At 36.4% G+C, this 72,089-nt stretch overlaps 6 protein-coding genes and 1 non-coding gene across 11 annotated transcripts; 6 read left to right on the forward strand and 1 right to left on the reverse strand.

Annotated features, from left to right (window-relative positions):
- Positions 1 to 2,645: 2,645 nt before the first annotated feature.
- Positions 2,646 to 11,068, reverse strand: LOC109172259. Of its 3 annotated transcripts, none has more exons than XR_002052702.1 (13): positions 10,385 to 11,067; positions 10,069 to 10,198; positions 9,883 to 9,985; positions 7,639 to 7,762; positions 7,190 to 7,255; positions 6,151 to 6,189; positions 5,932 to 6,012; positions 5,763 to 5,810; positions 4,557 to 4,607; positions 4,334 to 4,402; positions 3,528 to 3,773; positions 2,839 to 3,303; positions 2,646 to 2,806 (listed from the first exon to the last, which is right to left on the reverse strand). XR_002052702.1 is itself a non-coding variant. In XM_019321418.1 (13 exons), exons 2-13 carry the CDS (start codon positions 10,538 to 10,540, stop codon positions 3,052 to 3,054), a joined length of 1,365 nt encoding a protein of 454 aa, XP_019176963.1. In that variant the 5' UTR covers positions 10,541 to 10,659; positions 10,876 to 11,068; the 3' UTR covers positions 2,744 to 3,051. The 3 variants fall into 3 exon arrangements, 2 of the variants coding, with proteins under 2 accessions (XP_019176963.1, XP_019176964.1); XM_019321418.1 differs by having other exon boundaries at positions 2,744 to 3,303; positions 10,385 to 10,659; positions 10,876 to 11,068; XM_019321419.1 differs by having other exon boundaries at positions 2,744 to 3,303; positions 10,385 to 10,637; positions 10,876 to 11,067.
- A 6,435-nt stretch (positions 11,069 to 17,503) lies between these two features.
- On the forward strand, positions 17,504 to 18,037 carry LOC109172172. Its single transcript, XM_019321322.1, has one exon. The coding sequence runs from the start codon at positions 17,504 to 17,506 to the stop codon at positions 18,035 to 18,037; it is 534 nt and encodes a 177-aa protein (XP_019176867.1).
- Positions 18,038 to 24,545: 6,508 nt separating this feature from the next.
- On the forward strand, positions 24,546 to 28,358 carry LOC109172317 (endoglucanase 25-like). The gene is made up of 6 exons (XM_019321500.1): positions 24,546 to 25,091; positions 25,613 to 25,923; positions 26,329 to 26,790; positions 26,920 to 27,055; positions 27,151 to 27,323; positions 27,620 to 28,358. Exons 1-6 carry the CDS (start codon positions 24,713 to 24,715, stop codon positions 28,019 to 28,021), a joined length of 1,863 nt encoding a protein of 620 aa, XP_019177045.1. The 5' UTR covers positions 24,546 to 24,712; the 3' UTR covers positions 28,022 to 28,358.
- Positions 28,359 to 32,369: 4,011 nt separating this feature from the next.
- LOC109172173 (uncharacterized mitochondrial protein AtMg00810-like) lies at positions 32,370 to 33,155 on the forward strand. Its single transcript, XM_019321323.1, has one exon. It carries the CDS (start codon positions 32,370 to 32,372, stop codon positions 33,153 to 33,155), a length of 786 nt encoding a protein of 261 aa, XP_019176868.1.
- A 4,951-nt stretch (positions 33,156 to 38,106) lies between these two features.
- LOC109172370 (transmembrane protein 64-like) lies at positions 38,107 to 41,102 on the forward strand. 3 transcript variants are annotated; one of them, XM_019321567.1, is made up of 6 exons: positions 38,107 to 38,324; positions 38,867 to 38,934; positions 39,075 to 39,347; positions 39,521 to 39,757; positions 39,838 to 40,055; positions 40,610 to 40,920. In XM_019321567.1, exons 3-6 carry the CDS (start codon positions 39,096 to 39,098, stop codon positions 40,860 to 40,862), a joined length of 960 nt encoding a protein of 319 aa, XP_019177112.1. In that variant the 5' UTR covers positions 38,107 to 38,324; positions 38,867 to 38,934; positions 39,075 to 39,095; the 3' UTR covers positions 40,863 to 40,920. The 3 variants fall into 3 exon arrangements, with proteins under 3 accessions (XP_019177112.1, XP_019177113.1, XP_019177114.1); XM_019321568.1 differs by lacking the exon at positions 38,867 to 38,934 and having other exon boundaries at positions 39,063 to 39,347; XM_019321569.1 differs by lacking the exon at positions 38,867 to 38,934 and having other exon boundaries at positions 38,108 to 38,324; positions 40,610 to 41,102.
- A 1,804-nt stretch (positions 41,103 to 42,906) lies between these two features.
- On the forward strand, positions 42,907 to 42,980 carry TRNAV-CAC. Its single transcript has one exon. It is a non-coding gene; the product is annotated as a tRNA-Val (tRNA).
- An 8,523-nt stretch (positions 42,981 to 51,503) lies between these two features.
- On the forward strand, positions 51,504 to 54,708 carry LOC109172366. The gene is made up of 3 exons (XM_019321562.1): positions 51,504 to 52,301; positions 52,886 to 53,323; positions 54,145 to 54,708. Exons 1-3 carry the CDS (start codon positions 51,662 to 51,664, stop codon positions 54,327 to 54,329), a joined length of 1,263 nt encoding a protein of 420 aa, XP_019177107.1. The 5' UTR covers positions 51,504 to 51,661; the 3' UTR covers positions 54,330 to 54,708.
- Positions 54,709 to 72,089: the final 17,381 nt, after the last annotated feature.

Raw genomic sequence — 72,089 nt, forward strand, 5'->3', positions numbered from 1 at the left:
AATATTTAATTTATAAAAATAACTACGCCCTTTTTTCCCTTATTTGGATAGATCAAACAAATCCACACTTATATTGGTTATTGGAGACTATTCTCATGTGAACCTTTCAATATAAATATAAATATGTGTATGCATGTATGTATGTATGTATGTATGTAAATATGTATATGTGTGTATGTGTGTGTATATATATATATATATATATATATATATATATATATATATATATATATATATATATATATATATATATATATATATATATATATTAGAGATCAAATGGGAAGGAGGTTTATAGGTAAAATGTGGGATGAAATCTCAGTCATTGATCTAGCTAAAATTAATAGTCCATAATGAAGAAAATTTTTTTAAAATATAGTGACATTATGATAATTTTGTGTAAGTTTAAAGTTTAAGGTGCGTTAGTTTATAGCTTAACGTGTGTAAGTTTATAGCTTAAGATGCGTATGTTTAAACCTTAAGGTGTGTCACATTTTAGTTTAAGGTGCATCAGTTTAACTCTTAAGGTGTGTATATATGTTTAAAGATTAAGGTGTGTCACTTTCTAGTTTAAGGTACATCAGGTTAACTCTTAAGGTACGTATGTTTAAAGCTTAAGGTGCATAAGTTCAAAGCTTAAGGTGTATCAGTTCAAGACACTTGATCATTCGCATCCATGTTGTCAGGAAGTGCGTTATTTTTAAAAATTTCCTTCATTTTGAGTCGTTGATCTAGATTAGATCAACAACTCATATATCACCTCATTCTTCACCTGAAAGACCATTCGCACGTGAACCATCTCATATACATATATATTGAGGATCATATGAGAATCATGTCTTAGCCCTTAGCATGGTTGCAGTAGGCGCTAGGCGCTAGTCGGGTGGCCGGCCAGCCAGCGCCTAGCGCCTAGGCGGTCTAGGCGGCGCCTAGGCGGATTCTAGGCGGCGCTAGGCGGGCACCAAAAAAATTTAAAAAAATAGTAACAGACTTGTAGTTCGACAATTTTAATGAGGTTGTTTTCAACGTTCACTCAAATAACACATATAAATAAATAAAATAATGATAATTTATAAGTCATAATGTCATAATAATATTAAAATCAATAATTAAATCAATAATTAATGAAAGACGACATCGGTCAAAATCGAACAAAATTGGTCAAAATCAGACAAAATCGGTCAAAAATGGTCAAAATCGGACGAAATCGGTCAACTCGGCCGAGTTGGCCGAGTTTGGCCGCCCAGGCCGCCAAGGCGGCCGGCCGAGTTTTGGCCGCCTTTAGGCCAAAACTCCAAGGCTCGGTGCCGCCTAGCGCCTAGGCGGCCGAGTTTTGCAACCTTGGCCCTTAGGTGAGAACGTGAAAACTGCATGAATGCACACACAACTATTTCAAGGTCTCTACCGTAATCCAAGCATGCTTAGGAATAGGTTGTGTGCATTCTTGTACGGAGTATTAGATTGTATGCACTCATATAGTAGTTCGTAGGTTCTCACCTAAGGCATAGTTCTCATATAATCCCTTACATCTGTAAAAATTTAACGGGTTTGATCAGATTTTTTTTTTTAAAATGCGGTGACATTTTCGTAATTATCATCAACTTCACTATGCAAACTTGAACATTTAAATATGCAATCAAATGAGAACATTCCCTAAGTGAGAACTGCAGACAAATCTGATATGTTCATCTAGGATGATCATAGGTTAAAAAGGAAAAAAAAAAAAAACATAGTGACATTTATTTAATTTTCAGTAATTACGATTGTGCATTTGAACATGCTTGACAACGCATTCACGAATGACTGATAGTGCATTTAGAAACGCTTTTGATAAAATGGAGGAAGAAGGTGATGAGAATCATGTAGTGCATTCTGTGCACTATCAAACTTTTCTAAATACACATTTCATAATTACAAAAAAAAAAAAAATGAAGGACATCTCCAATGGGAGGAGAAAGAGAGAGAAAGGGGTAGAAATGTGTAGATAATGACTAGAGAGGAGAGGAGGTACATGTTCTAAAGAGATTGTTCTCTTCGGAGCATGTGCACTGGAGGGCGTGGGCATCACATGCCAATAGGAAGGTGTGTGTTGTCAACGCACCTTTTTCAATCGTAAAGGGTGGGAACAACTCTGTTTTATTAATTTTATTTTATTTTTTTTTTTTTTTAAAAAAAAGGTGTTCTTCATGTTCATTTAAATTTTGGTTGTTGAGGTCACAATATTTTATAATTTTATTTTAATTCTTTTTTAATTTTTTCACAATAAAAGTATTTTATTTTGTTATTTAAATTTATTTTATTAAAATTAAAATTTGAAATTGTAATATAAAATTGAAATTATTAATAGTAGAAAGTGAATAAAATAATAAATGATATGTAAGAGTGTAAAAAAGTAGGACCCACTAAAAGGGAAGAAAAAGAGGGAAGGATTGGAGAGAAAATAAGAGAGGAGATTATATAATGATGTGTTAAAATTGGACTATGCCCTAATTTCAGCATTTTTTTTTTTATTCTTATCTAGAAGGTTGTTGTCATGTGAATCTGATACATACCCTTTCTTTCGAGTCCACAACGAAATAATGACACATCATAAGAAACAAATATAAGCCGTAATTATATAGATGGATATACCATTACGCATTGTATAGGTTGGCATAATTTCAAGGTCCAAGAGAAACTGATCAGAAAGAAAAATAAAATGTCAGAATTTACAGCAATAGAGAAATTATGCTACCTCCCTCCCTTGATGCAAATCCAATCATTTACAACAAAGCATACACTATCTAAGCATTTGCTTCAAACATCGGGCTTGTTTAGCAATCAACGGTTAGCCCATCATGTTGCTACATCCGCAACAAAGACGCTCTGTTGTGCTCTTCCTTTCTACCCACTAGCCTCGAAAAAACAAGAGAATACCACTAATTGTACAAAGGGTGCCCCTTTTCCTAACCTTGAAGAATACAATGTTAATTGCACAATGGGCTGTGGTAAACCCAGAGCAGAGAGCATACTCTTCCAAGTTCAAGAACTGGAAATAACATTTAATATCTATCAGCGATGAGTGGCTGGTCGGGGCTTTGGTGGTAGGTAGAAAGTATCGCCACACTCGATTGGAGTATGCATAAGTGGATTCCATCTGTCAAACACCAGTCGGCCACCCCTGCCAATTCGTCCACGCAAATTCAATGAGCGTCCTAGTATGCCATCGGCCATTGATGAATCTGTTGGTGGCTTAATGCCTGCAGCTGCCAGTTTCTCGGGATCCAGAGGTTTCGTGAACAGCAGAACTGGCTCATTAGGATCCTGCATTTACCATGTTATCAGAAATGGCAGTTCCATAATATGGTTCTCTAACACAATGTCTGAAATGGCGAAACCTTAATTCCATATCCCCTATTCAACATCTAGTTACCTATATGTACATACATACATAATTATGTATATATGCATCCCAGATTCCCTTGCTAAAGTAAAACCAAAAAGGCGAGGGGAAATGGAAAGGAGCGAGTTATAAGAGGAGCAAGCACCAATTTTTGGAGCCATCCATATGGGGTCTGACGTCGTTTGAAGTCCCGTCTTATGCTTCCAGTGGAAACTGCCACCATCTTTGAGTCTGTAAAAGGCATAGAGTGTACCATAGAAGGCCGAGCATATGGACGGCCAACACCAACATCATCCGAGTCAACAAACTCATCCTCACTTGAACCAACCTTGCTTGGAAAGGAATGAAATCCTTGTAGGGCGAAGCTATCTTCAAAAAGCTCAGTTTCATTCTGTATACAACAATCAATTAGTAAACTATTCAAAAGCCAGTTATATCAATGGATCATTTACTTGAAGAAATTCTCACATTGAGACAAATAAAATCTCCAACTAGTGAGACGCAAAGGAATGTGTATTAGTGTACAAATCCAGCATCAGATCATGCCAAAAGTTATAGAATTTTAGATATAGCTATAGTCTATTTTCAAGGTGACAGGAATAGTGATGATACGTTGTGGGCAGAGTTTCCTTCCAACAATATATTTAAATGCACGCATCAAGAAGAAACTAATTGAACTTTCTGATACAAGAAACTTTTCGCTGCCAGCTAAATGCTCTACTTAATGCACTGGAAATGATAGTCAAGCCAAGAAAACAAACCACTTACCCTTAGAAGCATAAAGAATCCACAAATAATAAGCACAGTGCAGTACTAATTGCAGAAATAGCTACTGACTAAATGGGATTGAATTCATTTCTCAAATGATCATATTATACAGTTTACCTTCATTTCATGCTGTAAATGTAAAACAGGAATAATGTAGAAAACCAGATGAAGCCTCCACCATACCTTATGTTTCATTTGAAGTCTCTGAAGGCTAATTTCACTTTCCATAACTTCTCTCTTTTTCTCTTCTCTCTGCACACAAATCACATAAAATGTTTAAGCACAGCTACTGGACGTAGACATATATTTAAGCAAAACTGAGACCTTTTCCCTTTCTTTGGGTTTAAGTTAAATTGGAACACAGTTCATCTGAGATTTCTCTTTCTAACAATTAAGAAAAACTTACCTTGACAAGAGCCTCAAGAATGGTCTTTGCTTGTTCAAGGTTGCGTCTAACCTGAAGATGGAAGTAGTGTATTCATTAATTTCAAATAGTAAATATAACAAATGATGCAAGGTAATAGTTATGCATAACCATGTAAAATATTATAGCTCTATATTAATTGGTGACTATGTCAATACTGTTTGAAAACTTCCATTGAAACCCCCAACCAGCCTACAATACCAAAGAAAATACATGGCGGAAATTTGGTACATGGGAGAATGGCGACTTGCCAAAAGTCTCTAATCTTACACCACCAACCACCAGTTGTTAGCCACCTTAGGAGCACCATCCAAGATCTGAAGCAATACTGACAATTGGCAGGAACACCAAACACCTCAATCTCTTACTCTCACCTTAACGGCTTAACGCAACACAAGTTGTTTTATTTCATCTAAGGATCAAATAGTGGATATACTCACCAAAGCTTGCTGTCTCTCACCTCACGGCTACGTGCCATTTGTGGTGGGAAGTTTTAAGGAATCTATGTAATATACTTAACTATTACTTGTATAACTAATAGTTACTGGTTTGGGTTTTAAGTCATATAGCTTAGTCTCCTGTTTGTATACTACATAAATTGCATACCTATATAAGATTATAAGGCATGTTCCTTATACAATAATACATGCAACTCATATATACAAAGCCAAACTTCTGTCTCTTAGAGTTCTTATTCCACCATACATTATTGGCAAAGCTATAGCAACAAATTCAAAGTTTTCCACCAATAAAATATGTTCAACTAAAATTCCAAAAAGATTTTTTCATCTCCTAATAACACAAACATCCACAAAGAAAGGCATCAACAGTGGAATTGATCATTATAAATGATAACCAGTATCATTAGTTGGGCATAAAACTCGAGGTTGAATTAGATAACATTTGTAGGAGTTGAAATGCAGGCAAGCAACATGACTAGGTGAATGATAATTGGAAGGGTTGTTTGCCTGTGAAGGATATTATCATGCAGAAACAACATAAATGAAGAATGTCTGGAGTTTGACCAAGTGCAGTTTGAGGCATCAAATGAACAATCATGCAGTGAAGGGAAGGGCCACAACAACAGAATAAACATTCTCGGTTTTTATATTGACTAAGAAGTAATATCAAGTGAAAGAAGGGAGACCAAAATCACAAACTGATAGCTTAAATTGTCCATAAGCTCACCTGGCGAAGCTTTTCAAATGATTGAACATTGTTTTCCCTCCTTTGCATCTGGGAAAAGTAAGCAAAATACAAACACCATCAGTCCAACAGTAACGCCTCAGAATTTTAAAATTAAAACAGCAGAAAACTCACAACAAAGAAATAAGACAATGCCATTCCAGTCACATACCCTTCTTGTGTGGAGTCTGTGAGCCTTTTCCCTTGGCCTAAATACATTATATGGGTTGGTATCATTAACAGGTGGAGGTGGCTGCAAAAATAGTAGAGTAGAGTAGTAGACACTCAGATTTGGTTAAAGAAAAAATTCAAGTGAAAAAAGGAAGCCTAATAATATAACTATATGAACTGTAACAACTATTTAATAGCTAATATTGGGTTCATCAATGACCTGTAAGTGCCGAAGAATGGGCTTCTGCCAATGTTCCCGCTGATGAACAACAAAATGGAAAAGCCAAAAAAAGGAGATTAATGCATTAGAATTCATCTTTCAAAATCTTTCAAAATGGATATTAAAAAAGAAAATGGAAACAAATCTTAACACGGATTTTATGAACTCTGAGCAGAAAAATAACTTCCATATCATCTACACACTAAGCGCTAGCCCATATTGAGAATGATGAGAAAACAAATAGATTGTCACAAAATAATGGAAATGAAAAAGAATCGTAACACTGTTTTATGCTCTCTATTAGCAGAAATATAACTTCAATATCTACTTGTCAAGTAAAGGTACATTTTGAGAATGATGAGAAAACAAATAGATCGTCACACAATGACAGAAATTAAAAAGAAAAATGGAAAAGAATACTACTCCGTACAACAATTTTATGAACTCTATGAGCACATACATAACTTCCATTTCATCTACTCATCAAGCACTACTCCATCCCAACATAAACAAATTTTTTACAAGCTTCTAAAGGAACATACTGACCTACTGAAGTGGGTGCACAACCCAATATATACATTCAAAGAAACTGCTCTACAAAACTATATATCATCCCCACCTAATTTTATATCCGAAAAGAAAGACCCTGTCACCCAAACTTGTTCACATGAAAGGATAAAAATAAAATAAATGAGTTAAAGAAAAACAAATGACTTCAAAATAAAAAAGCCCAGACACTTCAAAATCCATGAAGAATTTCAAAGCACTCTACTTGTAAATCAATTCAATACACAGCTGATTTCTTTAAAAAGCTCACTGTGCACCAGCCTGGTGCTTCCTTTTTGTTAAAAAGATAGAAAAATGTTCAATCCTGCATAATCGATAGAAATTTGATGGGGGGTAGGAGATGTTTGCTAGCAGACCTAGCAGTTATGTTTTCAGTGAATTATATAAAAATAATAATGGTAATAAAAAACCTATACAGTATGAAATATAAAATTCATTGGATTATGAAACTCTAATGCCACAGAATTCATACCTTGTCTTTCCAGTAGCTATATATAGACTGAAAAACTCCATATGTTGTGGAAATAGATTGCAAACCCTAGCATTAAAATTAAACAAAGACAAACTATAAGATCAGTTACAAATAAGTTTCCTTTCAGAATCATTAAGGAAAATGAAAATTAATTGGCAAGGGTGAACAGCTAATGCTAAGCAGGTGTCTAGAGACTAAGTGGAAACAGTTAAGCAACAGTCAAGAGCTAATGCTAAAGCAACAGTCTAGAGACTGTACTGAAAAAGGAATGCAAAATAAAATTGACTTTCAGCAAGTATGTCCAGACTACTGTACGAAATAAGTTAACCAATAAACAGGTATTTCTTAAGTATATCAAGTTGCAGATTAGTCTTAAAGCTAATTTAAAAAGAGTGATTTGACATTTACTAGAAACAACTAAACTGGATATCAACAAATAAGATTTTCACCTCAACAGCAGCATCAAAACTGAGAAGCACGGGGATATGTGATACAAGAGTTGGTGTAATTACTCCTGCTCTTTCCCGAGCCTTGTGATCTAAAACTTCCAATTTATACAGGATTATCTCAAGTCTGAATCCAGAAAATAAGTGACATTAGGATAAGTTTTGGAAGAAACTACAGATGCCCAAAGCAACAGTATTCAAATTAAAGGGAATACACATACAGAAACAGGAAAAGAAAATACACAAAACAACCGAATTGTGAATATAAAAACAATAGAATTTATTTGTGGAAAGGCATACAAGGCTGTCAAACACTTTATCAGAAACACATTCCTTATTGGTTTGTGGCAAGATATAGGTCCAGTAAAGAGGAACTACTCACTAAAATCAAAGATGAAATCAAAAGGTCACGTGACAGTTGACTAACAGGATAGTCAAGGCAGTATCCCCTAAGAGTGTTTGGAAACCTGGAAAATGAGTCATTTTCCAGAAAACATTTTAATTTCCAGTGTTTGGTTGCATTCCAGAAAATTGTCTTAGATGTGTTTGGTTCATTTTCCGAAAAATGGGCATAATTGTATAATTAAACATTTTAATTGTTTCGTACTTTAGGTCTTTAGTTTAAAATATAACAACATTTATAAAAATAATGCTAATACAATATTACTAATTAGTATAATCCAATAATAACTAAACTAAGCAGTACAAACCATTTCTAAGTTTCAAACAGTATGTATATGATTGTGTATATGATTTCAATCCTCATTCAATTTCTCTCAGATCTTCTTCTTCAATTTCAATCCTCGTCGTCGACCGGAGTTTAAAGATCAAACCAGTCTTCTTCTTCTTCTCGGCCTGGTTGGATGCAGAGAGACGCATAACTCTTTCGCTGCCGCCTTTCTTTTCCTGCTCGGCAAAGCTTCTAAATATTTGGGTCTCGGCAAATGCAAACTCAGCTGGTTCACGTCCACCTGCCACCCGGCTTCAGGAAGAACTCCTCCGCTCCTTCCTGCAAGCACTGGTCAATTTTGGGCGCACGGTGACAGGCTGAAACTGATGAGTGACGGCAATGGTGAGACTTGAAGTAACTTTGAGGATAGAGTGAGAGATGGCAGGTGTATTGGCGGCATAGATGACTGGAGGAGATTGGAAAATGACTTCCCCCAAAAAAGAGAAGTCATTTTCCAGAAAAACAAGGGTATTTTGCTTTGACCAGGAAGATGTTTTCCTTTCACTCTAATTTTCCATACGTTACCAAACACTGGAAACCCAGAAATCATTTTCCGGGTTTCCAAACACACCCTAATACACAATTCACGGAATTAACCAAAATCCAAAATTAGCAAGGACCCTGCTGCCAGAACATAAGTCAAGTCACTGCATGCACAAGGTCAGCTTAATGGATCCAGCATTTGCTCTGCCCCCATAAAAATGCATGATTGTAACAATGAGGAGCCACATTAAATTGAGTGAGGCCCCTCAACCTTTGAAAAATCTTCAAGACAGCCATAAATTAGATAGGCATTTCCATTTGCACCCCTAACTAAAAGTTATGTTGGCCATTAAAAATAAAGAATGTAGTAATAAAATGTTGGACAGAGAAGTTTAAGATTCTGGTATAACAGTAACCCATAACCATATGTCCTGCCTCTAATCCTCGTCAAATGCTTAATGTTAGTTGGAACAAGGGTCAAGGGGAAGAGCTCCAGCATCTAAAAGTTCAGGCATTCAGAATCCCCTTGATAGAATTATTGCACTGTGATAATATTGACAAGTATGATATTTAAATTCTATACAATGTCTAGGCGGCTCATTTGTTAGGATTGCCACGAGTAGGGTAGTATACAGTTTTTAGGCTCAACATTATATCAGGGTTCTTAATTCTCAAACAAGATAATGTCTCCTATTATCAATATGAATGCCCATAGTATGGGTTCACCAGTTCAAGACAAAATCCAACTATTTATAATTGTACTAGGGATGGTCAGATGGCATACATCTTCCTTTCCCATCCTGCATGATATAGGACACTAGGACCCCATCTTTATGATATGTTTTAGTATCATGTCAGATATTGAGTTAGCCTTTACAAACAGAGGCAAAGGCGCAGTATTAAAGAACAGGTGAAAGCTACAATAGCATTGTGATATGGGATCAAAGAATAACATTATTCACATGTGAACTACAATAGCAACAAGTATAACAGGAGCTCAATAGATGAACATAAGACGTCAAGGAGATTATTACTTTTCAGCAGGAAGGATCTTCCTTTCATTATTGAACTCATGAAGCCAATCTTCATCTTCATTGTCAAGATCATACTCCACAAACTCTCCAATTTCAGCCCGAGCTATAATTATTTTAAAACAATTCATTAAATTGCTAGTAACTGAGAATGCTTATAACTTTCAAAGCTGTATGTACTCTACAAACCTCCCCGTGCATGTATATATGATGTTGGCTGAGTGAAAGTGCGTGAATAGTCTCTTTCATATGTATCCACAATTACAAACTCTGGAGTAGGAATTTCAGAAGCCAATTTCTTGGCAGAAACTTGCTGCACCTAAGGCACAAAAACCATTTCAGCAGTCAGTTCAACCACAGGTAGACACATTTATCTTTGGGCAGTACTTTGTCAATTCTTGTAAATGAAAATGCTAAACAAAAGCAAAACCCATACATATACTACAACATATAACACAAGACAAAATTGGACTTGCAAAACTAATTTTCAGTGAAGGGAATCCACCTCCGGGTCTGGAGCTTCGGCTGCAAGGCGAAGAAATTGGGAGTTGCGGGTATTGGTAGCTGTGTCAATATCATCATCGAAATCCTTTACAGATTTTATAATAGGCAGCTTCTTGTTAAAGTCAAGCGGACGGGGTCTAATTGATAGTCTACTCATTTTAAGCTCACCCTGAGCTCAGCTCAGCTCATCTCCAATACAAATATAAACCTAACTTCCCTTCTCTCTCACTCTCTGCCACTGGCCACTCTTCAGGCTGCAGAAAAAAGCAACTAACACTGAAAGCAGAGGAAAAACAGCAAAGTCCAGATAAAAACGAATGAGAAAATAATTATAAACGAATGTTGAACAGCATAATTCGACTCGAGGGCATAGAACCACGCAAATGCCAAGCCTAGCAAGGACGAGTCGACTCGCCCGAGCCAACCCGGGCTGCTGAAGAACGAAGGGGGTAATATGGGAAGATTGAGGAGGGATTTTGGATGGAGGATAACCTTCGGCCTTAAGGAGCTTCAACAATTTCCGTCCAGTGGTTGGCGTTAGAGCAGAAGAGGTCGGTTTTGGGCGCAGAATGGAAGTTAGGGTTTTCGCCGGAAAGAAGAGAGGGGGAGGTGCCGCCGTGAAAATTTGAGACTTCGGGGAGGAGGGAAGGGCGTGTAACGTAATATTAGGCTTCAACAATTTCCGTATCTAAAATGTTTTTTCTTTCTTATAAATAGAATAAGTAAACTATAATAAATGAACCAATCATTATTATATGGACCATATAGGTCAAAGTACCTATGAAGTCCCTGTACTATAGTGTTTTGTTCAATTTAGTCCTTGTACATTTATTCTGTTCAATTTAGTCTCTCTACTTTAAAAAGTGATAAAACTAAGGACAGTTGTCCAAATCTCATTACGAACATGGTCGTAATTATTTATTTTGGACATACTAATTTAATATATTGGTGATAAAAATAATTTTTTTAAATATTTATAAAATAATATATGAGTAGGAATATAAATATCCTCAGCGTCATGTAACCTAAGTTAACGATAATATTAACATTGTTAACTATTGTCCTTAATTGCACCATTTTTAAAAGTACAAGGACTAAATTGAACAAAATAAAAGTATAAGGATTAAATTGAACAAAATGATATAGTACAGGGATCTCGTAGGTACTTTAACCGACCATATATTATCGAATAGTATACATTTAATGCACAAATTTATATTTATATATATTATAAAGACTCAGTTTAATTTTACCCATGACTTAGGCAAAAAATTTTGTATGTTGAGTTTTGATTATTGTATATCGATAAAATTTAATAAAATTTGTCTTTGCCGATGTACCGTCGGTCGTAGTAAGCGAACTGTTGGACGTTAGAGTTGATAATATTCCGGCCATGTGGGGTCCCGCCTATGCGGTCATTTGCTCAGTTAGACATCACGTATAGCCCATACTCATCGTACTTTGGTGGGCTGATATTTAACAATATTTTGTATTTTTTATTTAGTTACGTGCTTTTTCTGGATTTACATGTCCTTTTTGCGATTTTCCTTAGCTTGCACCTTATTTCTTTTGTACTTGATTTTCGAGATTTTAGCGGAGTTGTTGGCGAAATCTATAAGCGCCAGCGGTCGCTTACTTTTTCATGTTTGCTCTTTATGTTGTATTTCGTCGATATATATATATAGAACAAATTGCACTTTTGGTCCTGTGAGTAGTATGGTACTGGCAATTTGAATACGTGACTTTCAAAACTCCCAATTTAAACCTTTAACTATGCAAAAATTGGCAGATTTGGTCCTCCGGGCCAAATTGCCGGCCAATTTTGGCCGAAAAAACATAAATTGGTTCAAATTTATTTGTGTTGAGGGCAAAATCGTCATTTCACTCCCTTCTTCTTCATTCTCCCTTTCTTCTTCATTCTTCTTCTTCTTTCTTCGCTTCTGATACATCCATCAAAAACAAACATGAGAGTGGATTGATAGCATAGTAATGCAAAATACAAGAATGTTTATAGAGTATCTCACTGATAAATAGCACTTGGCAGAGGGCACCCAAAGATTAGAACTACCAGTGTCAAAAACCACAGTGAACTTTTGAGGTGGTGACCCAACACCAATCTCACCAAAATACTGAGCATTCATGTAGTTCTTCAGAGCAATGATATCTGCACTTGGATCCCCTCGATAGTTTCTTGCATAACGTCCTTCCTTAGAGCCAATGCTTTCAGCGAGGTGGTTGATTCGATCTAATTTCCTCTTCTTAAGTCCAATTCTGATTAATCCATCGAAGCGAAGAAAGAAGAAGAAGAATGAAGAAGAAAGGGAGAATGAAGAAGAAGGGAGTGAAATGATGATTTTGCCCTCAACACAAATAAATTCGAACCAATTTATGTTTTTCCGGCCAAAATTGGTCGGCAATTTGGCCCGGAGGACCAAATCTGCCAATTTTTGCATAGTTAAAGGTTTAAATTGGGAGTTTTGAAAGTCACGTACTCAAATTGCCAGTACCATACTACTCACAGGACTAAAAGTGCAATTTGTTCTATATATATATATATATATATATATATATATATATATATATATATATATATATATATATATATATATATATATATATTATTTTTTAAAAACAATTATTATTATTATTAATCTTTTTTAATTATAATATCATTAGGTCATTTTACATGTTAATCTAAACAACTAATTTTTTCAAATATATTTTTACCAACCGTTGATACAATTCACTGGTCAAATCCGCTAATTAATTGGTTTCATTTACACGGGTACTTATTTCGGCCCGGTGAGGGCACCAAATGATTTGTACATCTTTGATTTGATCTTTGTTTGGTTTGGTAAAAAATACATTGCGATTGTCTACAGATGTCTGCCGAATTAACTTTTTGTTTTTGTTTTTTTTTGTTTTTTTTTTTTTGTTTTTTTTTTGTTTTTTTTGTTTTTGTTTTTGTTTTTGTTTTTTTGTTTTTTTGTTTTTTTTTTTTTGTTTTTGTTTTCGTAGTCTTCTACACAAATCTTTCTTTAGTCTTTACACTGTTCGGGTGTTATTGTACTTACTGTTCAAGAATTTCTCGTGCCCTTACTTGTGTTTACCTCTTATGTTTCTCTCCTTCAGGATGCGGCTCGCTCTCTCTTCATTTTCGGCATGCTTGTGTTGCTTCATTGTCAAACGTTTTTCTCCGCCTTTGTTTTCATTTTGATTTAGTGCTTACTAGGTACATGGTTTCATGTGGCCGGCATACCCGCTTTATGGTCGTATTATTGCGTGTTAATTGCCAACATGCGGTTATAGCAGGTTCCCAGTTTTTATTTATCATTAGTTCTTCTTGCACCGGGCGGTTCGCCATGATCTTTCCGTAGGCTGGTTTTCCTTTGCCGGAATTACCTTTGAGGTATGGATGTATTTTTTTTCCATGTTCGCTGCCGGTTTATGTCGCGCGCTACTTGAGGTCAGGTCCGCCTATCTACCTTTTCCGTTTACGTACGGGCATGTGCCGATTAACTTCTCCCGCTGCATCGCTTGTTAGGAGGCGACACGTTGAAATTGCGGCAGCGTAGGAACCACTTTCAATTACATTTGTGTTAAATATAAAATGCCCATTTACATACGTTCATTGGGATAATCAACAATAAAATAATAGTCCCTGGGTTATGTAGTCGTGTACTGGTGCAAAACAATTGAATACATGAAATTACGAATCAGGTTTTGTTGAATTTACGGGTGGCGAAAACCGTTTCATATGTTCCGGATATTTTCCCTTTTGCGGGTGGCTTATTATTATAATTATAATATATAATATTATATTATAATAATAATATTAATAATAATAATTATTATTATTAACCGATGAGCTTTAATATAGCTAATATCAAGAAAAGAAATGTAATAAAAGCAAACAATGGTATTTAATTCAACTACATAAAATAGAACTTGTGCAAGGGGTATAATAGTCTAGATGTAATAATTCAACTTACAGATCGTATTAGGGAAACATGCCAATTAAACTAGAGAAATTCACATAAAAACTCTAAGCTAATAGCCACTTTCTTTATCACTTATAGAAAAAGTAGGACCTAAAATTGTCTCATTCTCATAACATATCAATAACAAATCTAAGCAAACACACAAAGCATTTAAAGCATCATATTTTCTGCACTTTCATAGTAGAAAATAAGGATTATAAAAGGAGTGCAATGAACCTTAGTTCAATTCTCATTATAACTAAATTAAAAATTCCTCCAAGAAACATGCCAATAAATGCAGTGCTACAAATATCAAAAAGCAAACACACAAATCATTCACAATAACAATAAATCATAGGCAAGCATTCAACTCGATCATTTATAAACATTCAACAAATAAGCGTCTAGAACATTTATGGAGTTCTAACCCAAGACATTAAGCTAATTACTCACAAATCATCACAAGCATATATAATAAGAAATTAGAATAAAAATATGTAAAGAAACATAATAGGAGAAGAAGTGAAGAACTTATCAATTAAGATTTAAGAGTTAACGCCCGTTTTAATCTCTTGATTATGAAATATTACTTGATTTAGTTCTTAACTTTGAAAATTACTCAGTTTTGTCATCTGACTTGCGGATTTGATCAGCGCAAAGCGGCCAAGTTTGGTTTTTCTGATAGAGACTTTCTTAACAAAACAAAAGATGGAGATGATTCGTGTACAACTGGGGTTTGGTAATTTGCTAACGGTGGATGCCCAAGGCCACAGAGGGGGCTTAGCTCTCTTATGGGCAAATCACATTGATGTTGAGGTGACCAATTTTTCGAGAACCACATAGATGCAACTGTGGCTTTAGATGTGGGAAGTCCTGAATGGTGGTTCACAGGCTTCTATGGGTTCCCTGAGCGTCAGCGAAGGCAGGACTCGTGGAATTTGCTACGTACATTAGCTGGGCAGTTATGGGTGACTTCAATGATTTGTTAGATCAGGAGGAAAAGAGATGAGGAAGGCCACATCCCGCATGGCTTATTGCGGGATTTAATGAGGCAGTTGTTGATTCTGGTCTTCATGACTTTCCGTTTGCAGGATATCAGTACACCTGGTATCATTCTCGTGGCACGCCAGCGATGATGGAGGAGAAGCTAGACAGGATCCTGGCTACAGACACATGGTTATCTTTATTTGAAGGGGCAACAGCTAAATCAATAATATGTCCCTACAGCGACCACATGGCAAATCTTCTTAGTCCAGCTGAAGTGGTTCATGCATCGAGAAGGCGCCGCTTTTGTTTTGACAATATGTGGCTGAAGGAGGATATCTGCCGTGAAATTGTGTCTCAGAGCTGGGAGAAAACGATGGCTCGGGACCTTTTTGATAGAATTGTCGTGTGCAGTGCAGATGTAGGGAGGTGGGGGAGAACATATAATAAAGATTTTTCATAAACGTATTGATCAGTGCAAGGCAAGACTTGAAAGCCTTCGGTGCCGGTTAGATCATGGCAACATCTCTGAATATAATCACACTGAGACGGAGCTTCTTCGGCTATTGGAACAACAACATATTTTCTGGAGACAAAGGGCGAAGGAGCACTGGTGGAGGGGCGGAGATCAGAATTCTAAGTTCTTCCATAATTCGGTGAAAACAATGAGGATGAGGAATAAAATTCATAAGCTGCAAAATGATGAAGGAGCGTGGGTTGAGGGTACGGATGAGATTGGCAATGTTATGGTGGACTATTTCACTGGCTTATTCAAGGCAGGGAATGGAAAGATGGATGAAGTGTTGGCCTGTATATCTACACACGTCACTCCCATGGAAAATGAACGTTTGGACCGGTGAGCATTGAGGAGGTACGTACAGCTTTGTTTCAAATGCACCCCGACAAGTCTCCAGGGCCAGATGGTTTTGGCCCAAGGTTTTTCCATCATTACTGGATGTGTTTGGTGGGGACTTGACTCTTTTCTGTAGGGGATTTGTGGAGACTACCAAGTTGTCGATTAAGGCGAATGATACTTTTATTGTCCTTATACCAAAGAAGGCAAGTCCCGTGTCTATGAAGGATCTACGACCAATTTCCCTATCTAACGTAGTCTATAAGGTGGCGGCCAAAGTTTGTGCTAATAGAATGAAGGCGTTGCTAGATGACCTAATCTCTCCTGCGCAGAGTGCTTTTGTTCCGGGGAGATTAATTACTAACAATATAATGCTAGCATATGAAACTCATCACTCTCTTAAGCACAAAACACGGGGTAAAGAGGGTGTTGCGGCTTTGAAGGTGGACATGAGCAAGGCGTATGATCGGGTGGAATAGCAGTTCTTGCGGGGAGTACTTTTGAGAATGGGTTTTGTACAGAAATGGGTAAATATCATTATGGAGACTGTGTGTTCTGTAAATTACCATATACTCCATGAGCAGATACAACTGGGGCCCGTAGTACCCGGGAGGGGGCTTAGGCAGGGAGACCCGCTTTCCCCATATCTATTCTTAGTAGTGGCAGAAGGACTGAGTGCCCTCATTGAAAATAGAGTGAGACGTGGACTCTTGGATGGGGTGAAAGTAGCTCGTGGTGCGCCATCTATAACACATATACTTTTTGCTGATGATTGCTTTCTGTTTTTTCGTGCAAACAGTGTGGAGAGTTCCCAAATGAAGGAAGTGTTGGACAAATATGCATTAGCTTCGGGCCAATGTGTAAACTATGAAAAGTCAACTGTCTGTTTCAGTGCTAATGTGGCACAGACCTGAAGGAGGGAGGTGATCGATATTCTGGGAGTGGAGCAAGGATTGGTTACCGGGAAATATATTGGGTTGCCTTCCTTGGTGGGCCAGAATAAAAAGATGATCTTGGGTTTCTTAAAGGAAAAGATTTTGTGTCGCGTGCGTAGTTGGAACTCTAAATTCCTTTCACGTGCAGGGCGCGAGGTTCTTTTAAAGAATGTGTTGCACGAAATGTCGTGTTATGCCATGATGTTTTCTTGTTGCCAACGGGGTTATGCAATGAAATTGAGTCTATTTTGAACAGATATTGGTGGATTGGCTCGGTTACTGGAGGAAAAGGAATTCATTGGAAGTCTTGGGCTAAGCTGTGCAAACCAAAGGAGAGAGGAGGGTTGGGCTTTAGACGACTGAGGGAGATGAATCTATCTCTCTTGGGTAAACAGGTTTGGAGGCTCCTCACTCGTACTGATTCCCTTGTTGCCAAGGTATATAAATCACGTTATTACCCAACTTGCTCTTTGTTTGAAGCAACTATTGGCAGTAACCCATATTTTTTGTGGCGGGGTATGATGGAAGCTTTGAGCGCAATAAAGGATGACTGTTATAGGAGTATTGGTAACGGAGAAGGCACGCTCACTGGTGATCCGTGGCTCCCTCTCTCGGATAACCCTTATGTCACCACGGAGCTGCATGAGTTTATTACAACAGCGCTAGTCTCCTCATTATTCGCCATGCATGAAGCAAAATGGGACGTTGACTGTGTGAGGGATGTGTTCAATGCTCGGGATGCAGACGCAATTCATAATATCCCGGTAAGTCAACGTCAACCTCTGGACAAATGGGTGTGGGTTGGGGACCCCAAGGGTGCTTACACTGTTAAATCATTCTATAGGAAGTTGGTAGGAGAGTTCCCGGAGGATAATCCTTGGCATCTAATTTGGAATCTGTAGGTTCCACCAAGGGTGATGATTTTTTGTTGGCAACTAGCAACGGCAGTTATACCCACCTGTGACGCACTGTCTATGAAGCACGTTGCATGCAACTTGCTGTGTCATATGTGTGGAGTGGCGAATGAGACAGCACACCACATGTTCATACATTGTCCGAGGATTGCTTCCATTTGTGTGACTTTCGGCTTACCTACTGGAGCATATGGCCAAGGTACTGTGCAAGATTGGTTTTTTTACATTATTGCCTAAGCTGAATGGTGAATTAAGGTGTCTGTTTTTGATGATATGTTGTGGGGTGTGGAATAGCAGAAACAACAATGTGTGGAATGCCAAAGCCTTTGACTCCAAATCTATGGTGGACTCAACGGTTATGTTTTGGAAGAATTGGAGGGCGGCGAATGAATAACCAGAGCTTGGTGGTAGTCACGACGGTTAAGTTGTTGCTCGCTGGAGTGCCCCTTCCGTAGGCCGACTCAAGCTAAATACGGATGCGGCTTTTGGTGCAGATGGCAACTCGATGGGAATGGGTTGGATTTTATGGGATCATGGGGGTCTCTTTTTGGCTGCCAAGGGCCTGACTTTACCAGGGAAGTACACTGTTGAAGTAGCGGAGGCGGTCTGTATCCGTGAAGCTTTAAGCTGGTTAAAGGACACTGGGATGGGAGATGTGGATGTAGAAACAGATTCCCAGTTAGTTTATTATGCATTACGTTCAAACTCGTTTTATTATGCTTTTGGTTTAGTTGTAGATGATATTAAAGAAGTGGCATCCACTATACATGGTGTCAACTTCCGTTTTGTTAAGCGATCTGCGAATCGTGCTGCCCACATTGTTGCTCGGGAAACCGTTTCTGTGTCAGGTTGCAGGGAGTGGTTTGATGGCCCTCCTCCTTATCTGGTTAATTGTATCCTCTCTGATTTAATGCATTAAGTTCTTATTTCCAAAAAAAAAAAAAAAGAAAAAGTCATGACTAAATTGGATAATTTTCAAAGTCAATGACTAAATTAAGTAATACTCTATAGTTGAGGGATCCAAGCGGGTATTAACTCCATATTAAGACAACTATTTATAATTCGACAAAAAAGTTACTTGCATAATTTGGTAGTATAATTCTTCCCATATTTTTATATGAATAAGGTTCAAATTGGCCATTGAACGTAAACTGAAAATGCAATTAGGCCACTGAACGAAAAAAGTGTAATTAGACAACTGAGCACTCCAAATGTATGTAATTTCACCTGATAGCAAGTTACCTGCTTACGTGGTAGTTGAGTTGACATTTTTAATAAATTTTAAATAATTTTAAATAAATTTTAATAATATCTTTTAAAAAAAAAAAAAAAAAAAAAAGAACGGTGGCCACCCCCTCTTCCTTCGTCTTCGGCAGAGACGAAGGAGGGGGGAGGGGGTGGCGACACCGTCGTTTAAAAAAAAAAAAATTCTTTTTCAACTTTTTTAAAAAGAATTATTATTAAAAATTATTTAAAATGCCAACTCAACTGCCACGTAAGTAGATAACCTGCTAAAATTGATGGTAACATGCTATCCGGTGAAATTGCATACATTTGAAGTGTTTAGTGACCTAATTGCACGTTTTTAGAGTGTTCAGTGACTTAATTACATTTTTTTTCATTCAGTGGCCTAATTATATTTTCAAGTTACGCTCAGTGGCCAATTTAAACCTTATTCCTATTTTTATATAATACTCCGTACTATATACTTCTCTTATTATATATAGAGACAACAACATTGATCAAGGGTGTCAAAACTTCTGATTAGTTGTAATTAACACAAAGATATTGTATTTTGTTAATACTACTACTACCTGACCTGAACCGGAAGTGAACCTCCCATTTATTTGTATCACAAAATAGTCACTTAAAATATCATTTTATGATATTTTTCCCACCTAATTATATATATATATATATATATATATATATATAGTAAATACCCAAAATAGTCCCTCGACTATAGCTAAATTCACAAATTGGTCCTTGACTTTCAATTTCAACCAATTAAGTCCTTAACTTTGCAATTTTGACACGATTTAGTCCTCCATCTATTTGACCGTTTGTTGACCGTGATCAACGATCTCCAGAAGAACCTTCAGCTCTCATCGGAGCATGTGGAGACCTCCAGGATGACGTTGCACTGGTTCGGAAACACGTCATCTTCTTCACTCTGGTACGAACTCAACTACATTGAATCCAAAGGGAGGATGAAGAAAGGCGACCGGATTTGATAGATTGCTTTCGGCAGTGGATTCGAATATAACAGTGCGGTCTGGAAATGCAACTAGAACCTTAAAAAATCGACGATGGACCATGAAATTACATATATATCCTCAAAAATCACAGTCAACAAACAGTCAAATAGACAGAGAACCATGAAATTACAAAGTTAAGGACTTAATTGGTTGAAATTGAAAGTTGAGGACCAATTTGTGAATTTAGCTATAGTCGAAGGACCATTTTGGGTATTTACTCACATATATATATATAGCGCTCATATGCAGAGGGACCTTTCCGTGCGACGGTGCGACGGGGTTCCATAATACACCAACAGTGTTAACGCCAAGCACCAATAATGTAAGGGAAACACACCATAATGAAATGCAAAAAATACACAATAAACCCAAAAGAAATACATCATATAACTCACCACCCTTAATGGTGTATTTCCGAACACTATATGATGATTTTACTCACACAGTCACACCTAATGGTGTGTTTTTGGTAATGCATACCTAATTTGTGTGTATTTTTGTAATGCATTAACGTTGATGGTGTATATTAGCTCAACTATTGGTGACGTTGCACTGCCGCACCTGAACTTAACATACTCTCTCGCTCTCTCTCTCTCTCTCTCTCTCTCTATATATATATATATATATATATATATATATATATATATATAATATATATATATATATGTATATATAACGTGAGATGGAAATAGAGTCACAATGAAGTTGAATTTTTGCATAGAATATAAAGATTTTGTGGCGGATATTTGAATCCAACAATGGCATATGTCAACCTTTTGAATGAGGTAATCTTCACCTAACCCGATTCATTATTTTTTTTAAACATAATTTTAATTAATAATTAATGGCGCCAATTATATTGAAATTGTAAGGACTTTGAATTAAATAATCTTTTTTTTTTTTTTTGAATAAAAGCTTAATGCATTATATTAGAACCAAGAATGTTCACAAAAAATTGAGGAGGAGAGTGAAAATATTCATCGCAACCTGACAAAGAAACGACTTCCCTAGTAAGAACATGGGCAACACGATTCGTAGATCGTCTAGCAAAATAGAAAATTACATCGTGTACCTGAGATGCAATATCCTTTACATCATCAATTATTAAGCCAAAAGAAGAATTATAAGAATTAAAAGATAATGCTAATTGCGTTGAATTATAAGAATGAAATAATCTTTTATAACTTAATCTGACTCATTACCATTCTCAAACATATAAAGTTGATGGATGATACTAATTACGTTGAAGTTGTGAAGACAATAATAATAACAGTAGGTGGGTGGTGGTGGTGAGAATTAATTTGGTCATAGATTTATAGGTGAAAGTTTATTTTTAGTTCCTTTTTATTATAACATTCACCTTTGGTTATAGTATATATTATTGTGGCATGATCATTTTTTGTCATATGTTAACAAAATCGTTGAAATGATGTTAAATACAAAAGTATTTTGATAATTTTTTTACATAGTGGATTGACCTGTTATATTTTTATTTTAATTTTTTAAAAATCTCTATTTGAAGACCGAAATGTCATTGTATTTAAGAAAATTTAAACAATTTTGCTAATAAAGGACCAAAAATGATCATGCCATAATAAACTATGACTAAAAGAGAATGCTTTGTAAAAAAAAAAAAAAAAAAAAAAAAAAAAAAAAAAGTGGAATGACACTTATAAATCTAGGACCAAAGATGGAATTAACTCTAATAATAATTAAAAGTTCTTGTAAGTTTAATTTGATAATAAAATTTAAATGCTAACTTGTGATTTTTAGAAAAAAAATAATTGTTTTCTATAATTACAAAAAAAAAAAAAAAAAAAAAAAGATCTCCAATCAATTATTTCTTCCTATTCCCTCAAATAATTTATACATAATCCAAACTAGTACGAAAAGAAAAGAAAGTAATTATCACAAGAAAGCTTACTCCCAATTGAGAGGCTAATGGGTTGGAATAAGTCCAATCTTTGTACATTACTCTAATTGCACCACAAAATGTGTGCCTACTAGTGCGTTACTCACCTTTCCAACTATACAATTTTGGATGTTTTAATGAGCAAGAAAACATTATTATTATTATTATTATTATTATTATTATTATTATTATTATTATTATTATTATTATTATTATTATTAAAAATGCTATTTTACTATATTAAATTTTTTTCTCTAATTTTCTCCGTCGATGTGATTTTCATTCATTATATTGACTGTTCCTGAATTAGTTGACTCACACTAGTTACGAGCAACATCATTTGTTTAGATTTTTAGGGCATTTACATTAGCAGATTTTGCAAAGTTCTTACACGGTTTTTAAGAAATGTAACGTGATGTGGAGGAGTGAGAATGTAGAGAGAGATCTCAACTGGTCATAGAGGTGCAAGTTGAAAAGAATGACCAGGGATCGAGTCTCACCAGCGCTAGTGTGGGAGAAACCTCTCAAAGTGAGGGAGCTCCTTGTGTGCAGTAAGTAAAGGTCTAGCTAGTGTGGGAGAAACCTCTCAAAGTGAGGGGGCTCCTTGTGCGCAGTAAATGACCAAAGTCATGCCCTCATTAAACACGCTAATCAAACTTTTTCAAAAAAAAAAAATGTCAGACACTGTTTTGTGGGTTTTTTTTTGTTTTTTGTTTTTTGTTTTTTGTTTTGTTTTTTTTTTGATTTTTCTCTTTAATCTCATTTTCTCTTTTCTAATCACACTTTCAAAAACTCCTCTAAATTTACAAAAAATCCCACTACTAAGGATGCCGTGAGTTTTTACAATGATGACAAAGAAATTGTGGGGGAAAAATAAAAAGCAAAAAAAAAAATGCTTAACAAATTACGCGCTCAGATGGCGCGTGCATTGCACACACCATCTGAGCGTGGTGTTGTGATGAGCACGCACCACTTGCACATTTTTTCTCTCATATTGCTCAAGCCATGAGGCCCACAAAAAATTAAAATTACAAGAGAAAGAACTTGATAAAAATCCTTCTCTCCATTTGTTTAAAAACCAAAATCAAAATTTTCATATGAAAAAATCACAAAACAACCAACAAATGGGGTTGATCTAATATAAAATTTAGTTGTTTAATCAAACAAAACCACAACCAAGTTTTTCATATGAAAAAATTATAAAAACACCAACAAATGAGATTGCTCTAATATAAAATTTAGTTGTTTAACTAAATAATGATATGTCAAGACTCAAGAGAGAAAGATTAGATCAGAGAAGAAATATATGTATATTGCATACTAATAATAATAATAATAATAATATTATTATTATTATTATTATTATGGAATAAAACTTACTTTATAACTCCAAAACACGGAATCATTATAATTAGTATAACCGACAATCAATTTCACTATGGTCCACTACCTCCCACAGCTAACATATGGGCCCTCTTTTGTTTAAATATTACACTCATGACCCCTGGGATGCTGAAACATCTTAGGAAGCATTTGGTTTGAATATAAGAATCAAAATTTCGATTTAAATTAAAATAAATTATCCAATACTCAAATTAATTTTAATAAAAGCAACATTCTCAATTTTTCACTTATGACAAAAATAAATGAACTTTCAGAACAATGTTCGAGAGGTATTGAAGTGGTTAAAGAATCTTAGATTGGATAGTGTACATGTTGAAAGTGATTGCATGAAGATAGATAGTGGCATCCAAAATCAGTCTTTCATGTCATTTATATTGATCTAATTATTAATGATATTAGGAAAGTACCCAGAGATTTTTTTAATCTATGCTTTTTATTTGTTAAACGATCAGCAAACAGAGTCACCCATTTGTTAGCTCGAAGTGCCTTGCCCTAGCTTGACTGTATGGACTGTTTCTCGATCATTTTCCTTTCTATTGCTTATGTATTGGAGTTAGATGTATCCTAATCTACTATATTCCCTTTGCTTTCAAAAAAAAAAAAAAAAAAGAAGAAGAAATTTCAGAAGAATGTAAAGCACATTGGGGCCAACCTAGAGGGTGTGATTGAGTGTAAGAGACTCATCCATCTTTAACCAAAGGTCAATGGTACACCAAAAAGAGGTGTCTACAATTCAGCGAGTATTCTGGGTATACCAAAAAAACAAAAAGCACATTGGGGCTCTATTAGAAATAGTGTAAATTTGAAGGATCCATGTGAAATTATCCCTAATCATTAATAAATAATTAATTAAATTAATACCCTGAAACGACAATAATGCTGGAAACAATCCAAGTAAATAATTGGCACCGACAGACGTCTCCCCCTGCTACTACTATAGTCCACATCACTCTCCCTTCCCTTCCTGCACATAAAGCTCCCAACTTTAAGCTCCAAGAACCACAGATCAAGCATCCCCAGATCCACATTTATCATCCTCATCTCTCAATCCCACTTTACTCTTCGATTTGAGGAGCTGCGCAATCCGAAATGAGTATGTACGGTAGGGACCCATGGGGCGGGCCGCTGGAGATCCACGCCAACGATTCTGCCACCGACGACGACCGGAGCCGGAACCTGCAGGACCTGGACCGGGCGGCGCTGTCGAGGTCGCTGGACGAGACGCAGCAGAGCTGGCTGCTGGGCCCCACGGAGCAGAAGAAGAAGAGGTATGTTGATCTGGGCTGCATAATTGTGAGCCGGAAGGTGTTCAAGTGGACTGTCGGCAGCGTCCTCGCCGCCGCCGTTTTGGTCGGGTTGATTGTCCTGATTGTCAAGACGGTGCCTCGCCACCACCGCCCCAATCCGCCGCCGGATAATTACACTCTTGCCCTCCACAAGGCCCTCATGTTCTTCAATGCTCAGCGCTGTAAGTGTGCCCTAACTATACTCAATCAATTACATACATAACTAAACAAAAAATATATATTTATATATCTCCGTGTATGTGTGTGTGTATACTTGCCTTTTTGAGTGATTGATTTATTGATACAGTTAGTTGGATGTTAGGGTAAAGTTTTGATTGATCCTTAATAGGAAAATTTCAATTTTGTTTGTTTTATATTCTGCATTCCAAATGAGTGGTCACAGGATCGAAGTTCGGGCCGAAAAAGATTGAGAAAGTACAGAACAGATATTGCTCGTATAGAAATATGAGTGTTTCAGAAAAAAATATTAAAATAAAAACAATTTTTGTATTGTGTTTATTATAATGATATATATGGTAACTTCAATTTGGTAAGCATGATTTGACTAAAAGATTAGTATTTACTTATTTTGTTATGATTATGGTACTCATCTTCATTGCCATTTTCATCTAATAAGATGGTCTTTTTATGTTAATTCAATTTTTGGATTGCTTGTAATTCCTGGAATTGGTGTTTATTACAGCGGGGAAACTACCGAAGCACAATAATGTGTCGTGGAGGGGTAATTCATGTATGCGGGATGGCAAGTCTGACGATGCGACGATATTTAAGGATTTGGTTGGTGGCTATTACGATGCAGGAGACGCGATCAAGTTTAATTTCCCGCAATCTTTTGCTCTTACCATGTTGAGCTGGAGCGTGATTGAATACAGTGCGAAATATGAAGCCGCGGGAGAGCTGAACCATGTAAAGGATATAATTAAGTGGGGGACTGATTACCTCCTCAAGACCTTCAATTCCTCTGCTGATACTATTGATCGGGTTGTTGCCCAGGTAAGTCCATTCGATTTGGCCAATGCATTTATACGGATTATACCAATTGGACCTGAATTACAAAGATCCAAACAGTGCGAAAGTACTAACCAGCTTGGTTGGCATGAGTGACCGTGCACTCTCATCCCTTAAGTGAGGTCGGGAGTTCAAACTTCGAACCCCCTCTCGTATAGAAAAACCAATCTGGCCAGCACTTTGCCCCTTAATTGGGCCGGCCGGTGCGAATGGGGATTAGTCTGAGTATGGTACGGGCTTAAAAGTGTCTCCTACAGTTAGGGCCTGCTCAGGACACCTCATGGCCTGACAAAAAAAAAAAACATTGAGGGCTTGCTCGGGACACCTCATGGGAGGAAGTACTTGAACTGGGCAATCTCATCGAAGGATTTTTGTATGTTTTTATGCTAGGTTGGATCGGGGGATACTGCAGACGGGAGCACAACTCCTAACGATCACTATTGTTGGATGCGTCCCGAGGACATCGACTATGACCGGCCTGTGTTTGAGTGCCACAGTTGCTCCGATCTTGCTGCCGAGATGGCTGCTGCACTCGCATCTGCATCCATCGTGTTTAAGGACAACAAGGCCTATTCACAGAAGCTTGTCCATGGCGCTCGAACTCTCTTTAAGTTTTCTAGGGATCAGCGCGGGAGATACAGTGCCGGTGGAACTGAAGCTGCGGTTTTCTATAATTCCACTAATTATTACGATGAGTTTGTCTGGGGTGCAACCTGGCTGTATTACGCTACCGGAAATTCTTCCTATCTTCAGCTTGCCACAACTCCGGGTATAGCTAAACACGCAGGGGCATTTTGGGGAGGCAAATATTATGGTGTGATGAGCTGGGATAGCAAGCTTGCTGGAGCTCAAGTAAGTCGATAAGTCCCGCCCCGTCCCCTTAGATTTCTGCTTCCATTAAAACGATCTTTAGTGAAGTATGAAATGATTTTAAAGCTATTCCTTATGTGATTGCCATTTTGTTCTTGAATGTGTTCTTAGGTGCTTCTGAGCCGTTTGAGATTATTTTTGAGCCCGGGATATCCTTACGAAGAAATTTTGAGTACATTCCATAACCAGACTAGCATAGTCATGTGCTCCTACTTGCCATTATTCACCTCGTTTAACTTCACAAAAGGTAATTAATGTTACAATTTTTTTTCCTAATGTGTAGATATAACTTTAATCTAAATTTTGGATGCATATAACTTTAAAACTCGAGGGGTGTTGCAGGAGGCTTGATACAGCTGAACTATGGAGCGCCTCAGCCTCTTCAGTATGTAGCCAATGCAGCGTTTTTGGCCGCCTTGTTTAGTGATTATCTAGCAGCCGCCGATGCTCCTGGATGGTATTGTGGACCCAATTTCTACTCGGTTGATATCCTGCGTAATTTTGCTGAATCACAGGTAAAATGTTCCTTCCCAAATTCCGGTCTTTCATCCCAATTGGCAATTGTTATACCATCGACCAAGGCGGGATGTTAGACCATGGACCAGGGTCCACCTTGCATTGTGGACCCTGGTCCAGAACAACATTCAAATTATGTACTTGCAGTTAACATATTATATGTGCATTCAGTTAACATATTGTGTATCTACAGTTAACATATTATATGTCTGCAGTTAAGAAATTATGTACCTGTAGTTAACATTTTATGTACCTTTAAGCTGTTACTCAGAATCACACTTGTTTGACTTCTCAGATCGACTACATCCTTGGCAAAAACCCGAGAAAGATGAGTTATGTTGTGGGCTTTGGCAATCACTATCCGAAACACGTCCACCATCGGGGTGCATCAATCCCTAAAAACAAGGTGAGGTACAACTGTAAAGGAGGATGGAAATGGAGGGATTCCAAGAAGCCAAATCCAAACATCCTTGTCGGAGCCATGGTTGCCGGTCCAGATGCGCACGATGGGTTCCACGATGTCCGCACCAACTACAACTACACGGAGCCGACGCTTGCTGGCAATGCCGGACTGGTGGCTGCCCTTGTTGCTCTATCGGGCGAAAGGAGCACTAGAATTGACAAAAACACAATATTTTCTGCGGTGCCTCCTATGTTCCCCACCCCGCCGCCCCCTCCGGCCCCTTGGAAACCTTGATGGCCGAGGGTTACACTTCCAATTTTTATTTTTTTTTCATGTGTGACTATAGGTTGATTTGATCATGGCCTCGTTGCGACATCACGAAGGTCTTAGGTCTTATAGACTAAGACGATGACACCCGGAGTGGATTCTTGGCTAAACTTCAACTTGAAAGAGGGGAGACTCCAGAAGAAATGCAGAGTGTGTTATTTGTTTGTGTGAATGTGTCATGTCCAGAGTATATATGTAATGTTATAACAAATTTAGTGATGTATTCTTTAAAAATTGAAAACGGAAGTTGAACAACAAAGTTTTGAATTTGTTCTAGAATAAATTCTTACAATTTGCATGTCCACCAAGTTTGTGTTGCAAAATTAAATATACATTTGAGGGTAGGGAGGGCAATTCACATATATTTTAGATTTTACTCGACTCTTTAACATTGAGTTTTCTTGGAGCTACATTTTAGATTTTTTGTTGACTCTATTTGCCATTTGTTATTTGATATTTGGAAAAACTAAAATGGTTGAGAAGTTGTAGATTTCTTGAGTTTGGAAGCTTGAAAAGTGTCTTAGATATAAATATATAATCTTAAACATATAAACTAAATAAAACTTAATTATGAGAAAGTTAACCTCGTAGTAGTGAAAATAGTATTAGATATTGAAATACCTTTGCCATCGTTGATATTATCTTAACTGTATTGTCTCTGAAATGATAAATCTGCATGGAGAAAGTTAGACATTTTGTCTTACATATGACTCAGAACTTTAAAAAGTGAAATACACTTAGACTTAGAACTTGCGTTTGGATGCGGGCCATGCGGCTGGGATGGTGACACGTAGAATGAAATCGTAATTCCCCCTCTTTAAGGGGGCTATGCATAGTGAACCCAAAAAAGATGCCACTTTAAACGTCATTCTAACGAATTTTTTAATAGTAAACATGCACTTATATGGTTTTTGAGTTTTACACACACACATTACTCCATCCGTCCCATTTTATGTGTACAATTCAATTAACGAGACTTGACTGATTTATTTTTAATTTAATTTTTCATAATGTTAACAATTTATTAATAATATATATAATATTTATAAATGGGAAAATGATATCTTTTTCCCCTGAATTATTTAAGTGATAGTTTTTTTCCCTGAAATGTTAAATGGACATATTTACCCATAAAATAAATATTATACTTATTTTTCTTCTCCAACAAATAATGACCACGATTCGGTTCAAACCGAGCAGACACTATAGCAAACCAACCGAAATATTCTTATTACAATTTAGAATCGAAACCCAATATTTAGAATTTATTAAAATCGTGAACCGGAACGGCCGGTTCATGTTCCGAACTGAAAAAGTACATTTATTATTGAATTTATACTATTTTTAAAAATAAAAAATAAAATTTTAAAATAAAGTTTGAACCAACAGTTCAAACTGGATCCGGAATTGTGAACCGACAGTTCAAAATCAAAACCAAATCGCGGTCATATATACTTATATGTGAGAATCCGAATAAATGTAAAAAAAAAAAAACATACACTATTTGTAAATATTATAATTCTAATTTTAAACTAATGCTAGTAGTTGTTCCAATTCGAACTGTCGGTTCACGGTTCCAGATCCAGTTTTTTTGATTTATGATTGGGAAAATGGCGCTTTTTCCCCCTGTGTTGTTTACTAATAGCACATTTCCCCCCTGTGTTGTTCATGTAACCACTTTATCCCCTCAATTGTTTTTGAAGTGGCTATTTTTCCCCCTCTCCGTTAAATAAGTGTTAGGGATGTTAAATATGAGGGTAAAAATGACATTTCACTTATTATTATTATTATTATTATGATGATTATTATTGTTATTATTTGTTAGTCAGTGTTATTATTTATTTATATTATATGGTTATATTGTGTGGCTTAGAATAAGTTGACTTGAGCTTCTCTGTCTGTTAGGAGAACTCTCGTAGCTTATGTTTTATAATCTGATACACAACACAACCTCCGGCCGAAGTGCACGTAGCTACCGCCGGTGAACCACCCGTGATGCCGTCGGCAGCCTCGTCGGATGGCTAGTTTCCCGACACCGGCGCCGCCGCCCACGCCACGCCGGATGCAAGCATGATGACGCGCTCAGATGAATACACCGGCCCCGATGTCCTACGAGTCGGGAACGACGCAGGTTTGACTATCTCTCGTGTCGGGCATGCATCGATCCCATCCGAGTCCAAAACTCTTAGTTTGTCTAATGTGTTACATGTCCACAGTTTATTCGTTCCATTACTGTCAGTTAATAAATTTACACAAGAAAACGGAGTTTACTTTGAATTTCATAACGATTTTTTTGTTGTGAAGGATTCCAAAACCAGGGCCACTCTGCTTAAAGGGCCAACCTCCGGGGGATTGTACAAGCTTCCGCTCTCTCACTCCCAATTTGCCTTCGTCAGTTCCCGGGCCACTCCTGAAATATGGCACCGCAGGCTAGGTCATCCGCATGGTTTCGTCCAAGATCGGATTCTAAAGAATTGTCCAGTTTCAGCCAATAAACAAAAATCCTTGGAGTCAGGCACGTCTTGTCACCTCGGCAAGTCGTGTCGTTTTAAATTAGATAATGTTACAAATACCAGTACAAATGTATTAGATCTAATATTCACCGATGTATAGGGCCCGGCTCCTGTAGTCTCGAGTACTGGTTTCCGTTATTTTTTATTATTTGTAGACGATCATTCCCGTTTCTGCTGGTTTTATCCGTTACGGGTAAAATCAGATGTTTATAAAATTTTTGAACTGTTCCGAGTGTTGGTAGAGCGACAATTTTCGCGCTCTATCAAAAGTATACAGTCTGATCTAGGGGGTGAGTACCAAAAGTTACACACACGTTTCCAAACACTGGGTATTATTCACCGAAAGTCATGTGCCTATACACATGAACAAAACGGACGAGTTGAGCGCCGTAACCGACATATTGTCGAAACGGGCCTTGCTTTACTCGCCGAAGGATCTGTACCAATGGAGTATTGGGACTTTGCGTTTGAAACCGCAACATGTCTAATTAATTACCTCCCAACATCCGTGTTAAACTATGAAAGTCCCTACTCACGTCTACACAAAGTGTCTCCTCCATACACGTTTCTTCGAATTTTTGGGTGCCTGTGTTATCCTTATCTTCGGCCTTACAATCGCCATAAGATAGAATATCGCTCGGCACCCTGTGTCTTCCTTGGATACCCCCCATCCTTTAGGGGATATAGATGCATGGATCGTACAACGGGGAAAGTTTACATCTGTCGTCATGTCCGGTTCGACGAGACGGTGTTCCCTTTTTCCATTGGGACACCCGCCCCGTCTACTACTCCGGAGTCAACACCGTGGGCCTCTGGGCCCATAGTCCCGCGAGTAGCCCCGATGGTCCCACGGCCAAACAACACACCGGAGTCCTCAGAGTCTGAACCCATGCCGTTAGCCTGTGAATCGGGTCCTTTAGCCATCACCAGGCCACCTCGTCGCAGGGCTAAACGACAACGCACTGAGCCTCAGGAACGAGGTCATGTTATGCGTCTTCGGCATTAGACAAGGGGCACGGACGAGCCCTTTCAAGCTCTAAATATAACTACTGATCCTACGTGTTATTTCCAGGTTGTAGGACATCCACAGTGGCGTGACGCCATGGATCAGGAGTTCAACGCTTTGCTTCACAACAGCACTTGGCGTTTGGTCCCACCAGCACCGCACATGAACATCATCGGCTGCAAATGGGTGTTTCGCACCAAACGCAGGGCTGATGGCACTATCGAGCGCTATAAGGCTCGTCTAGTTGCCAAAGGCTTCAACCAGGTGGCTGGCGAGGATTTTTTTTGACACTTATAGTCCGGTGGTAAAGCCGACTACTGTTCGGCTGATATTGTCTCTCGTTATCTCCTCCAGCTGGACAATGCATCAGCTGGATGTCCATAACGCCTTTTTAAATGGGCATCTAGCTGAGACTGTTTACATGAAGCAGCCACCGGGATATGAAGATCCGACACACCCGGATCACGTCTGTCACCTACAGCGCTCTTTATATGGGCTAAAACAGGCCCCGCGGGCCTGGTTTAAGCGGTTACATGACTTCTTGATTCTTGCAGGATTTAAGTCGTCAAAGACTGATGTTTCTTTATTCCACTACACCGCCGATACATCACGGGTATATCTACTTGTTTATGTAGATGATATCATCTTGATGAGAAATGATGCGGCGTTGATAAACACCTTGCTACAGCGACTTGCCTCCACCTTCAAGATCCGTGATCTTGGCAAGCCGGGATTCTTTTTAGGGATTGAAACCATAGCAGTAGATGGAGGCTAGATTCTGTCTCAGAGGAGGTACATGACGGATCTGCTTAATCGTGCCGGGATGCTTAATTGTAAGCCGCTCACCACACCAGCTGTTGTCACAGTGTCTATGTCCTCGGATGCCACTCCTTACGAGAATCCTACTCAATGCAGGCGTATTGTGGGGGCCCTCCAGTATTTAACGATTACAAGGCCAGACTTGTCTTACTCGGTGAATCGTTTATGTCAGTTTATGCACGCACCCTCAGACGATCACTGGAGTTTGGCTAAACGGGTGTTACATTATATAAAGGGCACTATCAACTACGGCTTTCGCATTGCTCCGTCAACATCCACGACTATCCAGGCGTTCTCAGATTCAGACTGGGCAGGTTGTCCGGTTGACCGGAAGAGCACAAGTGGATATGCTGTTTTTCTCGGGACCAACTTAATTTCATGGCTATCCAGAAAGCAGTGTACGGTAGCACGTTCGTCCACCGAAGCAGAATACAAAGCCCTAGCCGATGTTTCCGCAGAAGTCACGTGGGTGGTCTCTTTACTTCGGGAGCTAGGACTGCATTTTTCTCATCCGGCCACCCTGTGGTGTGACAACCTTGGAGCAACTTATCTGTGTGCAAACCCTGTCTTTCATGCACGGACGAAGCATGTCGAGATAGATTATCACTTTGTTCGAGACAAGGTAGCCTCGGGAGACTTCGTTGTCAATTTTGTGTCAACTAAAGATCAGCTCGCAGACATCTTTACCAAACCACTGACAGGGCCGCGGTTCACTCTGCTTCGTGACAAGCTCAACGTTGTAGCGCACCAACCTTGTGCTTGAGGGGGTGTGTTAGTCAGTGTTATTATTTATTTATATTATATGGTTATATTGTGTGGCTTAGAATAAGTTGACTTGAGCTTCTCTGTCTGTTAGGAGAACTCTCGTAGCTTATGTTTTATAATCTGTATTTCCTTTCTGTTACAGTTAATTAATGAAATTCATATTCCAATTTTATTATTATTATTATTATTATTATTATTATTATTATTATTATTATTATTATTATTATTATTATTATTATTATTATGGGAATTCGCGTAGCTTCGTCCGGTCTCGACTAGTCGACTATCGGGCAACACTGCAACAGCTTCGTCAGTTCGTCATCGGCAAAGGTGGAGACCGGAGACAAGGTTCGTCGTTGTCGGCCGGCAGTCTTCCAGTGTCTCCGTATCCCGTCTCTGTGTCGTCGTCGTCGACAATCTTCCAGACTTCAGAGTTAGGGCTTGGGAGGAATGGGGGCGGGAATGCGGGACTGCGAGAGGGGGCTAATATGCTTTAAGTGAATAATTCACGGGGGAAATGTGCTATAAATATATAATTCAGAAGGAAAAAAATGTCATTTTCCCTTTATAAATTTAAAAACTACATTAAAAATACTATTAAATACAAAAAAAAAAAAAATTAAAGAAAATGAGCAAAGAGTACAGAGTTTGTTTGACCAATATAATAATAATAAATAGGACATGTAACATGTGACATATAGAGTACATATCTAGAGCACATGTGGAAAGCATGTATAGTACCCAGGCACCCAGCAAACACGAGCCTTTCGCGCATTTGCTAGATAGGCGTTTTTGAGTGGTTGCCATTTTAGGCTATTTTTTATCCTTGCAATACTTTCTTATTTTAGAAAATTAGTCAACTTCACATCATTAAATTTACAATCCCCTAATTATTTTCTATACATCATTGCAATTTCAATTAATTTTCAAAAGTAAAACTTGCATCCACATCATATTCAATAATAATAAAACTATAACAAAAAATAAAAATAAAAAAGAGTCTGAAAGGCTTGCAAACTTAACATATCTTGATTCTTGCAAGCTTCAAGCCAAGTGTGATAATTTTTTTATTTTTGAAAAAAAAAAAAAAAAAAAAAAACAAGCCACATAAGCTTGCAAGTTGTGAATTACATAAATGAATTTAGCCTCATTTTTGTTTAAAAACTTACAACCACCCAACCTGATATATAGAGACCTACAAAAAAACTTTCAAAAAATTTCAACCACTATATATAGTTGCTCTAAACCCCAAATATGTTCTTTCATGTCTTGAGCAATTGTCAAAGATGGAAGGAGTTAGTGGCAAATCGTCCTGCATGCTCTTCAATGTCTCCAGTAAAGCGTGTCGAAAATTGAAAAAAGTCACCGACTTTGTTGGTTTTTGAATCATTGAACTTAAAAAGTGTGTAATTAAATTATGATTATATTACTTACATAATATATAATGAGAGTTGTTATTTCTTTTGTCATACTAATTGGGAGGAAAGATCAAAATCTTTTCAACTCAAATTGTATTAAAAGAAATCTAAAAAAAAAATGTCTCAATTACAAATATCAAAGTGTACCGTGAATCTTGAATACAAGGCGATACTAATGTTCTACTTGATTTTATATTAAGTTATAATCATGTCCATTAATTTAGTCATTTATCAATAATAAATAACGAATATTAAGTGTAGAAAATAAATCAAGTACACAATAAATTATTACGCAGCTCAGAGCCCTTCCCCTACGTCTGCAGGGTAACCCACATCTGCTCAATCCACTATAGATGTTCACCAAAGAGTTTTACAAGAGGTAAGTACAAATGGCTATCAGCCGTTACTACCCCAACCCTTCCTAACACCTAGGAAGGACTGAACCGTGCATACCTTAACAATCTTCAAGTGAAATTTGTTGGTGATAATGAACCACAATCGATTTAATATCCATAAAATAATATTTATATATATACACACGAAATATATATAAAATATTATTGGATATATGTATCCGAAATATATATATACACACAAATATATATAAGACGGACCCAACGGTTATATATAAATGTATATCTACGAAAAAAGATATACCAATATATATCAACCAAAAAGAGAATATAATCCTTAGATTATAATTCCAAATTAACAAGAAAGAACGGATTTTTGCTTAAAAGCATAATCCAAAACAAGAAAGAAAGAGAAGGAAGAAAGAAATGTACGAGTTAGGCAAAGTGCTTGTCTTTCCTTAAAACCTTATTTGCCACCTCCCAAAAGTGCTAGGAGCGTTGTGACCTAGGTTTCCCAGGATAAAACGTACAACGGTTCGACGTTTGAGCACCCAAACGAACGAACCCGGCGAACTAGAGCACGTGCAGAACACAGCTTCAAGAATGGAGTAGGAGCAGAGATTTTTGGAGCTGGGAAAACGAAGTTTCTGTGTTGTGTGTGTTGTTCTCAATCCGTGTAGAAACACTGCTGCTACCCTCCTTCTTATATAGGGACGTAGGACATCAAATAGCATTTAACTAGGCCATTAACACCAGCCTTGTAACATCTGAAACAGCTGGTCTTTAGTGCAGATTTAATTCAAAAATCAAATACAGAAATTAATTCTGTAACGGATGAATTAAATCTCCAACTGTCCAGAGACGTATCTGGTAGACCGAAGTTTCAACCTCGCGCTGCGCACGAGAGCAACTCTCGAGTTGCTCTCGGCCAGGTGAGCATGAGAGCAACTCTCGCGTTGCTCTCGGCTGGGTGCGCACGAGAGCAAGTCTCGTGTTGCTCTCGGCTGGGCGAGCACGAGAGCAAGTCTCGTGTTGCTCTCGGCCACCTAGCTGTCAAGTGGCTTAAACTGATACCGAAAAGTTGGCAGGGCGAGCACGAGAGCAAGTCTCGTGTTGCTCTCGGCCACCTAGCTGTCAAGTGGCTTAAACTGATACCGAAAAGTTGGCATAACCTTAGCCAAATTGGACGACATTCGTGCCCGCGCACACAAGCTCGAGCTTAATTGGCTTGAATCAAGCCTTTTGATCTCGTTTCTAGTTGGAATTTGATTTGCACCTCTCCCCCCCGCGCAAGAGAGCCTCTATGCTATACAATTCTACAAGCTCTAAAAAAAACTCTTGTATAAAAGGGGGGTCAAATCCTCTTTCCAAACCAATGTGGGACAAAAGCTCACTTTTTCCCTTCATTTTTCCAACTCAATGGGTCTACTTTGAGAATCAATATCTCATTCACCCAATATCCGTTTTGAGCGTACAATATATCAATCTCTTCGTCTCACTACGAAGAATCCGAATCCACTTTGACCCGATCCAAATCGGAAGTGGACCCCACTAATAATTGTACCACAAAATAGCCACTTAACATGTCATTATATGCCATTTTAATGCTATTTTTTCCAACAAAGTTTCAGCTGACCCAGGTACAGACAGTACAACTCAGAATAAAATCCACATAGAACAATGTAATAAAATAAATTAAAATAATAGCACTGTATAGGATTTCCTTTCTCTCAATTTGCTAGTTCTCAATTCGTCAATTTTCATAATGGAATGCCTTCCTTTTATAGTAATAATTACTCCACCAGCTTGATCCATATTAATAGCATCCCATTTGCTTCAAAGAACCACAACCACTCTTTTTTATTTTGAAATCCTCATAATAAGCATCCACCAAATACAAGTTCTGCTGACTTCCCTTTTCATGTAACAAATAATTGATAGTCATTCAAATAAATATCATATGATAGGAAATGGTCCAAAGAGCTTAATCTAGCTTAAATCTATTTAAAATAAAATAAAATAAAATAGCCAACATAGATTTTAATGTGTACTAACTATGTATACTTACAACATATTTTAATAATTTCATTACATACTTTTTAAATTTAATGAACTATTTAACACTTTTTTTCCATCACCTTTTAAAACTTTCATTTCCTTTATTCTTTATTTATTACTAAGAGGACAACAGTCAATGGATGTTGTGTTGTTATTAATCACTGTGCTCTTCAACCGCAAATTGGAATTGGCGTGTCACGTGTTCCGGCCAGAAAATGGGAAATTTTATTTATTTGATATTTTGTTAATTTGTTATAATAATATATATTTTATATTATTTTTAGTTTGGTCCCGGTTTTAATTTGTATAGCAAACGCGTTGACTATTTTATGTATTTTTTTTTGAAAACACTATTTTATGGTTTTAATTCGTCTTAATAAAATTAAATTTATCTCTTAATACTCACATTTTAACGTGAAATTATTTCATTCAATTTTTTATATTTAAGTATAATAAAATGAATTCTTTTTAAATTTATGATAGTCAATTAAATTTTTAAATAATTAATAAATATAATTTACAATACACGAGGGCAATATATAATTACATTTTGATGATTCAAAAGGAATATTTATAACACTTAGAATCAAAGAGTGACATTTATAATTGATATATATCTGCAGAGCATAAATTCTAATTTTCCCTATAAAGAATTTATTAATATGTCAAGATAGGAAGATTAATACTTCTTCTGTCACATTTTATCTGTCTTATTCATTGGTCAAATCAACTATTTTTTTGTTTATTTTTTTTTTAATATTTTTACTTATTTTTAAATTTATTTTTTTGTATTTAATAGTAGTTTTTAAATGTATAAATTTTGTATACTAATACTAAATTTAATATTATAAAAAAATTAAATTAAAATAATTTTAATCAAATTTCGCTAACTGAATCAGATGAAATAGTTAAATTTAATGAGAAAAAAAAAGGCCCAAAATAATCCCCATAAATTTGTCTAGAACAGAGAATATTGTGAAAGTCAAGTCAAGATGGCTGCTGGCGCGTCTTTCAGTTCACGCAAGCTTCCTTAATGTCCGAGTTAATTCATATTTTTAAAAAAATGGAAAAAGCAGAGACCAGAGAGAAAGATTAAATAAATGAAAAATAATATTATAATACCTTTACCAAAGAAATTTCAAAAGAAAATCATAATATTCTCAAGCTAAGAAGCTATAGCGTAGCTCCCTTTATGAATTCTCCCAACTAACGGTTCAATTTTTTACACGAAAGTTGAACAAAGAAACCCAACAAACTCGAACAACTTCTCCCTGCTCTTCACCATACCTTTCACCCTTCTACTGCCCTACGGGTTCTTCAATTTCTCTCTCTATACTGGTGAGTTTACATTCATGGATGTTTTTTTTTTTTTTTTTTTTAATCTTGTTCTTGTGGTAAAGTTTTGTTTGATGGGAATTGGATGCTGTTTCTTGCTTCTGCTTCTTTTTTCTGAGAGATTTTTTTGTGAATTGGAAGTTGAAGAAAACATGATTCTTGAGTTTTTAGATATGGGTTTGGGATTTTTGCGATTTCTCTGGTGTTTTAGTTTGAATTTGAGGTCAAGGTGGAGGTTTTAGGATTGATTAACAGATAGACCTTTAAAATTACATAGCATATCTGAAGTTGGAACATGGGTTTCAGTAATATTAGCTCAGATGTAATCATAAATTTTATGCTCCCCTTAATGATAAGAAATTCAAGACTTTGCAGACCATAGACTTGAGGGTGGGTGGGTGGGGGGGGGGGGGGGGTTCCATTTTGTGTACTTTGAACCTGCAGATATACTATTGTAGGTTGCCCTTAAGGAAAAGTTTCTTCTTGATGTGTCTTTGTAGATGATACTCTGTGAAAAGACTTCTATAATTGCTTGTTTCTTGCAGATATTTGATTGGCTTAGCTTCATATAGAAGTGACTTAGCAAGTTGGTTCAAATTTTAAGTTTTTGAAGGTTCTGATTTTTCTTTATATTCTTTACTTATTAACCCAGTTTTGAGTGGAAGTCATGGAACATATGCATTATCTTTTCTCTTTTCGTTACAAGAAAGTGGCGTTAATGGATTCCATATATATCTGCAGTTTCATTTGCAGGTTTCTGGTGTCAAATAGGAGATGCCAGATTCAGCTGAGGATTTAGAAAGAAAGCACTCGAATAGTGGGAGCCAAGTAAAAGATGACAGTGAATATGTCAGGCTAGTTGTAAATGATGAACCAAGAATTACGGAACCATATATATTGCAATCACCCGTGGAAACGAGAAAAAGAGCGATAAAATGGTGGTCCAAGGCACTAATGTGGTGCTTTATATGTATAGTAGCTCTCTTAATCTTCATAAAGTGGGGAGTTCCTTTTCTATTCGAGAAGGTGTGTCATTTCATTAATTCATTTAATTCGTTCCTGTGTCCTAGTTTAGTTTCGTATCAAATTTTTCGTTATGAAATTAGTTTGGTTTTAGTAATTAGATTACTGCAATGCTACGTTATTGTTGAAGACTTATCTTGATATATTCTTTTACCCGTCATTTTTTTTTCACATAGGTACTGATTCCAATCTTACGATGGGAAGCCACAGCATTTGGTCGTCCAGTGCTAGCACTTATCCTTGTAGCTTCTTTGGCATTATTCCCAGTCTTCCTGATTCCTTCGGGCCCTTCGATGTGGTTAGCGGGAATGATCTTTGGATATGGTCTTGGCTTTATCATAATCATGGTTGGAACGACGATTGGAATGCTCCTTCCTTACATGATTGGCTTGCTCTTCCGAGACAGGATCCATGTAAGACGCCATAAAACCCGCTTAGTTGATATGCTTGCGTGTTTATTTTTGTTTTAACGTTTGATTTATTGGTTCTGTAGCAATGGCTAAAAAAATGGCCTCAGCAAGCCGCTGTTATTAGATTGGCTGGAGAGGGGAGTTCGTGGCACCAATTTCAAGTCGTTACGTTGTTTCGAATTTCGCCTTTTCCATATACCATCTTTAATTATGCTGTAGTGGTAACCAGCATGAGATTCTGGCCATATTTGTGGGGGTCGATTGCAGGAATGATTCCCGAAGCCTTCCTCTACATCTACAGGTACCTCTCCCCTGCATCAGCTTATATTGTTAGGATCAAACGCTTACCATTACGCCAAAAGCTATAGCTAGTAGCTAAGGCTCAACTTTAGTTCTTTATACTGCCACATTTTCGAGAGGCAGGAGGCAGGGTGCTGGATTTGACCCTTCAGGCCTCCGCCCAACAATTTGCCCACGTGGTGCTGGACTTAGCCCTTCAGGCCTCCGCCCAACAATTTGCCCACGTGGTGCTACCACTATGCCAAAAGCTATAGCTAGTAGCGAAGGCTCAACTTTATTTTCTTATACCGCCACATTTTCGAGAGGCAGGAGGTAGGGTGCTGGACTTGACCCTTCAGGCCTCCGCCCAACAATTTGCCCACGTGGTGCTGGATCACCGGTCTTTGCCCAACACATAATTACAAGTCACTTTCCTTACAATGATACTTTACTTGAAAAGAAATGAACATCATTAAAAATTTTGATAAACATGGTATACAATTATGATGAAGATCCTCGTAGTTTAGTACCCCGATTGATAGTTTTCGTCTCAACTTCCTTTGAATTTGTCTGCAGTGGGCGTCTTATAAGGACATTTGCTGATGTCAAATATGGAAACCATCGTCTAACTCCCGTGGAGATCATAGCGAACGTTATCTCCTTCATTGTCGCAATCATCACCACAGTCGTTTTTACAGTATACGCAAAGAGAAAGCTGAACGGGCAGGCAACGATGGGTGCCCAAGGCTCCACCTCCAGCCACGACAAATTCGAGATGCAAAAACTTCCCCCAGAAAAGCCTAAGCATGGTTATATCTCATCCTTGTAGTATAAGGGGCTCTCTTAGACCCTTGATTTTGGTTAGAATAACACTGCTGTATATAATTCTGAGGCTGTTGTAAGAGTATTGAAGCCCTTTTGTGTGTAACTTGAACAATGATAAAGAACAAATGGAAAGTGATTGTGTTTCATAAGATGGGATATCTGTAACTAACAGGTATTGTTTTGTATTGTTTGGTCATGAAATTTAAGTGCAAAATTTGTATATAGTTATGTTTCAAACTTCAAATACTATTGTTTAGAATTATACTCGATGTTTACTAATGTGATAATTGACCATTAATGTTTTTACTTAAGAGAGAATTACAATTATTTTTTCACTTAATTTCAAAAAGTGAAAAACCTCACCGTTCAGTGAGAATGAATTACAAATCTGATATTCCCTTAAGGGCATCTTCAATGGAGGAGATTAAAAAGGGTGAAAAACCTCACCATTTAGTGATAAGAAGACGGGTGTGTGGCACGTGAGCGCCACATAGACACGCAATGGATCATTAATGCTACATTGCTACTATATAAAAAAAATCTAAATTCAACCTCAATGGCTATTTAGCCCAGCAAAGAAGAGATTGTCAAGATAATGTGGCATTTGCTAATAACATTTATATTTTTTTTTATTGCTTAGTTGAATTGTAAATTTGCCATCCGTACAAAAGTTGCCGCAATCGCAGCTGCGGCGGCATTTATACCATTTTTTTTAAAAAAAATTGTTTCTTTATTTATTTTGTTTTCTTTTCTTTTTTATTTTGTTTACTAGTTTCGTTTGTTTATTTTGTGTGCTAAATTTTTAATTTTTTTTTGATTTAATGTCTTCAAATTTGTACTTATTAATTTTAATGATTCTAATTATTTTGAATTTGTAAGATTCATTTGAGATTTAGTTTTACAATTCAAATCGCAATTCGAATTAATAACACGAATTATTTTAGATAAAAATAATTTGTAGTATAATTTGCATTCGGTTATATACATAGTACGAATACTTTTTTAAATTGTTTTTTAAAAATGATGTTTTTAGATTTTCAATATTTCTATTTTTAATATTTAAAAGTACTTTATATAAAAAAAAATTATGTTTTTGGATTATATTTTTAATATTTAAATGTAATTTACATATTGATATAAATTAATAATGTTGATGAGAAAATAATATTTATTGAGAAAAAGATATTAATTTTTTAAAGTGACGTGAAGTTTGAGCCCACTTTTGAATGTTGATTGGATTTGTAGAGTGTAGTGAGTATACTGGATAGTAAATGAATTGCAAATTAGGTGATGTGGAAGTGCAATCGTTATACCGTGCACTACGGCGCACATAGTAATGTGCACTCTGCGCCTCCCAAAATGACGTCGTTTTGTTAAGTTGTGTGGGGAGTTGACGCGACAGAGTGTACGTGTATTCTGTTATATAATTATGTACATTATATTATACAATTATGTACATTATGTTATACAATTATGTACATTATATTATATAATTATGTACATTATATTATACAATTATGTACATTATGTTATACAATTATGTACATTATGTATATTTTTTTATACAATTATGTTATATGTGTACATCCGAAACAATGAATTTTTTTAAGAGTTAAAAGTTTATGTGTATTATTTTAAGAGTTTATGTGTATTGTATATTATGTTATATTATGTGTATTATCTTTTCAAAAAAGAGTATGTGTATTATGTTATACAATTATGTACATTATGTTATATAATTATGTACATTTTCGAAACATGAGAATTTTTTAAAAAGTTAACCGCCGACACAAAAAGCGGAATTTTCAAAAAAAAAAAAAAGTACAAAACGACGTTGTTTTGCACCAGGGCGCACAATGCAATATGCGTCCTGGTGCACGATATAAATTGCTGTAGAAGTGAGACCCATTTTTTGAACTAAGAGAAATTTGCAAGATAAGAATAACCTATTACCTCGGGGTAATCCAAGATTCTGTGAATCAAAAGCCCCCTAAAAGTCATGTTCTTTTTTGTATTAGTGTTATATATTTGCGCAAATTAACAAGCTTGTCTGGGTGGTGTAGTTGGTTATCACGTTAGTCTCACACACTAAAGGTCCCCGGTTCGAACCCGGGCTCAGACAAATTTAATACACGGAGATGTTCGCATTACTATATATGAATGTTGGATTTCTTTTTTTTTTTTTATATTTGATATAATAATAATAGAACAATAGTACTCGATTTAATTCTGAATAATTTAATTAATCTTCAACATTTAGGTCATGTTTAAAAAAAAAAAATTATAAAATCATGAAGGAAGTTAACGATTTTCTCATTTTTCAAGATATGTTGTAAATGTGTTCATTTATTAATTTTGAGTTCATTAAATAAACTGGTTACCACATGCGCATTGCGCAAATAGTCCAATGTTCAATGTGTATTTTTAAATTAGTATTTAAAATTTTATCAAAGTATTATTCAATATCCTGGCGTATATCAATGCGACTATTGAATTTTTCATAAAAGTAAATATTTCAAAAATATATATTGTATATTGACCAAAATTCATGTTAAATTTTATATTGTATTTTTTAATACACTCTGATATTCATAGTATATGTTTAACAATTATGTCAATTTAAATATTTCTTATGAAATTCAATTAGTAAGTTAAAATAATAAATAATTAACGGAATATTTCGTTACTAAGGTAGTAAGGTATACACTAACGGAATGCATGAGTATTTTGAAAAAGTAAATGACATAATAAAGATTAAAGTAAAAAATAAAAAAATAAAAAATATTAAAATCAAAATAATATGAACTATTTACCAGACAATTACATTAATATTTTTTAGTTTGAGTTAGGAGTATAACTTTATTGACTATTATTAAGTTTATAGATGTAGATAGTAAGGACAATATAATTTGAATTTTGAATAACATACCTAGCCTTGGACGTACTCTTTCAATTGCCGCGTGATTAAAATTCCGGAGGTTGGCGGTTGGCCGTTGAAAACATGGGTGGGAAAATGACTAATCAATATTCGTGCTCACAACGTAACGTATTACGTATGTATGTTAAATTCATAATGATTTTTTTATCTATTTATTTAGATTCAACCAAATGGTCTATAGGACTATAGGTGTGAATTGTCATGAGTTTAATTTTAAAATTTTAGCGTTGATTCTATTATTTAAACTTAAAAATCAAAATTTGGAATTGTTTATGCTGTATTTAAATAAAATAGAAAATAAATTATCTTTTAGATAATGTTTAGTAATTGCGGATTCTACCCGGTATGATTCTCATACAAGTCGAATCCTATATATATAATTGCGTTTAAATGATAACTACTCTCCATGTGAAAACGTAAAGTCTAATCTTGTATGATATGGAGTGAATTTTTTTTTTTTTTTATAATGGGGATAGTAATGTCTTTTTCTTTTTGTTTTTTAACTGTTGCATATGTGACGATTTGTTTTCTATTTTTTATTTTTTTTGGATCATCATTGTTGCGAATTAGAGTAGCAATTTTCATCATTGATTGAGTGTTCATCCATGAAAAATGATCAGTATTTATTATTTTTTGGGTTATTGCCTATATTTAGATGTTGGTGTATATGTTCACATTTTGGGGAATACGTGCATTCTTGTGTATTCATTGTGCAATCCGGTATTGTGAGTTGTGCATCGTAGGTTGGTGAGTTGTGCATTTAATGCACTTAGTGTTGTGCATCGTAGGACATTGAGATGTCCATCGTATGATGTTGGACTATGTTTGAATGCACAACCAGACAGTTATCGATAAATGACATTCGGTATCGAAATGCATGGCATTCTGTATAGGAATGCACGATCAAAGCAATATGAATGCACAGTCTAGACCAAGCTAATAATCAAACTAGAGAGTAATCGATGCATGGCGTTTAGTATAGAATGCACGACAGGGGCCAAGCAAATAATCAAATACTACTCAACGGTCATGGGGCATATAAACGGGTTCAAAGACTCGTTGAATAGGCCCATCAGTAAAACGAAACTGCTCAACATGTCTACTGAACCTGTTGGGAAGCTAGTTGACTAACCAAATTGCCCTTTGGAGCAGTTTTCCTTGCCCTTAATTAGCTCTAATTAGTATACTACGATGATTTGATCACAACCGTGAATTGTGTTGATTTCAATGACCCATAGTTGACCACACGTTCTCACCTGGGGAGTGATTCTAATTGGAGTCAGACCATACATACGCACACACACGTAGACTTCTTCAGTAATGCACAATAAGTTCTTCATGAATGCATAATAAATACTTCAGCTTTGTGACTATTACATTAATAATATGTTGAGTTCGCTCACCTCATAGAGGCGATTGTACTCGGGGCGAATGGGAAAATATCACTTTTTGTTGACCACATTGAAGTTGATTGAATTAAGCGTGATTGGTCCGACCTTAAACATCTGAGTAAAGGCTTGTCGAGGTGGCAATCGGGAGCGAAGGTCGAACGTTGCACGAGCGGAATCCCCTTCACCAATGAAAACGGGCTGAGGATGCATGATCGGGGACGTGGGGCCAAACTTGTGGCCAATAGTACTGTTCCCCACAGACTGTGCCAAATTGATGTGGTAAATACTCTTGGGTATATGGATACGAGTAGAGATTATACTATAGTAGCTTGAGTAACTAAGACAGAGGGTTGGATGGTCCCGAGCGTTTAGGTGTTCTAGGAGTAAATGCTCTAAAATTGCCCCTCCACAGGCATTAAGTGTAGTATTTATAGGAGCTTGGAAGAGACACATGCCGGGGATTCGCATGTGTGGGACGTGTTCCTCATGCACTCGACGATCTCGGAAACTTAGGAGGGATGTCCACGTGTGATGAAATATCTGCTTAACCCATATTTGGTGTATCTGGAATGAGCGTTGCTATTTATATTTGTCTTTTAGTACTTGGAACATGGACTCGGGAAACCTTAGCCACGTTGTCGAATCAGGATCGAGGTTTATAATCCATTGTGCAGAAACTGATATATCGAGCTAAGGGGCCTTATTTCAGGTCAGATCAGGTGAATCTTGATAGGGTCGGAGGTGGTCAGTAAATATTTCTCTCTATATTCGAAGTATTTTCTGAGCACGTATGGGTATGTATACTCGGGTATATATCCTATCAATACTTATTCAAGATAATTAAATTGTTTTTATTATTGTTAGGTATTACAATTAGACATAATTATCAAATGATATAAAAATATCAAATTTTAAAATATAACAGTAGGCAATTTTTGACCAACAAACCATATTTTAAAATAAATAAAAATATATATAAGCTGCAAGAAAAACGAGTATTCGTTTACATGTAACCCCACAATCCATCATAACTTGTTCGGTCAACGCCTTCCAGAATCGAAAGAGAAAATAATTAATTACACTGATTTCGGATTTCCTGGCTTAATAATATTCATCGTTATTTTGGCTTTAAAAAAAAATAAAATAGTAAGAGTCAATTCTATATATGGTTCATTGATTATATATTGATATCTATCAATTTTTATCTTCAAATTTTAATTATATCATAAATGATCCCTTAAGTATTCACCTTCCGTTTTTACGTGTAATCTCATATGACATTCTTCCAAAAGGAAGAACCCCAACCCGACAGAGCATTTGAGAGGATGTAAATCATGGTAACTCAACTGAACATCTTCCAAAAGGAAGAATCCCAACCCAACAGAGCATTTGGGAGGATGTAAATCATGGTAACTCAACTGAACATCAACCAAAAGGAAGAACCCCAACCCGACATGAACCACAGAGGTTAGACCGATGCGCAGTGAGGTGCCCACACTGCTTCTGGTGAGACTTGATCCCTAGTCATTCTTCTAAAGTTTCACCTCTGTGACCAGTTGAGCTGCCCATACGAGTTAATCCTGATATGACATTTTAATATATATGACGTCTTTGGTTTTCAAAACTTTATTATGACTGTTTGATATTTGGTAATTGACATTTTTATTGTTATTTAAACTTTGCCCCCCCCCCCCCCCCCCCCCACACACACACAAAAAAAAAAAAAAAACTAATTTTATGGCTCCGTCCTAGTTAAGAGGTGAAAAAAATCATTGGATGATACCTCATTGGGTGTATAAAATAGGAGTAGATGTAGGATTGCTCTTCTTACAATTAACTTTAATAATAATAATAATAATAATAATAATAATAATAATAATAATAATAATAATAATAATAATAATAATAATAATAATAATAATAATGATGATATTATTATTATTATTATTATTACATAATAAACCATGCGGTCCCTTGCCGGGATGACAATTTGTCTTGTCGGCAAATTTTTGAAAAATAAAGACGGGAATATATGTAATTTCTTGTCGGGGATGAGGATGAGAACTGATTGTATTGTATTTTCTGAACATGATTACAATGAGATCAGATGTGAATATATATATACAATAGAGAGTCAAAGTGTGATAAGGATAAGAAGTAGAGAGTCACAGTGTGACAAGGATAAGAAGTTCTAAACAAACTCAGATACATAGAGTCCTAATACTCCCCCTCAAGCACAGTGTATACTAGTAACCTGTAGCTTGTCCCTTAGGGAAGAAAATCTAGGTCCAGGTAGAGCTTTGGTGAAGATATCAGCAAGTTGATCCTTTGTGGAGATGAAGTTGACATGAATATCGCCCGAAGCTACTCGATCACGAACAAAATGATAACCAATCTCCACATGCTTGGTGCGCGCATGAAAGATTGTGTTGGCACTCATATATGTAGCTCCTAGATTATCACACCATAATTTTAGAATGGAAATACCCGGAATCTGTATCTCACGCAGTAATGACATAATCCATAGAACTTCAGCACAAACATCTGCAAGAGCTTTGTATTCAGCCTCAGTGGATGACCTAGCAACAGTTCTCTGTTTCTTGCAAACCCAGGACATAAGATTACTCCCCAAGAAAACAGCAAAACCACTCGTGGATTTTCGATCCTCAGGACAACCAGCCCAATCAGAATTAGAGAAGGCATGAATGTCTCTAGATGAGCACCGTCGTATGCGTAAACCATGATCAACTGTTCCCTTAACATACCTGAGTACCCGTTTGAGCTGCTCCCAGTGTGACATGGTGGGAGCATGCATATGTTGGCATAACTGATTAACTGCAAATGATAGGTCAGGTCGTGTGACAGTGAGATATTGCAGTGCTCCAGCTAGACTCCTGTACTGTGTCGGATCATCATATAGATCTAAATTGAAGGGGACAGTTTTCGAGATAAAGATAGGTGTAGAAAGGGGTTTGCATTCAGACATTCCAGCCCGTTTTAAAATATCATTCATATATCGTTGTTGAGATAAAATAATTCCATTGTCACTCGTAACTGTTTCAATACCAAGAAAGAAATTTGGTTCACCAAGATCTCTGATTTTGAATGTAGCAGACAGTTTGGACAAGAGCTGAGACATAATACCCTGATCACTTTCCATTTCAAGAATGTCATCCACGTACACCAATAGATAAACCAAAGCAGAGTCTTTAGAGTAATAGAACAGAGAGACGTCTGTCTTGGATGCTTGAAAGCCAACTGATAGTAAGAACGTATGTAGTCGATTAAACCAGGCTCTAGGAGCTTGTTTTAACCCATACAGAGATCTTTTTAACAAACAAACATGATTCGGGAAGTTAACATCAATATAACCAGGGGGTTGCTTCATATAAACTGTTTCAGCCAGATTACCATTCAGAAAAGCATTATGAACATCTAGCTGTTTGATAGACCACCCAGATGATAAAGCTAGAGATAGAAGGAGTCTTACAGTCGTAGGCTTTACCACTGGACTAAATGTGTCGAAGAAGTCCTGGCCTGGAACCTGATTAAAACCTTTCGCAACTAGCCTGTCTTTATGCCTTTCAATAGCACCATCGGCCTTTCTCTTCGTACGAAACACCCATTTACAACCAATAATATTCATACCTGCAGTGGGTGGAACTAGAGACCATGTGTGGTTATGCAGGAGAGCATTGAATTCTTGGTCCATGGCTTCACGCCACTTAGGATATTTGACAGCTTGAGAGTGACATGTGGGTTCCGCGGGATGCACCTGAGCTGCTAGAGCAAAAAGAGGAGCATCGGCATTGCTGCGAGTGGCCATAGAGTGAGTACGGACATTGGGCCTGGTGGATCGCCCACGTGGACGGCCTCGCTGGCGAGCAACGGGCTCCATATGATCACTCGACGAGGCATCCTGTCCGGGATCCACGGCTGGTTCGAATGAAGCTGGTAGCGGCGGTTCTGGCGGCTCATTATTGGACACAGCAGGAATAGGTGTGCTGTGACTGAGAACAGATTCTGCCCAAGGTCCAGAAAACGGAGTAGATAGATCCTGCAAAGAAGTTTTAGTAGCAAAGGGAAAAACTTTTTCATCAAATCTGACATGCCTGCATGTGTAAATCTTATTAGTATGTAAGTCCATGCATCTGTACCCCCTAAAGGACTCAGGATAACCTAGGAAGACACATGGAGAAGGCCTGTATGACATCTTATGACGATTATATGGTCGAAGATGAGGGTAGCATAAACACCCAAAGACACGAAGAAAAAGATAGGAAGGAGGGGATTTATGTAACAGGAGATGAGGACTGAAGTTATTTAATACAGAAGATGGCATTCTGTTAATTAAATAGACAGCAGTCTCAAAGGCAAAATCCCAAAATTTCAAAGGAACAGAGGCATGAGCTAGAAGAGCCAGACCAGTTTCAACAATGTGACGATGTTTTCATTCAACACGACCATTCTGTTCATGTGTATAGGCACATGATTGTCTATGTTGAATTCCTAATTGAACAAACGAAGAATGCAACTTTTTGTACTCAGCACCTAAATCAGACTAAATGGCCTTTATTTTGCAATTAAAAGACCGTTCAACAAGAGTGCGAAATTTATCAAAGATGACATAAAGATCAGACTTTAATTTCATAGGGAAGAACCATGTATAACGGGAATAGTCATCCACAAAGATCAGAAAATAACGGAAGCCAGAAGTAGATAAAGTGGGCGCAGGACCCCAAATGTCTGTGTAAATAAGATCTAGTACTTGAGAACTAGAGGAAGCAACACGAGGGAGGGGAAAACGGGCAGATTTGCCTAATTGACACGCATTGCATAAAGCATTATGACAACGAATATTATCACGAGACCCACTAACCAAATAAGATCGAAGTATATGGCTAAGAACACGGTTATGAGGATGACCCAGACGATTGTGCCAAGTGAAAGCCGAGGCACGAGCGGAAAGAAATGCTAACGGAGACGAACTAGGTAATGAAAGTGTGTATAGTCCCCCCGAACTATTGCCCCGAAGAAGTATTTCCTTGGTATTGATATCCTTCACAATAAAAAAGGAGGGGTGAAACTCAAAAAAGACTTTATTATCGGATGCAAACTTCTGAATAGATAATAAAGAATTAGACAAACGTGGAATGTGAAGTATATTAGACAATGTAAATGATCTAGAAGGGGTATTAAAAGAGGCATGACCAACATGACTAATAGATAAACTCATACCGTCACCGACACGTAAAGTGTCATTACTAGTGTACTTCTCCGATGTAGAAAGGGCAGCGATGTTTGGAGTTACATGATTTGTGGCTCCAGTGTCTGGAACCCAAGTATGAGAATTTGACGAGGTTTTAGCACCTAAACCATTCTGAAACACCAAATTAGCCTGAGAACCCGGAGCCCCTGAATAACGCCGAAAACAGTTGACTCCCGTGTGACCAAAACTTTTACAAATTTGACACGGATCATTATAGCGCCAAAAACAATTGGCTCCCGTGTGACCAAAACGTTTACAAATTTGACACGGATCATCATAGCGCCAAAAACAATTGACTCCCGTGTGACCAAAACATTTACAAAATTGACACGGATCATCATAGCGCCAAAACAATTGACTCTGTGTGGCCGAAACCTTTGCAAATTTGACACGGATCATCAAAGCCACGTTGCTGACCTCCACCATAATGAAGGTTGCCACTGCAGCACTGCATCTTCTTTTTTTTTTTTTTTTTTTTTTTTTTTTTTTTTTTTTTTTTTTTTTTTAAGTTACGAAATCACAACTCCCCAGCTTTGATTTCAAAAACAAAGCAAAGCAGAATACCAACTTTGGTGGACCACAAAACAAAGATTAAGCTACTGCTAAATGATAGTATGTTTCTTGAAGGTCAGCAAAGACGTGACACTCACCGGATCTTGATTTTGATTTTTTGATTTTGATTTTATGAATCACAAAATCCTAGCTAACTGATACCAGATGAGAACTTATTGTATTGTATTTTCTGAACATGATTACAATGAGATCAGATGTGAATATATATACAATAGAGAGTCAAAGTGTGATAAGGATAAGAAGTAGAGAGTCACATTCTGACAAGGATAAGAAGTTCTAAACAAACTCAGATACATAGAGTCCTAATAATGAGGACGGAAAGAGGAATTATTCAAAGTGTGATAAGGATAAGAAATAAAGAGTCACATGACAAGGATAAGAAGTTCTACACAAACTCAGATACATACATAGAGTCGAAAACGGAAAGAGGAATTATATATATGGGACTGGGAGTAGTTTTAATTCTCCGCCGAAAATGCCATCTCTAAAACCCCAAGTCCCCAAGCACAGTAACATCTTTACATTTCGTCTCTTTCATTTTCATACTAGAAAGAGGTAGAGGGCGAAGCCGCCAAGTCTCCTCCATCTTCGCCGGCGTCGTAAGCCAACCCTAGCAGCCGGTACTGCCAGTTATGCCGACTTTCACAAGCATCGCGCTAGAGAATCTACTCGAACCGCGCGTTCGAGATTCGTACAAAAAGCCCTTGGATTCCAACCAAATTACGACTACACTTAGCAACCGCGGTGTTGGTAGGAATGGTGCTACTGAAGAGGAGGAGGGGAGGGGAGACGGGGCGGAGAACACAAAGCCTCAAGCTCCGAATCACATATACATATCTCCGGCTCTGTACATAACTCCGGAACCGGCTCCCATTCCCGACACGCTCTCCGCGTCGATTTCGCCCTCGCCGTACGTGGCCAATCGCAAGCGGCGCAGCGGAGGGGGTTTGGCGAGCCGGAAAATCGACGGATTTGAAGTTTCGGGGAGGAAGGGAGGCGAGCAGGGGGAGAAGAAGGGCGACGAAGACGAATACGAAGAGAGTGATTTGACTTTTCAGTGCATTGGTGATGTGGACGGGGAATTGGCGGAGGATGATTGTTTTGGGACTCCGGAAGTGGTTGGAGATAGAATCGAGGGGCTCGAGGAGAGATACGACGAGTTTTTGGATCCGAAGTGTGATTTGTCGATTGTCGGAAGTGCGAGTGAGGCGAGAGGACTTGATTGCCAGAGCTTTGCGTCTGCTCAAGGAGACTTTTTTGATGCAAGTGAAGGTAAACTGTTCTTTTTTCCTAAGAAATTAGAAACTATTAGAAATTTTATGTTTTTATAGTACTGATACTTATTGGCGTGTTTATTTATGCTTTTCTGGGTATTTTCCATATATAGATATCGATCTACCCTTTACATAGCTTCTTTTGTATGCAATTCTATCTAGTTGTTGATAATTATGAACATGTTTGTCCAGTTTTTATGTCAATTGCAGTTTGGTAAAATTGATAAATTGAAACTGTTAGATTGGTTTAAGAATGCAAATTGTTAATTTGTTGCAAAGTCTCAAATGCATCGGTGGTATGCAGTATTGCAAAATTTTCTTCACCTGTGTTATTCTCAGAGAGATTCATGTTTTATCATTGTGCACTTTATGTTTATGTGAATCTTTAAAACATCCAACAAGGTGAATGGAACTTCCAAGATCAGATTATCCAGTGTGTAAAATAATTTGACACTAACAATTTATTGTTAATTGCTTAATTACTTGAGACTTTAGACAAAATTAAACTGGCATGCTTTGAAATAGTTATAAGCCTTTAAGATAAAGTTATTCTAATTATATGTTGTTAATTGTTATTCTCAGAGTTCTCCGATGGGTCTGTTTCAAGTGTACATTCCTTTACCGTTGCTATGGAATCGGAACTGCAAACCACAAAGCTCCAACTCCTCCAGGAAATTGAAAAAAGAAAGGCTGCTGAAGATGATCTTAATATGATGTGCAGCCAGTGGCAGAGAATCAGTAACGTTCTATCTGAGGCAGGCTTAACGCTCCCTTTGCCATCAGCTGTCATTGGTGGTATGCAGATTGAGCCTGCCGCAATTGAGAATCTTTTGCAGGAAGTAATTGTTGCTAGATTTGTTGCTGAAGCAATTGGAAAAGGTCAATCACGTGCTGAAGCTGAACTAGCTACAGAGGCAATCCTTGAATCAAAAAACCAGGAAATCTCTCGGCTGCGAGATAGGTTATTGTATTATGAGACTGCTAATCGGGAAATGTCAGAGAGGAATCAGGAAATCATTGGTATGCTGCTTTGATTCTCCTTGCTTTTACTAGTTGCCTGCTTTGCAATTTCAGATCATGCAATGCTGTATATGCAGGATATATGTGTGTGTATGCATGTATGTCAGTATGTATTTATGTAGGTATCTTACAGAGAGAGCGGAGGGGAGAGGGGTGGGGAAGAGAGGAAGAGCTTTTATGGTTTAGAATGGGGCTTGTTGGTTTTAGACTACAAAATGGACTTACAATGTACTATTTCTTATTTTCTTTTAGTGCCTACTGTCTTGTATTAATGATGGGCAGCCTACTGATATCAATGTGTAGCATTAAATTCTTTGATGGTGTACATACCATCTTTATCATTCTAAGAATATATCACTTACAATAATAATATAGAGATAAGCAGGCTGCCCATCTATTGCTTCCCAACTTTTGGGATTCATGTCTTTTGGCATACAATTTGGTAGTTTGCAGAGAGAAAGTTTTGAATAGAGTCAAATGGGTAAGTAGAAATGTGATATCCGTAAACACAGTTGTAGTATTTCTTTTCAAAGTATTTGTGGTTAAGCAAGAATGTTGTGTTTTGTTGAGAACTGGGGAGATGCAAGTATCAGCACATATGCCAGATTTGAAGGAGAGGGCTGGGTATTGTGGTTGTGTATAATGGAACCGTTTAGCTGAAAGTTGGGATGCTGACTTATCATCATTGATTTTAATGTGTTTCAAAAAAGAATCTTTGATTTTAATGTGATAGCAGATTAGCAGGCTTTAATTTATTATGCCTGTATTGTCCATTGGATATTCAGAATCAATTAATTTCTTTACTGCCGTAAACCATGCAGATGCAGCACGAAAGCAAAGACAACGGAGGAGGACTCAGCATAAGTGGCTATGGAGTTGTGTGGGACTTTCTGCCATCATTGGCATTTCGGTGGCCGCCTACTCTTACCTGCCGCAACCAAGTAACCACCAACTAACATCAAGTGCTGGAGATTCAACAGCAGGTGATACTCACCAAAACTCTTAGGAATTTGGTTTAGGCAATTCCGCCAATCTGCTGCTGCTTTTCTCAAGTGCTGTTCGCAATTGGTGTATATTAGACAGTGAGGCAATATGGCAGTTTGCTCCGCTAATAACTTATACCCATCGGTTTCATTTTTTTCGTTCAATTTGCCGATAACTCACCTATTTTTTTAGCCATTCTAGGCGCCTGACAGGTTTTAGTGAATATTCTGGTATAGCCAAATACTTGGTCTCAGAAATGCACTTGTAGAATGTAGTCAACTTCAGCTTCACTAATTAAGCTCGATCATGACTTGTAGTTGGTTTTTGGTTTCTGCAAATAATTTCTGAAGATGAAAGGTTTATTCAAGTAATTTGATGCCTTGGAGCATCCTTTTTATTTGGATTAAAATTGAGAAAAGGATATTCGATAAAAGAAATGAGTAGGAAATGCATCCAATCGTATTATGAGTATTTGTAGAGTACTAGAGTTGTAAACAAGCATGAGTCTGCAAGAAAATGAGGTTGAAATGTGTTTGCTTGATTAATGATTATGATTTTTTCCCCACCAAAGGTGATTTTTTTTAAAAAAATCTCAATCACTCTGGCCTGATAGGATAGTAAGGGATAAATTATAGTGATTGGTACTCACGTTGTTGTAAAAATCAATTGAGTTGTCTGCGTGAATTATAAACATTCAATTATAATTGGGGATGTCAATTTAGCCTGAACCCGATAAAACCGAAACCGACAGGGCAATGGTCCGAACAGGTTAGCTCGAGAACCCGAACTATTGAAAACTATTTTTTATTATAGAAGTGATGTGAAATTTAAATTATATATATATATATATATATATATATATATATAAGTGCTCAGGAGGGAAATGCGAACGAATCAGCGTGCGACACGTGTCCAGATCTAATAACTTAAAAAAAATGCGGTGGCATTTTCGTAAATAATTGAACATCGAAGTGCAAGTATAAATCACTTACAAGTGCATCTACTTTCACTTATAAGTGCATGTAATTTTGCCTTGTTAGCATTCACTTTCCGCAAACATTCATGCACTTGGTTGTGCTTATAACTCTATGTGCAACTATTTATAACTATAGGTGCAACTACTTATAACTATAGGTGCACATACTTTCACCTATAAGTGCATGTAATTTTGCCTTGTTAACATTCATTGATCTGAGTTCAGCGGGTAGTAATACTCCTGAAAACCACTCGCAAACATTCATACACCTAGATGCAACTACTTATACCTATGTGTGCAACTACTTAGAACTATAGGTGCAACTACTTAGAACTATAAGTGCAACTAAGTATTGATGCTCAGTGTAAATTTTTACTTGCACCTATAATACATTTTACATGCACTTGTAATACATTTTACTTGTACTTCGATGTTCAATTATTTACGAAAATGCCACTGCGTTTTTTTAAAAAATCAGTGTTTCTCATCCATTAGATCTGGACACGTGGACGAACAGAATCCATTCCTATTTCGCGCCTGGGCGAGCCGTTCGCACCCGAGTGCAAGTCTATATATATATATATATATATATAAATATATATATATATATATATATATATATATCATGGTTGCAGTAGGCACTAGTCGGACGCTAGGATAGCGCCTAGCGCTTAGGCGGAATCTAGGCGGGCGCTAAAAAAACAGTGGTAGACTTGCAGTTTGACAGCGCGCGCGCGCGCGCGCACACACACACACACCCACACACATATATATATAATAATAATAATAATAATAATAATAATAAAAATAAGCCGAGCCAATCGGGTTAACTCGACCGAAATCGACGAGTTAACTCAACTAACTTAGACGCTAGGCGGCCAAATCGACCGAGTTAGGCGCTAGGCGGACGCCTAGGGGGGAAATCGCCACGATCTAGAGGCGCCTAGCGCCTAGGTGGGCACCTAGACCGATTTTTACAACCCTGATATATATATATATATATATATATATATATATATATATATATATATAGAAAAACACTCATATGTGGTCATGTCATTAGGTGTGGTCGTATCTGTGTCGTTGAATCAGTTTAATCTAAAGGCTGTGGTAATTCTGAGGATTTTCGCGCGTTTTAGTAAGTAGGGGTGTTATGGTAATTACAGTGACCATTTATAGCGGGCAAGTTCCAGAATACACCTACAGTGTTGACAACATACACCAATAGTGTAATAAAACACACCACAGTGAAACACACCAATGGTGTATTCCCGTGTTATGGTAATTACAGTGGCCATTTATAGCGGTCGAGTTCCAGAATACACCAACAGTGTTGACAACATGCACCAATAGTGTAATAAAACACACAACAATGTGATTTTCCTTATTCCGGTGTTTTATGACAAGTTTACCCTTACAGTTCGCTGGGTAGAAGAATGTGCGCGAAAATACTGAAAAAATCTTGATTAATATGATTCATTAGATCTATCTAATCTAATGGTCTATAATTGACCATATAACCACACCTAACAACATGGCCACATGTGATCACTCCTCTATATATATATATATATATATATATATATATATATATATATATATATATATATATATATATATATATATATATATATATATATATATATATATATATATATATATATATATATATATAATTTAAATTAAAACTTAAGTTTTAGTTTTTTAAAATTTAAAACAACATTAATTTAATATTTTGACTAAAAATTAATGAGGACGGGATTCTTCGTTCCTGCCAAATTTTCCGCAGGAACGTAGATAGGGACTACTTTCAATTTCTCAATTTCTCGTTGAGGATGGAGACGGGGAGTATACTTCCCGCCCTGCTCCGCCCTGCTCCGCCCCGCTCCGCTATTATCCCTACTCTAAATATGAGTACTCACTTTCAGTTTCTAATTTTAGTTCAGATGGTTCAACCCGCCCGATAACCCGAAGTTTAGGGTTAGGGCCAAACCGAACCCGATAATAAAATATTAATTAACTGATTAACCCGACAACCCGACAGGGCTAGCTCGAAACCGAGTGGGCTAGCCCAATTGACATCCCTAGTTATAATATTTTAGGGATTAATTTCCTTTTTGTTATCCATTTGAGTACTTTTGTCACATTTAGTCATTAATTACAAAATTGTCCAAATCCCACCCTCGATTTACCACTTTATCTCCTATGTTGAATTGTGGGAGAAAAATAGAATTGCAGGTACAACTGGTTCTTTATTTGGGTTCTTAGGCTATTCTTATTCCTGCAAGTATATATCACTATATTCTTATCTTGCAATTGTATATATTACTTTTAAAAGTAGGTTTTACATCTACATCATCAAATTTAAAATCACTTCACAATTTTCTTTAAATCCTTACAATACTTTCTTACTTTCTAAAACGATCACAACTTCACATTAGAATTATAAATTCATATATTTTTCATTAAATAAATACATATAATAATAAAATATTAAAAACAACTTTTTAATATAATACATATATTAGCAAGCTTTCAACACACTGTGACAATAGAAACAATAAATAAATAAATAAAATTTGGCCACCTCCCCCTAGAAATGGATAAACTTGCTGGGTTGAAGTTAGCCTTATTATGCATTCAGTTCCAAATTTTATATCATCCTCATCAAATTTAAACAAGAAGAATTGATAGTATTGAGTCACAAATTCTTTAAACATTGAGGGTGTAGAATCAATTTATTTTTCATGATTCACAATTTACTCTAAAAATTTAATTTTCATCTCGTGTTACAACTCAAGCTGTTTGGGATTGCATCACAAGACGATGCTCAACAATTGAGTTGTTGGTTCTCTCTAGTCTCTATGGTTATGTCTGCATATTGACGGGGAGGACAAAAATTGTTGCAAGCACAAGGGAAAAAAGGATTGGAATTTATCTATTGCAAAAACTTGTGTGAGACTGTCTCACGGGTCTCAATCTGTGAGATGGGTCGGATCTTTGATTAATGATGTCAAAGATCTGACCAATTAATTAAATATTTGATTCGTAAGACGGTGCTGCTTTTCTCGCAGTGCAAAGGCGGTGCTGGAGTACGCGATTTGCATAACGGAGTTCGTGGACTGTGGACGGCGAGATGGGGATGGAGCTGGTGAGCTGCAAGCACAAGTTCCTTGCAATTAAGCTGCTTTGTTAATTAATACGGAGTGTAAGTTAAAAAAAAACAAAAAAAAAATGTTAAAAATAAAAGACACATGTCAACATAATAACGCACCAATCTGCTAAACAAGTCATTTAGGATCTTGAACAATTTTACTAATTTAGCGGGTTTGAATGGAGCTTTTTATTTATTTAGGAGACCCAATTGCACTATCCGACTCACTTAGGGTGCCAATTTGACACTTTTTCGTAATACTTATAACACAAGTTCCTAACCTAGGATTTAAGACCACTTTGTAACTCTGCTCTTATATTCTAAAAGTTCGTACTGCTCTGATACTACTTTGCATCATAATAAATTCTAATTCTTATGCCCAAAATGTTGCAACCTAAGCTCTGATGTCAGGTTGTATTCGTTATTGGGAGCATCAATGAGCTGTGACAATTGAAAATATTTAAAAATGCGAACACACAAACAATATATTAAGGGTGTTGCTATTTGCACCCCCCTTTGACTAAAATGGGGTAAAAAGTACATTGAAAATATAAAAAGTTAAAAACTTACAATAAATACATAGGTGGTGCAAATAGCCTAATGGGTGGTCAAAATGCTATTTGCACCACCTTGTCAAACTTGCAATTAATACTTTGATAAGTTAAAATTTAATTAATTAATACATTAACTAATAATAATAATAATAATAATAATAATAATAAAAGAAAAGACTCACCTTCTCCGGTGAGAAGGCAACTGCCTTCTCACTGGAGAAGGCACTGCCTTCTCGCCGGAGAAGGCGACCCAGGCAGATTTCTACCTGGGTTGCCTTCTCCGGTGAGAAGGCAACCCACTGTGAGTTGCCTTCTCCGGTGAGAAGGCACTCCTTCTCACCGGAGAAGGTGACCCGTTAACCTTTTTTTTTTTTTAATAATTTTTTTTTTAAATCACCTCTTTGTCTTCTTTTTTTGCCTCGTTATCTTTCTCCTCTTTATTTTAAATATCTTATTTCAATACATAGATTTTATAAGTTTGTAATTTGAATACATATTTTTTTTAAGTTTATAATTTCAATACATATTTTTTAGTTAATATTGATTTTCATGAGATGAAACCATTGGTAATTTGGACGGCAGGGAATACAGATTGGACTCAAATGACTCTATATATATGTGGGGTGTGTGTGATGTATATGTCTCATACAATCTATAAGCTATGGACGATTGGATTGAAGATTTTTTTAGCTACAATAATCAAAATCAAAGACAATTTCTTAGTTACAATGATCAAAATCAACAACATTATGAGGTAATTTAATTTTTTATTTGAATTGTTAATGAAATGTTACAATTGAACTTACGTATATTTGTTCATTGCTTTTATATATTATTTAGAAATTTAAGTTCATTGCTTTTACATATTATTTAGAAATTTAAGTACGTATATTTAGTTGTTATTAGAAAATTCATTGCTTTAATATATCAAGAGTTGTTATTTGTTTGCCTATTTAGGACGAAAATGCAATCGAACTTTATGATGACAATAGAAATAAAGATGAAGATCAAGTGAACCTAAATCTCGAGGTTGCATGCGAATGGTCTACAGAAACGGTAAAACAAAATTCATACACAAATCATAGTTCTATATTGATTTATATATATGCATAGGATCTTTCTACTATATTCTTTTGTTTTAATATTATTATTAACTTATAAGCAGGTAAGCAACAACATGTTTGTATATATTGTGCTTTAATTAGTATGTATACTTAATTTCTGTGTTTTTTTTTTTTTTTTAAATATGTTGGTATACATGCATGTAGTCATTCACGCCATATTATTATTATTATTATTATTATTATTATTATTATTATTATTATTATTATTATTATTATTATTATTATTATTATTATTATTATTATTATTATTATTATTATTATTGTTATTATTATTATTATTTAGAACCAAACAAGGCAAAAAAAAAGGTATAGTCATATTTTTATTATTGATACAAATATTTTTTTTTATTAGGCATTCATGTCTCGCGAAGATTTAATTGAATGGGTTCAAAGTAGAGGTCGGGATCTCGGATATGTTATTGTGATTAAAAGGTCCCGGAATAAGAATAAGAGTCCTACAGTTATATTTCAGTGTGACCGTGGTGGTGCTTACGTGCCAAAAAAAATCTCATCCAAAAACATGGGTACAAGAAAAATTGATTGTCCATTCCAATTGGAGGGGAAATACATACTTTTTGATGGTTGCTGGAGGGTAAGGGTAATATGTGGAGTACATAATCATGATCCTGCGTTGCACCTTGAAGGTCACCCTTATGCAAGGCGATTATCAGGAAATGAAGTCGAATTGGTGGAAAATTTGTCAGCGATGCATGTGAAGCCACGAGACATTTTAACGTCTGTGAAGAGGCAAAATCCGGAAAATGTTTCCATCACAAAAACCATATACAATGCACGCCAAAAATTTCGGATGATGGAGAAAGCAGGTAAAACTCAAATGCAAGTTGTTATGTTTTTTTTACATAACAATGGTTATTTGCATGAGAGTCGAACTAATATTGCAACAAATGAGTTAGAAGATTTGTTTTTTGTTCATCCTAAATCTTTGGAGAAGTGGCGTGCATTTCCACATGTGTTGTTAATAGATGCGACGTATAAAACAAATAGGTACTCGATGCCCCTCGTCGAAATGGTTGGTGTAACTTCGACCAACATGACATTTTGCGTAGCGTTCACCTTCATGCACAAAGAGAATGAGTCCACTTATACTTGGGCATTAAATTGTCTCAAAAGCTACAATTGAGGGATGCATTACCCCGCGTGTTATCGTCACGGATCGAGAGTTGGCATTGATGAAAACATGTAAAAATGTGTATCCGGATGCTAAAGGATTGCTTTGTAGATGGCATATCTATAGAAGTATTTTGAGAAAGTGCAGACCATCGATACCATCCAACCATCATTGGGATTTATTCTACCAATCATGAAACGCATTAGTTGAGTCTCAGTCTCATGAAGCATATATGTCTCTTTTAGCTCAACTAAAAGCAATTTTGGTTGACTTTCCAGGTATTATTCAATGTATATTTAATATTTTTTAATAAGGCATATTTGTTCAACTAATGCAATTATTACTATTTTCAGGTGTTTATATTGATGATAATTGGCTGCAACCGTATAAAGAAATGTTTGTATCTGTTTGGACTGATCGATATCTCAATTTTAGAAATCACACTACGAACAGAGTTGAGAGTCAACATGCCAAGTTAAAAAATTACTTGGAGTCATCACAGTTAGATTTGGAGACATCATTGGATTATATCGACAGAGTCATTCTGTCACAAGACACAACAATCAAATCAAGTCTTGAACAAAGTAAAATTGTCATTCGACATCGGTTCAACACTTCACACTTTCAAGAATTGCGTGGATTTGTGTCTATTCATGCACTAAATCTTCATTTTTAATGAGTTTGAGAGGTCACAAGTTGGCGGGTTTACTGTTGAAAATTGTGGATGTCGGTTGCGAACAAGTTGTGGGCTTCCATGTGCACACGAGCAGGTAACATATTTTAACTGTGGTAAGTCCATCGCACTTGATTCGATTGATATATTTTGGAGGAAGCTCGACTTATCATCTTCCATCTCTCTAACCAATGAGGATTTTGGTGTTGAGCATGAGCTTCATATGTTTAAGGATCAGTTCAAGAAACAATCAAGAACTGGTAAATTCAGCATATTGAGAAAGTTGAGGGAGTTGATCGCGCCATCTACAACATCAATCCGTGAGCCAGCCGTGCAATTAAATGTTCGTGGGCGTCCCAGTTCAAAAAACAAATCTCTCATAAGAACTCTATCTCTCAGAAAAACTCAAGCCAAACCAAATAATATTCAGTTTCAAGAACCAGCTCGAAATAGTTGTTCAACTGCATCAAATTCAGGTAATAGACATTTTTACCATCCATATATTCTTCAACTCCCGGTTATATTCCATCCTTTCATCATGCAAGTGCAAGATGTGAGATCTGACAGAAACTGTGGATTTCGAGCAGTAGCTCTATGTCTTGGTTTTAAGGAGGACGAATGGTTCAAAATTCGATCCAATTTAATCGAAGAACTAGAGTCTCACAAGATGGAATATACCAATATGTTTGAAACTCAAGGATGGTATAATGTCTATAACATGTTGAATTTTTTTGCACAAGATCGGTGTGCATCAGTTGAGCACTGGATGACTATGCCGGAGATGGGTGTACTAATTGCTTCCGATACAATGTGATACTGCATGTTTTGAGTATGGCCGGCAATACAACATATTTACCACTCCGATCTAACCCACCACCTTGGTACGAGCATTTAGCAATAGCCCTTGGTTATGTTAATAATAATCATTATATTAAGGTAACATTGACAGGAGGGTACCCAATGCCTACTATTGCTCCACAATGGGCTTATTTTAGATATGATTGTGCAAATGCATGGATTACTCCATATATGAATCGGATTGAAAGTTACAATGAGCATGTACGCTCTAATTGTACTCGAAAAAATGTTATATTAGATTGAAATTGAATGAATTTGTTTTTTAGTTTTTATTTTTTATTTTTTTTTATTTTTTATTGTGATGTTAGTGTTTTTTACATTTTTAGCGATTCAAATTTAATATTATTATATATTTATAATAAAGATAAAAAAAATATACAACAAATTTTAATTCTAAAAAATATTAAAATAATAAAATTAATTATTATTTTTTTATTTAAAAATTAAACTATAAACAAAAACAAGTATTGAAAATAGAAAATTTAAAAATATATTGAAGAAAAAGATACATTGAAAATAGAAACAATTTTTTTTTATTGAAAATAAAAACTTAAATTAGACATTAAAAAAAAAAAAGTCGCGTCACCTTCTCCGGTGAGAAGGCAACCCACTGCGACCCAGGTAGAAACTACTTGGGTTGCCTTCTCCGGTGAGAAGGCAACCCACAGTGGGTTGCCTTCTCCGAAGGCAACCCAGGTAGTTTCTACCTGGGTCGCCTTCTCCGGTGAGAAGGCGACTCACTGGGCTGCCTTCTCACCGGAGAAGACAGCCCAGTTGCCTTCTCCGGTGAGAAGGCAACTGCCTTCTCACCGGAAAAGGTGACGCCAAGTTTGGTGGTTTTTTTTTTTTTTTTTTTTTTTTTTTTTTTTTTTTTAAAAATTAATAATTTGATTGTAAATTAAAAAATATATATAAAATAAATATTAGTCTTTTGACCACATTAAATGATGAGGTGTAAATAGCATTTTTTAGTTAGCACCACCTATAAAGTGGTTTGACCTATTATGTAGGTGGTGCAAATAGTAAAAAGGGGGGTGTGAATAAAATTTCCCTATATTAAACATGAAAACATAACAAAAGTAATCATTTATGAACCTAGGCTTTAAATTCCTAGTCAATTTTAATTTTTATAACCAAAGTTCCTAACCTAAGCTTTAAGACCACTTTGTAACTCTGCTCCCTATATCCCAAAGGTTCATACTGCTTTGATACCACTTTATATCAGAGCATAATCAATTCTAATTCATATGTCCAAAATTTTGCAACATAAGCTCTGATACCATCTTGTATCAGAGCCTAATCATATCTATTACTTATATAAAAATTTCTAACTTCAGCGCTGATATCATATTTTGGAAGACATGAGAAAGGATATGGATAAATTGCAAATTGATGCTCTGGAGGCGTTTCGTAAAGTGAACTAAAGTCCATCATGTCAAATGTCAGGACAAAATTCTTAAAACACTACAATGCCTATGAGATCTGGATCCAGCGGATGCTTGATGCCCAATTACCATGGATGCTTGATGCCCAATTATCCTTTAATGTTTTCCTTAGTATTTTCCTTTGACCTTTAGACATGTTTCATTAACATTATTGTTTGATTGCCTTGTAACAGGATCTATCTACTTTAATCAATTGAAGTCTATTGGTCACTTTTTTCATTTAAAATTGTAAATTTTGGTCTGTTCTAAATCTTCTCAGGATAATGATGTCAATGTATGTTAATTTTCTTATGTGTCAATTTAATAAAGTCAAATAACATCATTCTTAGCTTTAATTTAATCAAGTTAACTAATTGTGTTAAATTTATTATGCTTTGAATATAATCTCAAACTTTTTGCTAGCTATAAGTTGGTATTTAGTTATTAATTAGTTGACAATACGGGGCTGAGTCTTTGTTCAAAGTTGATGGCTTTTGTCTTTCTCCTTGGTTATGTATCGATTAATAAAATTTTAATAATGTTTTCGCAATTGCAAAACAGGGGTTGATCTTGTATCAGAGTCTAATTATATATATATATATATATATATATATATATATATATATATATATATATATATATATATATAGACTTAGATTCATATAAGAACTTATCTTTAGGTAAGAACTTAAGAACTAATCTTAGCCTTTTATCTTGATCAATCAATGGTCCATATTTTAAATAGTTTTATTAGGTTATTTTGCGCTAGAGTGATTTAATTAAAGGCAACTAGGGATACTTTAGGAATTTCAACAATAGATCGGTGGGGTCCGTGCGTATTAGTCGGCTTCTTCTCACGGTCAGATGGTAGTTTCAATTTTTGTTGGACTCTTTTGCTTTCCCCACTGCCAGAAGCCATTTGACGTTGTCATCTCTCTTTTTCTCTTCGTTGTTTCTATTCTCAAGTAGATGGCCGGCGTCAATGGTAGGATTCCTAAGTGCTCCTGTCCGGCGACGAGGGCAACTATTCAAGGTAAGTTTTTTTTTTTCAATTTTTTTTACCTTTGCGTTTTCTGCATTGGTTTACGCTATTTGTCATTTTTTTTGTTCTGATTTTCGTATTCGTCTATTCTTGGGTGTGGGTGTGTAGTTTAGGGTTTGGGGTTGTGTTGATCAGCATCGACTTTGGCATTTTTTTCCCTTTTTAAATTTTGTTTGTTTTAGTTTTTTCTCGTGTTTTATTTTGTTGTTGGAGTCGTTTGATGTTGGGGCAATGGCAGCAGTTTAGGTGGTGTATTTGGCCTGTGGTTTTCTTCGTCGCTGGCGGCTATAGCGGTAGTTTAGATTGTGTGTTTTGTTCATGATGATACCTGAACAATCCTTACTTTAAACCCAGTATTAGCAACATAGGAACTGTAAAATTTGTATTCTTCGCTAGTATAACTAAATTCAAGACCCTTGCATGGCCAGTGGGGGTATGGGTGGTAGTTACTGTTGGTGGTTTTGTTCTATTGCTTTGTGTGTTGGTTAAGTTGGCCCCCCTAGGTAGTAATACATAAATATTGCTTTTTTTTTTTTTTTTTTTTTTTTTATCAACTCTTGGCTTGTTTAATTGTGCGGCATTCAGTGTTGGTGTTTTTAGTTGTTTAATTGTACATTGTGAGGACCACATCGTGTGCCTTTTGGGAATTTTTAATGTAGGTTTGTAGGTTTTTTTTTTTTTTTTTTTTTTTTTTTTTTTTTTTTTTTTTTTTTTGGGTTTTTTGCGTGTGCCCTTTAGGTGGGTCAGGTGTGTGCATTCTTGTTGTCTAATGAGTGTTGGAGTGTGTATTTTCTAGTTCTTTTGTGTGTGTTTATTTAGCATTGGGTGTGCACTTGTGTACTATTCTGATACTAGATGAATAAATGTAGTACAACTTCATTTAATAGGACAATGTGTGTATTTGGGTAAACTGTCAGTGGCATAATGTGCAGAATGTGTCTTTTTAATAAACTGAAACAGGTCAGTGTGCACCCTGGTAAATCTATGTGTGCCAGATTGTGCAATAATACTGGCAGGATGGGGCAGGCTTGATGTGAGAGTCTATGGTGTGCACTTAGGTAACACCGTGTGTGCTAGTGTCCACAATCAGTGTGTGTGACCAAATAGCATGGTTACTTGTGTGCCCCTTAGTATTACTGTGTGTGCACTTGTTGTCTATATATTAACCATTCTTTTTTGCTCCTTGTTACGTGTGTATACTTTCTTAGTCGATTGTGCCATCTAGGTTTGAGTGTTGTTAGTTTTTTTAATCCTGTATGTTTCAGTATATTTTTTGTTATATTTTCCTTAGGGCTTGACGTCCTTTGTATGCATCGTGTGCTTTTTCTGTGTTGTTGTTGTAACATATTATTCAGGTGAGCAGCCTCAAATTGAGGTTAGAGGACAGTCTGATTGTTATGGGGTTTTTTTTCTACTGAGGATTGTCTCTAGAATGATGCAGATGCGTTGGCGCGATGCACATATCAAAGTGGATTGCAATGTCTTTGCAATGTAGCACATGGAGACCTTTTTGGTTCAATTAGTGAATGGATGGGATTATGGCTTGCAAAAGAGTGATCTTAGGGGTCTTGCTTTGTTGAGGTCGACTTATATTTGTCAGATTTTGTCGATTGAGATTAACGTACACCATTCCAAAACTGGCTACGTGTGATCATTTGTAGTTGGTTGATAAGTACTTTAGTTTAGTTTCATGTATTATGATTATGATATTTCATAGCTAAACCGTAGTTGCTTTATACTTTTGTTTTTGGCTCGTTTTTCTTTCAGTATGACGTTTTGAACTAATGTTGCACACTGGTTTAACACGTTTCCATTACACCACACATGCTGTCATATCATCCTGGGTTCAGATGCTCTAGTATTACATTATTTTGGCTCATTGAGATGCACATAGTGTGATATGACACAATATTCAACATAAGTGCACATCTTTTTTTTTTTTCCTCTTCTTATCCGTGCAGACATTCTATATAATTTGGCACAAACAGTTTAAGCCATGTCTACACCATACTTCTTACCATGAATATAGTTTTCGAGAATTAATATTTGCACTGTGGCACACACTGTGTAATCCAATGCTTACCAAAACGGATACTATAACACAATATGGCACACAAGATGTGATATAGCACACATAGTACAAACAAATGACACAACTATTCGTTCATTCAAAAGTTATTTCGGGACGTTATCGCACACACAATTTTCCCAAGTGCACACACATTGCAATATGGCACACTCGATCTCTACGTAATGGCTGGCGCACACATTTTAAGGCAAGTGCACATCGAATGTATTACCTGAAATTGATCTCAGTGGATTCAAAGTAGCAGAACTTTAGCACACAATGGCACACACAGATCAACCTACGTGCACACCAGCTCATGGTCACAATATTGGTTGACAATATGGCACACACCAACTTCTTGGGCATTATGGCTCACATGTGAAACCCAAGTTCACACCATAGTGCACCACCTCATCCTAGTTTCTGAGGCTTCAATCGGTCAATACACTTGCACACTTTGGCACACATAACATAACCCAGGTGCACACCAACTTCGGATTCGCCTCTCCAGCTCTCTCAGTCTGAACGTTATGGAACATGAATTTCTCCAAAAGTGCACACCAAAAGGTAGATCATACACATTAATTCACACACAAATCAGCCTAAGGCACGCTTGTTAATGGACACACTAAATCTACACATTATGACACACTCAGTTTAACTTCGAAGCACACTGACCTGTACTATGTCTTTTTTAAACGCACAATTTGTAACATTAATTTCTCAAAATTTAACTCAAATACATATATAAGCCTATTTAATCATGTTGTCCCACATTTATTCATACACAAATAGAATAATAAATAGTGTGTAAAAAACTATAGTGCAACAGCATTCTAACGTACAATGTTGTAAGAATAGCAAAAACTCAGATTCATGTCAGCTTTTGGTGAAACAGATAGTTGGGGATATCATGGTGTCCGTGTTGGTTTCAAGTCTTGTCCCTTTAGTAGCTTGTTCTGATATAATCTCTTTCGATGATTTCATGTGCTTTCTTGACCCTTTGTTATTTGAAATGGCAGGGGTGAACTTCAATTTTGGGTGATGATGTAAACCCGCAGAAGCTACATATGATACCGCTCTTCCATGCTCTATTTTCCTCTTGGGGCATGCTTTCCAACTGACTTATCCCTGTATGCTTTCAATTGTCGTTGCGTATGTTGTGTAGAATTCAATTCCTATTTTCAAACTTGAGAACCGCTGTCCAACCAAAGGCTTCATTGACTCATCACACTCTGGAGTTCAGTACTTCGTTGATCCCAGGGAAATATTCTTCAAACATCTTGTTGAACTCACTGATGAACCGTCATGACCTGTGAACCGTTGTACTCATTATTTACTCGGTTTATGATTACGCTGTGTGGCACAAACATGTCCACCAACATGCACTCGCTCAAGGTTTTTGTTACCTGTGCGGCTCATTCATTACCCCATAAGTGCACACACAGGAATCACGACTACAGAGAATGGGATGTGTGCAAGGGGACATCCATTATCCGTACTCGTGTTTCTCGTGTTTGCACTTACCTTCAGTGGTGTGTGCATACAACCCTGGTGGATGTGACAAGCGGAGTTGTGCACATGGGCAACGCAGTGTGTGCCAAAATAAACACAATTAGTGTATGTGTGTGCCATCACATATTGGACAGTGTGCATAAATATCAGTAACCTAGCATTACGGTTTGTCAATGTCAATCCATGGTAGTTCATCATTCCCTAGCAACTTAGAGAAGACACACAAAATAACAGGCTTCTTCATGCAATCGTTTGTGCATACACATCATTACGAGAGCATCATATCTCATTTAATTCTGTGCTTCCAAGAAAGTTAACCCATGGATGTATTGAATCTTAACCCAATTTGAAAATCGCAAAGGTCTATGGGGACAAATACTATTCTTACCTGCGTTGTCGCAACTTGGCATCCTTCAGCAGCAGCAGTCGCCAATGATCGGATGTTTTCGTCTATCTCTAAAAGCTCACGCACGATGGAGGGATGTCCTTCTTCCCTACGGCAAATCAGCCGAAAAAAAGAATCACAGACCAATTGGACTCCTTCCTTATCTTGTTATCCTAAAATCTTGTAAAGAATCTAAATATAATATTAGTTTATAATTGGTAAGTGGACAAAATTACAGTAATATCCTTTCTAATTAATTATGCTTAAGATCCACATAAAAAAGTTTAATTATCTAGACCATTGATTGATTAAATTTGGATGGCTTGGATTAGTTCTTACGTTCCTACCTAAAGGGTTCTTACTTGAAGGCTCCCCTATATATATATATATATATATATATATATATATATATATATATATATATATATATATATACCAAATTTTTGAATCTAAGCTCTAATACCACACACACACACATATATATATATGGACGAAGGATGATCTATGATTCTTTGAGTACAGGAGTTAGAAGCAGATGTGACTAACAAGTTGGAAGCATTTAAAAGTGCAAAGAAGTCCAAGGTATCAAAGATTAGGGGTAAGTTGTTTGAAATTTTTAAAGATCTAAAAGGTTTCGAAGATAATCCCGAAGATACCAATGATTCAGATCCCGAAGATCATGCCTTATGCGCTTTTCTTTTCATTACTTAATCATGCTTTTTTTTTCAATGATTATTACAATTGTACCAATCAATTGCCTTGCTTCTAACTAATGAAATGAGATACAATAGTGATACTGGATTTGTGTAGCAATCTGTCATGTTATTTGATTGTAACAATATAACAAACATCTAGGCTGCTCTAATTAATGAAATAAACTAGGATTTTGCTATTTGAATAATGTTAGCCCTAACAAGCATTCAATTGAAATATGATCATAACAAGCATCTGACATATAAAATATAATTGATTATGCTCTGATACAAAGTGGTATCAGAGCTTAAGTTACGAAATATTGCGCATATGAAATAGAATTGATTAGACTCTGATACAAACTAAGTCTAGACTAGAATAGTGAAGAAAATGAAAAAAAGTTTAAAACCTCCATATCTTGATAAAATAGGGGAAGCGAGTAGACAAAAGAAGCATAAAGCATAGATCGACCAATTCATATTTTTCAGCATCAATTGCTTCAACTCACTGATTCTTTCCTTATATTTGACCGCTCTGATACTACTTTTTATCAAAGCATAATCAATTCTAATTTTTATGTTTAAGATTTTGCAACCTAAGCTCTGAAACTATTTTGTATCATAATATAATGAATTCCATTTATTATGCTAAGCTTTCGCAATCTGAGCTCTGATACCATCTTGTATCAAAACCTAATCATATCTATTACCTATGGCCAAATTTCCAATCTAAGCTCTGATACCATATTTCTAATTTCTATGTACAAGATTTTGCAACTAAGCTCTGATACAATATTTCTTACAATTGTGGATGTAGAGCTAAATACATGTGAAGTCATTCTTATGTTCAAATTTCAATAAGCATGTGTTTGATTTTGTAATGTTATGTATTCCTTGTATGTCAACGGGAATACTGAAGAAAATTAAATGAAACAAGTTTAAAAACACCATAAAGCATAGATCGAACATAGATCTACCAGTTCATTCTTTCGATCAATTCATTTTTTCAACAATTGCTCCAACCCTGACTCCTTGATTCTTTCCTTTATAAATTCTAACGACTTGAGCTCCTTTTCAGCCTTTCTTTTACATCAGCCTCCAAAGCATCAAACTTCTTACCCATCTCATCGAGTTCTTTTCCTATCTGAACACTTTCCTCTATTTCGATTTTCAGATTTATCAGGGATCCTCATTGGGCGTAGTCATGACTGAGTATTGAATGGACACACCAAAAACATAATAACAAAAACACTCATTTCTAAAATCAATATAAAAAAGCAAGAAACAATCAAGAATTCATAAACAAATCAAAGAAAAAAGCCTTGTTTTACAAATAATTTATATTTCAAAATACACACAATATAAAAAAATGGATAATAAACAACAATTACATAGTTCACATATTTTCAACTGAGACCATTCAATTATACACCACAGCAAGCACGAGATGACATACACATAGATTGTCATGTGGATCAAGCATGTAGTGAACACAAATTACAGCACACAATAAGAAATGGATACATAAACAACAATTATATTGCACTAAACCTTAAGACTATTGGATTATACACAACAAGCAAGAAATAAGTATGTATGTACAAAATACTGAATAAAGACAATATACATACAAATAACAAATCCACACACAAATGCATATACGACCATTTAACAAGTTCGAATTAATTTTTTCAAAATTTTCTGTAATTTTGTATATGAAAAAAAAAATACAATTCGATTAATAAATCCAAAAAAAATGTCTAAAAATTAACACACGGGGAATAAAGAGAGAAAAAGAAAAATAGAGATTACCTGGTAAGCAGACGGAGATGCTGAGGGCGTGGAGCCAGCGAAGCTTCGCGGAGAGGTAGCGCGACACAGAGAGACGATCAGAGATGGTTAGTGTGTATATATTGCAGTGTTGTAAAACTCGGCCTCCTCGGCGCCTAGGTAGCGCCATGCCGTGCCGCTTTTGATTATAGTCGGCCATTACTCGGCCTGTTCCTATTAACGAAGACGAGTTGAAAATATAGATGATGAAATTGCCTTGACAAAAGATGAATTCAAGGGCCATTATACCATGTTCGATTTTATCCATGTCGTTGTAAAAAAACAGGATGAATTGATAGATTATGAACGAAGGATTATCTATGCTTCTTTGAAGAATCGAGTACCGGAGTTGGAAGTA

This window comes from Ipomoea nil, unplaced genomic scaffold (genome assembly GCF_001879475.1).
Source record: "Ipomoea nil cultivar Tokyo-kokei standard unplaced genomic scaffold, Asagao_1.1 scaffold0415, whole genome shotgun sequence".
Classification (NCBI taxonomy): domain Eukaryota; kingdom Viridiplantae; phylum Streptophyta; class Magnoliopsida; order Solanales; family Convolvulaceae; genus Ipomoea; species Ipomoea nil.

Coding starts and splice junctions, on each gene's coding strand:
- LOC109172259 (XM_019321418.1), bottom strand. CDS start 10,540: ATGAGTAGACTATCAATTAGACCCCGTCCGCTTGACTTTAACAAGAAG. Junction 10,199..10,384: donor CCGAAGCTCCAGACCCGGAG/GTGGATTCCCTT, acceptor TTTGTGCCTTAG/GTGCAGCAAGTTTCTGCCAA. Junction 9,986..10,068: donor ATATATACATGCACGGGGAG/GTTTGTAGAGTA, acceptor AAATAATTATAG/CTCGGGCTGAAATTGGAGAG.
- LOC109172172 (XM_019321322.1), top strand. CDS start 17,504: ATGAATCTATCTCTCTTGGGTAAACAGGTTTGGAGGCTCCTCACTCGT.
- LOC109172317 (XM_019321500.1), top strand. CDS start 24,713: ATGAGTATGTACGGTAGGGACCCATGGGGCGGGCCGCTGGAGATCCAC. Junction 25,092..25,612: donor GTTCTTCAATGCTCAGCGCT/GTAAGTGTGCCC, acceptor TGTTTATTACAG/CGGGGAAACTACCGAAGCAC. Junction 27,324..27,619: donor GTAATTTTGCTGAATCACAG/GTAAAATGTTCC, acceptor TTGACTTCTCAG/ATCGACTACATCCTTGGCAA.
- LOC109172173 (XM_019321323.1), top strand. CDS start 32,370: ATGACGGATCTGCTTAATCGTGCCGGGATGCTTAATTGTAAGCCGCTC.
- LOC109172366 (XM_019321562.1), top strand. CDS start 51,662: ATGCCGACTTTCACAAGCATCGCGCTAGAGAATCTACTCGAACCGCGC. Junction 52,302..52,885: donor CTTTTTTGATGCAAGTGAAG/GTAAACTGTTCT, acceptor TGTTATTCTCAG/AGTTCTCCGATGGGTCTGTT. Junction 53,324..54,144: donor GAGGAATCAGGAAATCATTG/GTATGCTGCTTT, acceptor TAAACCATGCAG/ATGCAGCACGAAAGCAAAGA.
- LOC109172370 (XM_019321567.1), top strand. CDS start 39,096: ATGCCAGATTCAGCTGAGGATTTAGAAAGAAAGCACTCGAATAGTGGG. Junction 39,348..39,520: donor TTCCTTTTCTATTCGAGAAG/GTGTGTCATTTC, acceptor TTTTTCACATAG/GTACTGATTCCAATCTTACG. Junction 39,758..39,837: donor TCTTCCGAGACAGGATCCAT/GTAAGACGCCAT, acceptor TTGGTTCTGTAG/CAATGGCTAAAAAAATGGCC.